Raw genomic sequence first — 67144 nt, forward strand, 5'->3', positions numbered from 1 at the left:
TCTTCAGCTAGTTTTCTACCACTTGAGCCATAATGCCACCTCCAGTTTTCTGGTGGTTAATTGGAGATAAGAGTCTCACAGACTTTGGTGCCCAGACTGGCTTTGAACTGTGATCCTCAGATTCCAGCCTCTTGAGTAGCTAGGATTACAAGCATGAGCCACCGTGCCCAGCTTCAGCTGCATTTATATAGACACCTTTTCTCCTTTTCCTTTTTTATTAGTTTTCTCTCTCTGGCAGTAGTGGGGATTGAACTCAGAGTCTCAAGTTTGCTAGGCAGTACTCTACCACTTATGGTATGCCTCTAGCCTCTCTTAGAAATTGGTTATCTTCATGGTAGGATCTCACTTGAAGCTCTGGCTGGCCTGGGCTATAGTCCTACTTGTGCTCTGTCATACTGCTGGAGCTGACAAGCACATGATTCTACTCCCAGGACAAGCAGGCACTGCCACATCCATCCTTTGGTTAGGATGGAGTCTCATGAACTTTTATGCTCAGGTTGGCCTGGAATTGCAATCCCCTGATCTCTATCTCTCAAATTGGAGCCCCTATCCTAGGCTTTATAATTGAAATATTTGAAGCAGGTTTTCACTTGGTATTCCAGGCTGTCTTGGGATTTGTGATCCTTTTGCCTCAGCTTCCTGAATTCAGGGATTATACACATGTATATGTATTTCCAAGCTTAAGTTGCTAATAAAACAAAAGTTTCATCACTTATCTGTAACTGACTTATTAGTCTAATAGCTTTGATAATCTAAGACATCTTTTTAAAGAAAAATTTTACATGTAATTTCTTTCTACTTGTGTAAACATCCGAATCTCTTTAGGTAATAACTTTGAGAAATGAATGACTTTGAAGTTAATTATATCTGCAGAGGATCCTCTCATTGATCACCGAGTTTTTCTGTAATTAATAATTAAAGCTTTCCAGGCATGATGACACCTACCTGTAATCTTAGCATTTAGAAGATGAAGGCAGAAGGATCCAGAACTGGAAGCCAGCCTAGTGTTTGTAGCATGATCTCTCAAAAAGAAAAAGAAAAGCCAGGTGCTGGGGGCTCATGCCTGTAATCCTAGCTACTCAGGAGGCTGAGATATGAGGATTATGTTCAAAGCCAGGCCACGAAGAAGAGAGCATGAGATCCAAGCCAGCCCAGGTAGGAAAGCCTGTGAAACACTTAATGCACACATCATTGTGAGAATTACTGCATTGAATCAAACTTTCAATTTCCTATTTACTACTAGAGTTTAATGTTGGTGCTTAGTCACTATAAACATGAAGCCATCTGAAAGGGATTTGTTTAACTTCAGTTCAACTTGCAACTTTCTGGTCATCTTGTTCTATATCTGCTTCTCCAGCTGTGCCTGTGTGAAACATAACTCCTCAGACGTTATCGCTAGCCTTAAGTGATTGACAGGCCAATATTATTATTCTAGTTTGGGCAGGCCCGAGACACCTCCTTCCCCACCTATCTAAAATCCTTATCTTCATTCCTAAAACCCTACTTATTCCTAGTTTTTTTTTTGGCTCCTTGATTTCATAACTTGTTAAAGATACCTCTCTTTTCCTTGTGTATCATATGCCTTAAAGTATTTGCTCAAAGGTAGATTTAGTTTGCTCTAAATAGCAGGATACTTAACTGTGGGGATATAGAGGTGCATGTATTTTATATATGCACACAGTTACATGTACTTATGTAAGTGGATGCATGAGAAGCGGATCAGGGACTGGCTTATGCTAAAAAAAAAATGTGAATTAAAGAGAAAAGCTTTCTGTCTAACCTTACCCTTGAGCTGCTGTCAAGGCAACCAGTGGCTTGGCTGGGATGGAGTTCTCATGCAGCACCTGGGATAGTTGCCCTGGGATAAAATCTGGAAGGAATGCCAAGGGATGAATCAGAGGATGACACAGAGATTTACTTCTCTCAGCCACTCCATTTAAGTGGAGTGAAACTTTGATGACATTTCCCAAAGGCATGTGGAACCTCTGGTCACTAGGATATGTGTGGCAGTGAAAAGTGTAGAAGTGGGGATTCTCTCACTGTTCTGGTCTCCATTGAGGGCATTAACCGGAAGTGACTGGACCTCTTCACCTCTTCTTTCCACTCTGCATAGCACTCTATTTTGGAGGGGGAATTCAAAGTTGTACTTTCATGGTGCTATGATTTAGGTAATATAACATGAAGGCCGACATGGTGAACGTATGGTTTCCAATCTGAAGCGCTACCACGGGATGAAAACTTCAGTATAAGAAAGCATATATATATATATATATATACATATATATATATATAAAACTTAGGGACTGTGCACTGTCCTTGGGCTTTCTCAAAGCTAGTGCTCTACCATTTGAGCCACAGCACCACTTCCAGCTTTTTCTACCTATGTGGAACCGAGGAATCTAACCTGGGGCTTTGGGTATGTTAGGCAAGCACTCTACCACTAGGCCACATTCCTGGCCCAAGGAAGATGTTATTGGAATCCTGGCTTCTTCTTCTTTTTCTTTGCTTTTTAGGTGCTATGAAATGAGTGGCTGTCACTTGCATCTACCAAGATGTCTCTCTTGCCATAGGCCCAAAAGCAACATGCACAAAAGCCTTCAAAAATAAACCTTTCTATTTCTATCTGATTATCTCAGAGGTTTTATTATAATAATGGTTAACATTTTATAGTTCAATTAACAAAGATAACAGCAATGTAATATATAGACATTCCTCTTCCCACCAGGAAACGAATAAAGCTATTTGTTCAGGAGTCATCGTGGCCCCGGGGCAGATGCAACATATTTTTACTCTGGTTCAGTTTTATTGGCTTGTAAAATAGTGGAAGTTCTGCTAAATAGAGGAAACCTTAGAAATGAATATTGAAAAGATGGGTGAAGAATGTAGGGTTTTGGGTAGAGTTAGAGTTAAAGATAGGACCTTCAGATAATATTATGGGCTAAGTTGTATTCCATCAAATTCATTGGTTGAAACCCTAACTCCAAGTACCTCAAAATGTGACTGTATTTGGAGACAGAGGCTTCAAAAAGGTGATCAAGCTAAGTTAAAATGATGTAGCTAGATTAAATGAAGCCTTAATTCAACCTATCCTTATAAGAAGGAATTATGATGACACATGGAAAGACAGTCTTTAAAGGACAGTCACCCTCAGGAAAGAGCCTGCTGACACCTTGATCTTGGACTTCCAGTCTCTAGAACCCTAAGAAAGTGATTTTCTGGGCCGGGAGTTTGGCCTAGTGGTTAAAGTGCTTGCCTAGCATGCATGAAGACCCGGGTTCGATTCCTCGGTACCACATACATAGAAAAAAGCCGGAAGTGGTGCTGAGGCTCAAGTGGTAGAGCTCTAGCCTTGAGAAAGTCCAAGGACAGTGTTCAGGCCCTGAGCTTAAGCCCAGGACTGGCAAAAAAAAAAAAAACAAAACAAAGAAAGTGATTTTCTGTGGTTTATGCTACCTAGTCTGTTATGCAGCAAATTAGAGGGCTATTAGAGGGCTTTGTAGACCAAAGTTACAAAGGAAAATCTATCTGAAAAAAAAAAAAAGCTTTTGGACAAACTGTCAAGATCATCAAAAACAAGGAAAGTAGAAACTGTGAGAGCCAAGAAGAGCCTAACTGTAACGTGTCCTGAATGAGATCCTGGGTCCCAAAAAAGACATTAGGTCAGAATAAACAAACAAACAAGAAAAGAAAAACAAAACTAGGTACCTGTCATTCAAGCCTCTATTCCGAGCTAAGAGCTACTCAGGAGGCTGAGCTCTGAGAATTGCTGTTCAAAGCCAGCCTAAGTAGGAAAGCCTTAAGACTCCTATTTCCAATTCACCATCAAAAAGCTGAAAGAGGAGCTGTGGCTTATGTGGTAGAGTGCTGACCTTAAGTACAAAAGCTCAGGGGCAGCCCTAAGTTGAAGCCCCAGGACCAAGACAAATAAACAAAACTCTATAAAAATCCTCCTCCTCCCCCCAAAAGACTAAACTCTCTAAATAAAATACCTATGTTTGTTTAACATTTATTTATACGATCTTATTAATTGTTATAAATGTACCATATTCATGTAAAATATCAGCAAGAAGGGAAACTGGGTATGAGGTATATGCAGGAGTTCTTGATGGTAACCTTAAAGAAAACCAAAGTGGTTTTTCTTACTCATACCTGAGGTTTTTTCCTAACCAGCAATTAAATACTTCCACTTTAGACAGTACCTGGATTTAAAAAAAAATTTCTATTCCAAAATTACTTGAAAGTAATGTACGATCTCATGTGATTTTTCCCCACTTGAAAGGGAAATTGACTAATAGGCTGTCATATGTGTATTGGCTAACCTGCTATATATTTTGGGGTTCCCAGTCACTTCTCTTTGAACTCCATTAATTTGCTAAGACAGCTCACATAACTCAGCAAAACACTTTATTTACTGTTGTTCATTCATTATAAAGCATGTTCCAAAGAGTACAGACAGGTGACCTTAGATAAGGTAAGGTATGCAGGCAGAAGCTCAGAGTTTCCACACTCTTTTCGGGTGTAGTAACATCCAGGAACGTCTGTGTGTTCTTCTCTTGGTAAGCTCTTTGCAAGGTGCTCTCTCTCTCTCTCACTGTCTCTCTCTTTCTTCTGGAAGGCATCAGTATACAGCATTGTACAAGTCTACCTCTGTCTTCTCTTCAGGGAGATTGGGGAATGATGTTGTTGAGAGTCTTAATCCTTCTAATAATAATTTAGTCTTTCTAGGAACCTTTAGTCATCCATCAGCTCATGCGCACACAAAAGACACTTACCTTCTGGAAGTTCCAGGGATTTTAGGAGCCAGCTGTCAATAAACAGAGATAACAACCGAATAGACCCTTTTACAATGTCATAACTAGTTTTTGTAACTTTTTTCTGTAAATCTAAATTTAGAAAGTGGATTTAAAAGTGATAATGGGTAACATTTATACAAAAATACCCTAAGAGAGACCAGGAACATGGCCTGGTGGTAGAGTACTTTCTTAGCATGCACAAAGCCCTGGGTTTGATTCCTTGGTTCTGCATACTAAGAAAAAGCTGGAAGTGATGCTGTGGCTCAGGTGGTAGAATGATAGCCTTGAGAAAGCCCAAAGACAGTGCCCAGGCCCTGTGTTCAAGCCCCAGGACTGGAAAAAAAAAATCATAGGAAATTATACTGACAGAAATCTGACAAATAGTTGACAGGTCTAGGGATATAAGGAGATCTGGTGTGTATCTTGATTGTAGTTGTGGTTGCACACAGTTACCAACATTAACCAAACATTTTGAAATGGGTGCACTTTATGGTGTGTAAGAGCTGGAGATGTACAATCTGCACACAAGAGATAGAGGAGATAATTCTATCCAGAGCTAGGCAGGCACAGTGTGCAGGGCAGTTCACCAGGCTTTTGTCCCAATCCAAACTGCCCCTCCTCTTTGTCAGGGAGTTAGGCTCACAGTCGAAGTACAATTGATTACCAAGATTGAAAAGGGGGCTACTCTTTAATTGCTGCCAAAAGTTTACTTTCTTTTTTTCACTTAGCAATTATAGTTTATTATTTGAACTTCTTCAGTACAAGATTTATCCCTCTAACATGGCCACGTGGTAACAAGCAATACAGATAATAGTTACAATTGAAGTAGATGAAGCAAATGATCCAGTAACTGTCATATACAATACCAAATACTCTTTAGTTTGACAGAAAGAATACATTTTCTCACATAAGTAATAACTTTTCAAAAAGGCAAACGTTAATGGGACTGTTACAAGTCTCTCACAGTGTTGAGTAAATGGTTGTAGAGAAATTATTTCAGCAGCAGTATGGAGAATGATTTGGAGATGACTGAAGTCTAGGCAAGAATAGGCCGAAGTCAGAACAACGAGCTGATGGATTGAAATTAAGACAAATAGCTGGTCTCAAGCTATACTGCAGAAAGGTGATGGCATTTAAAAGAGCTATCACTCAGAGTGTTCACATCCTCTGGCTCATATAACGCTCCTAGAGAAGGAGGAAGCCCTGTAGTATATGGAAAAGTAGAGAAAATTGTCGTAGGGCTGAAGAGGCTAGAGGAACAAAAAAATATGGACGGCTGTCAGGTCTCAGAACTCCTCCTCTCCTTTTTTTTTGGTCAGTCATGGGGCTTGAAGTCTGGGTCTGGGTGCTATCCCTGAACTTCTTTCATTCAAGGCAAATGCTCTACCACTTGAACAGCAGTGCCACTTCCAGTTTTCTGGTGGCTAGTTCAAGAGTCTCATGGACTTTCTTGCCTGGGCTGGCTTTGAACCGTGATCCTCAAATCTTAACCTCCTAGTAGCTAGGGTTATAGGTGTGGGTCACTGGTGCCCGACTCAGGATTCTTCTTTTCCTATTAAAATTCCTCTTATGGATTTCCAAGTCTTAAGAACTTCCTTGATCATAATATTTGCTTATATTGTAATATGTGTTGGCTGCACAAAACATAACTACCATGTCACCTTAATAGTTATAGTCCCTAAATCTCAAAAAATGAATAGCAAATTGTTCATTAGTTTCCAAACCTATACCAAACTTTACATATGCATATTCAGGAAAATAAAAACATGTTCAAGTCAGCATAATAATCAGTTGGTTTTTAAAAATAGCTGACAATTTAAGGTCAAGGACCTCATGCTTCTCTGTATCTCCCAAAGTACCTAGCCCTACTTGTTCCTACTTGAAAGAAGTAGTTCCTGATAGGTTTGACTACAATTTTATTCAATTGTAGGGGTGGGGTGGAATGAAAGTTCTCAAAAGTAATACAATTTTATAAAAGAATTCCACACAATTAAGGGACTACTTCTTAAATGAATATATAATATGTATCCAATTTACTGGATGTTTATTTAGCTATTTGTTTTAAAACTTCTACTACCCACTGAAGGGGAGAGTTTCTATGTTACTTATTATGGTTATTGACATGTTCAGGAGTCAATATACTGCTTTAGATTGACTGCACTTGGTACCATGTACTGAGGCAGGCATTTTTGTATTAACTTACTGACCCTTCCTGAAGGCCTGATAGGTAAGAATCATTCGCATTAGGCAGTTAAACTAGGGAGCTTTAGTGATTTTGCCCAACATTCTTCAGCAAGCAAAACAGGTCTACCAAATGGAAATCTGAAACCAGAGGTCCCTGACTTGGCAGCCTGGGCTCTTTTCCCAGATGAAACAAGAGCCTTCCCAGAAAATGCACTTACCTCTTGCTCTCCTGCCCTTTCCTTCTCACTCTAAACAAGAGGAATTAGAGGACCCACATATAGGCTGGTTTTACCTTGCCACTGGATAAGAATTAGAATTCCCCAGTTAGGTATGATTTGATTCCTGTGTTATAAACCATTGGCCACTTACTCTAAAGCTGGCCTTCCAACATGTTTTGTTTGGCATTATGATTTCTCCTCCTCTTCCTCTTCCTTTTTGGCATTATGATTTCTCCTTTCTCTGCCTCCTCCTCCCTTGTTTCCTTTTAAATATGGTAGAAATAAACTTAGGGCCTTGGGCCGGAAGTTTGGCCTAGAGGGAAAGTGCTTGCCTAGCATGCGCTAAGATCTGGGTTTGATTCCTCGGTACCACACACATAGAAAAAATGCCAGAAGTGGTGCTGTGGCTCACGCGGTAGAGCTGTAGCCTTGAGAAAACCCAAGAACAAAGCTCAGGCCCTGAACCCAAGCCCAGGACTGGCGAAAAAACAAACAAACAAAAAACTCAGGGCCTCAATCACTTAAGCCACATTTCTAATCCTTTTTACTTTTGTTTGTTTTACAGACAGGATCTTATACTTTTGTCCAGGCTGGCCTCACACTGCCATTTTCCTATTTGTACCTCCACTTAGCTGGAATTACAGGCATCTACCACCACATCCAGCTTGACATGACATTTATTTAAAAAACTAAACCAGAGCAGAGAATAGGGCATACTTGTAATCTCAACACAGTGGAAGTTAGAAGTAGAAGGACAATGAATTTAAAGCCACTATAGACTACATATTAGAACTCTGTCTTAACTAAATAAATATATAGAAAGAAAGAATCAACTTTTCCACCCACCCAGCCCTTACTAGACCCTGTGGTCCTGGATCAGGCTGTTTTACTCATTTATGTTCTCCATCCAAGCCCTGCTGGTAGTTGTATAAGAACTAAGTTAAAAATAAATCCCAGGGGGCCATAAGTGTGGCCTAGTGGAAGAGTGCTTACCTAGCGTGCACAGAGCTCTGGTTTCGATTCCTCGGTACCTCATACACAGAAAAAGCCAGAAGTGGTGCTGTGGCTCAAGTGGTTGATTTCCATTATTAAGTGAAGAAAACTTAGGGACATGAGCTCAAGCCCCAGTATCATCACATACACATGCATGAGCCCCTGTGCTAGCCCTTGTCTCTCAGTCCTTTTGTCCCTTCTGTGCTTTCCTTTGTCCTTCTGCCTAACTTTCAGGCACCAAGCCTTAACCAGTGATGTCCAACTACTTAGCATTCATTAGACAATATGGCAGTAATGTTCTGTAATAACCTATAACTCAAGATATATTGGATGTCGGGGCCGGGAGTCTGGCCTAGTGGTTAAAGTGCTTGCCTAGCATGAGCGAAGACCCGGGTTCGATTCCTTGGTACCACATACATATAAAAAAGCTGGAAGTGGTGCTGAGGCTCAAGTGGTAGAGCTCTAGCCTTGAGAAAGTTCAAGGACAGTGCTCAGGCCCTGAGCTCAAGCCCAGGACTGGCAAAAAAAAAAAAAAAAAGATATATTGGATGTCTCTGCCTTGTAAGATTCCACTTCTCTTTATGATGAAATATGAATAGTCTGAATCTTTATTCTATATGACCTGGGGGAAGTCCAGTATCTTTTTATCATCAACAATAATAACTTTTATTGAGTGCTTATGTGCCAGGCACTTTCATCTTAGTTTAAACAAGAGAACACTGAACACAAATGTACATTTGTAAGAGTAATCAAGCACCTTTAAGGACCGAAAATATGAAAAGCATGGTAAAAAGGAAATATTATCATAAGGAAATAATTTTCAAAGACAAGTGTTTGTTTTATTATGCAGAACACTAAAATTCCAATTTTTCTAGATTTGTGTTTTTGTATGTGCTGGTGCTTAGTTTGAACACAGGACCTGAGCTTTGTCCTGAGCTTTTGTACTAAGTCTACACTCTCCTACTTGAGCCACTGATTCACTTCTGACTTTTTTGCTGGTTAATTGGAATTGGGTCTCAAGAGGGAAGTGGAGCTTTGGCACAAAGTGGTAGAGTGCTTGCCTTGAACAAAAGAGCTCAGGGACAGTGCTCAGGCCCTGAGTTCAAGCCCTATCACAAACAATAATAACAACAAAAAACATACCAAAAAAACCCAACCAACAAAAAAGAAGTCTATTTATAGCCAGGCACTGGTGGCTCAGAGCTGTAAAACCTAGCTACTCTGGAGACTGAGATCTGAGGATCTAAGTTCAAAGCCAGCCTGGGCAGGAAAGTTCGTGAGACTCTTATCTCCAATTAACCACTAGAAAACCAGAAGTGCCACTGTAGCTCAAGTGGTAGAATGCTTGTCTTGAACAAAAAGAGCCCAAGGACAGCACCCAAGTCCAGAGTTCAAGCCCAAGACTGGCAAATACAAGAGAGAAAGGGGGAGAGAGAAAGGGAGGAAAGGAGGGAGGCAAAAAGAGACTAGTCTGCTCTCAGAGGTAAATTTCAGCCTCCTGTTCTGGCAACAAAGGAGTATAGTGTCTCAAATTATAAGTTTCCAGATAATCAAGGTAGAAGTCAGACTTAAGAGAGGCGTAGGTTACTCTGCTTCTCATCAGGTATGCTTTCATGGACCTAGTTTTGATCATTTCCTATATTCTTAATAACAGATTAATTTAAATGTAAAAATTCTGTAATATACAATGAAAAATCCAGTGTGATAACAGTGAAAGTATAAACTTACTATGAAATTATAATACTGTTTAAAGAATAGTATTGCAGAAAGGGATATCAATGTGTGAAAAGTAATGCACCTTCTGGGGAATGTAACTGTAACCCCTCTATACATTACAATAAAAAAAAAAGAATAGCATTGTATCTAAGGGAAGAGGTGTTCTGGTATGAGTAATTTAACTGGAAAACCAGAGAGAAGGTAGATGAATGGCTGGCTGGCTGAATTCATGAGGAAGAAAGGAGAGTGAGGGCTGGAAATGTGGCTTAATGGTAGAATACTTGCCTGGCATTCAGAAAGCCCTGGATTCAGATCCTTAGTATCACATAAACAGAAAAATCCAGAAGTGGAGCTGTGGCTCAAGCTGTAGAGTGCTAGCCTTAAGACAAAGAAGCTTAGGGACAGTGCCCAGGCCTTGAGTTTAAGCAGGACTGGCAAAAACAAAACAAAACAAAACAAAAACCCCCAACATATAGTAGACGTACATAGCTGCATCACTTGCATAAGTATTAGAGATGTAACTGTATTACATGTATTATATAGATGATATATAGGTATTATATGATTACATATATTATATGTATTATTTGAGTATGTGAATGTGTATCTGTGTGTGCCTAGAGAACATAGGTAGCTAGATCTTAGGCCCATTTTTCTTAAAGCTCTGAAAAATGGAGACTAAGTTATTTCACAGTGAAATAATGCTTATAAGATTTTTGTAGTTAACATAAGAAGGGGTATCAATGAGAAGTAATGCACCTGCTACTTGACAAATGTAACTGTAACCCCACTATACATTATCCAGACAATAAAAAAAGAGTTTTGTAGACAAAACACACATTGTATTTTGATTCTGATAAGCCATGTGCTTTCTTCAGCATACCAATGATGAAATGAAAGCTCTCCATTTGAATTATGGATATTGTGCTTAGAATTAACATTTTAACTGCTAAATCCATCAAGATGTGTTTTGCTCTTTTGTATCATAAACGTTGGCATTTAAACTTTAGAACTGTAGACTTTATTTTTTCTCCCTGCCTGTCCTGGGGCTTGAACTCAGGACCTGGGCACTGATTCTGAGCCTTTATGCTCAAGTCTAGCACTCTACTACTAGAGCCACAGCCTCACTTCTAGCCTTTTTAGTGCTTAACTGGAGGTAAGAGTCTCATGGACTCTCCTGCCTCAGCTAGCTTTGGCCTGTTATCCTCAGATCTCAGCCCCCTGGGTAGCTAAGATTACCAGCATGAGCTACTGACATTTGGAGTTTATTGTTTTAACTCTGCTAAATTCTAGAAGTCAAAAGGTTAGGCAAGTACCTGTTCTCAGACCTTTAGTTTCTTTCAGGATAAGGCTAAGCAGACATATATATTGCATATATGTTATATATATATAGTACATAGACAACTAATGTGAAAAAAATGTGATTTCCACAATAAAGGATCCCATTTTGTCTTAGATAAATATCACACATATCATGTATCTATATATGCATGTGTATAGTTATCTAGTTTTAGAACTATCAGCTGGAAATGTGCAAATGTGAATTACTCTCAGAAACATCCAACAGCCACATCCATTTTAATGTTGGGAATAAAAAGGCCTGCTGCCGCCTATGTTCAACTAGCAAGCCAGCAAGCTAAGGTAATGTTATTTTACTGCCAACACTATTCATAAATCACCCATAAATGATACAGGAACTTTAAAAAGACCAAGTCCTCTGAAAATGAAGTTTCTGAAGTAAACCCTATAGCCATGTTTTCATTTTCTGCAATTTCAGTTATTCTCAGTCAGCTGCCATCTGAAAATATCAAATGGAAAATTCAAGTAATAAACCATTCGTATGGTTTAAATCACATTCCAAATTAGCATGATGAAATCTCTTACTGTTCCACTCTGACTCTCCCAGAACATGAATCATCCCTTTGTCCAGAGTGTCACAATGTATAAATGTACATGTAGAAACATAAAACATAGTATACATTCCAATCTCCAGTTCCAGGTTCACTAGGGTCTTGGAACATACTCTCCTCAGATAAGGAGAGACTGCTGTGTATCTTTGTCTCAGTAACTTAATGATGAGTGTTTCTACAGCTGAAAGCCAGTTCTTCTGACCAAAGTAGTACACTCCTACAAAAGGCTTAACTAAGATAGACATGTTCCAACGTGACTACGATTAGGAGAAACGTCATCTTCTGGATATAAAGAATCTTCCATTTTGAGCCTATCTATAAATCAGAGGTGTATGATAAAATGTCAGATTATACTCTTCGATTATACTTGGGGGCCTCCAAAATAGAGATTTGAACATTTTTTTTACCAGCTATACTTTTCTTAACTTCGTATTGTTACTAAAAAGGTAATGTGTATAGAGGTGTTATGGTTTTATAAGTCAGGTAAAGAGTACCTTTTGGACAATGTCACCCTTTCCCTTGCTCTCTCCCAGTTTTCCCTCCCCTCTCCCCACCCATAAGTTGTATAGTAGTGTCTAGTGAGTACTAATGCTGCAATTCTTCACCCTTTGTCCCTTCATTTTTGTGCCCTCCTAAAGACAAATGAACAAACAAGCAAAAAGAAAATTAAACAAGAACAGAAATGAAAGAAAAACCTAGAGAGAGAAAAAATTTTATCAATCCTGGGCTTGAACTCACACTGTCCTTGGATACTTTTTGTTCAAGGCTAGTGCTCTACCACTTGAGCCATGGCACCACTTTCAGCTTTTTCTGAGTATGTTGTTCTGAGGAATCGAGCCCAGGGTTTTGTGCATGCTAGGCAAGCACTCTACCACTAGGCCATGCTCCAGGCCCTAGAGAGTAAATTTTTGCTACCCTTCTAAGTCACATCCCCCCCATCCCGCCCCTCAGTTCCTCATCTTGTAGGGTTACCAGAAGGTAGGCAGTGTTGATATGTTAATGTTCAAGGTTCCAAAGGTTCTTTAACATTAAGAAACACACTTAGAAAGTTTACTATTCCTGTCTGTTTGAAAGGCTCAAAAGTACCTGAACTCTAGGAATATGTTCCCTGAAAATGAATTTCAAATTCTTTGCCTTTCCATTAAGCTAGTTAACCAATTGGGTTTGGTTTTGCTTAAGTGTTGATAAAGAAAAAGGCTGGAGATGGGAGAATACAGGCTGGCAGTTTTTACTGTATGAAAAGCAAATCTTTACAAAAAGTAAACACTGTAAACCACACATCTGATTCTCCAGTTAGTGGATGCTGTCACCTGCCCTGGTGGAGGCCACAGCTTCTCTGGGGTTTACCTGTGGGAGAAATAAAGCACTTCAGTGAAAATCATGCCCCTTCATAAAGGCTAGCCCTCATCTGATGCCTGCTTCTTGTCTCAAGTAGAATCCAAGCATCCCTGCTTGAACTTCTCCTTAAAACCAGCAGAGGCTTTCAGGCACATGTGGCTCATGCCTGTAATCCTAACTACTCAGAAGACTGAGATCTGAGATTCTAGGTTCAAAGCCAGCCCAGGTAGGAAAATCCATGAGGCTCTTATCCCCAATTAACCAGCAAAAAAGTTTGAAGTAAAGCTGTGACTCAATGGCTAGAGTGCAAGCCTTGAGCATAGAAGCTCGGGGATAGAACCTAGTCCCTGGGTCGTAGCCCCCAAAGTGGCATATATGCACAGACACAAATCAGCAGAGGCATCCATTCTAGTTATACTATAGTCTAACTATACTCTGCTTATTTCTGCATCCCTAAATACTTTATTGGCAGTGTTAGGTTCCCTCAGTTAACTTTTTATAAGCAAATTTTTACCTCAGAGATAGTTCTCGACCCAATTTAACCTAAAGTATATGGTAAAATTTCCGATAAATTAGAGACAAACTTTTTTTTTTTTTTTGCCAGTCCTGGGGCTTGAACTCAGCTTGAACTGAGCACTGTCCTTGGGCTTTTCCTCAAGGCTAGAGCTCTACCACCTGAGCCACAGCACCACTTCCAGCTTTTTCTATGTATGTGGTACCAAGGAATTGAACCTAGGTCTTCATGCATGCTAGGCAAGCACTCTAACCATTAGGCCAAACTCCTGGCCCCTTAGAAAAACATTTTTATGCCTTTGTCAATGACTGCTTTGTTAATTTGGTTCAAGTAATTGAACTGGTGGTAATAAAATTCTCGTGATTTCCTGTGAATCAGTCTGCTGAATCAGCATGAGGATTTAGCTGTACTGTTAACATATGTTATTGGAAAGCTGAACATAAGATATGTACAAGGCCTGTAAGTCTGATTTCAGAAACAGAATAATAAAGCTTGCTAAAACACAGTAAGTGTGTGAAAAAGTAAGCAAGAAGAGAGCATGACTCAACAGGTCGGGCATATGACTAACAAATAGGAGGCCTTAAGTTCAATTTGACTTCTAATTTTATCAATGCAGAAGATTTATCAGCATTGAAGAATACTGATGTTGAGCTAAGCAAACATCATTATTGGAAATAATGCTTTCAAGGAACTTATAATCTAGAATGATAACTAAAGACCTAAGCATAAATTGTGGCCAATTAAATATTGGTAGGATGAGTAGTCATCTTTATCTTTGATTCTCCTCAGAATCTCATCTAAAATGACAGTAAAGAAATATGCTTTAAATCCACAAGTATAAGGAAACCATCAAAGTAGGCCGTCATCAAACAAGAAGATATCAATAAAATATTAGAAATATTAGAATGCTTAACTAGCCTGGATTATGCCAAGATGTCTGCTGGCAGGGTAGGAAGTTAAGAGATAAATGTATTCTATATATAGAACACCAGAAGATCTCACAAATTATAGATACCAAAAGGAATTATAGATACCAGAAGCTAGGGGTCTAGGCTAGAGGTGAAAATAAGTAAATTTAGTTAAAAGTTTATGTAGGCCTCAGGTAAAATGCAATTCCCCTGAAACAGAATGTCAGAAGATTGCTTCCTCCTCAGGATACAGATGGAAGGAAGTTCACTCTCTGGAAAAGTTGAACCAGACTGTGGTTAAGCTTGGGGACACTAAAGAGGTCATCTGCCTTCTTGAAAATAGACTACAAACTAAATATAGAGACAACCCAATCTCAGTTATTTCAAAGAAAAATGGCAGCCAGACTTATGTTAACATCACAACAAATTTGAGAGTTCCTCTTTGGGGAAAATAGTCACTCCAAAAGAAGGATCATAAAGTCACATTTAGTTCCATTTTACCTAAATCAATCTACAAAGTCAGTGGAATCTTTATCAAAATACCAAATGTTGCTCTTTACAGAAACAGATAAAAACAATTCTAAAAATTTCACAAAATCACAGAAGACTACCAGATAGCAAAAGCAATCATAAGCAAAAAGAGAAAAATTGAAGATACCACTGACTTCAAAATACATTACAAAATGATAGTAACCCAACCTGCATGGTACTGGTATCACAACAGATACACAGATCAATGGAAATAAATCCATGTAAATAAACTAAAAATACTTGCAGAAGGTGGGACTTGAGGATAGATTTGGATAGACAAAAGAAAGAGACATATAAGGTAAGATCAGTAGGTCTTGAAATTAGGAAACAGTAAAGGGGGAGGTGGTGAAAAGGCCAGTTTCTAGATGTTAAGCAAATAGTCCTGGAAATTCCTACTTATCTAAGAGAAAGTCAGGGAACAAAAGGTCTGAGTTCAATCAGAGGAATTTGAATGCACTGCTGGAGGAAAGGGGAGGAAGAAGTTGCTGCAGATTTTTGAACAACGAAAATACTAGGAAAGCAATGCTTTAGGAAAATTAATCTGAAGACTGTAGAGGGAATTGTTTAGTCATTTTCAGCATTGTAGTTCCAGTACTTATCCAATAAAAGGACTCACCCCATACTTACTGAATGATCCAATGGGAAAGAGGCTAAGGCTCTTGTCACAATCTAGGCGTGAAGTACTGAAGCCCTGGTCTCAGAAAGGGAGACAGAAGTGGGAAGGAACAAATGGGTCTTAAACACATGTGAGATTTTGTATAGTGTCCTAATCTATAAAGCTCGTTAAAAAAAAACCCATTTCACAGGAAATAGAAAACAAAGTTTTGTACAACAATCATGTAGTAAGCAGTAGTTATATTAGGCCTCCCAATTGTTTAATTTATAACTACTCTAGAATATAGTCCAATTTAAAAACATTTATTATACATAAGTAACATTTTACAAGCTTGTTCCCAGAAGACAAATTTTCAGTTCCAATTCCTAAGTTTTTTTTTCTGCTTACTGTGCAACAAATTTATTTGAAACTGAGCAACTTGTCACTATAACCATTTTAAATTATATTTCATGATTTTATGGGTCAGGAATTTGGGCAGGCCTCAGCTGGGTGATTCTTTTTAGAGGGTGTAAATTGAGATCTCTGGCTGGTTTTTCACTGGTTGGATATTCTAATGTGAATGCAGAAGGAAGCCATCTTCACTCGAATTCCTGGTTCTTAAGTAGGGATAGCTGGAAGGCTCAGATCAGCTGGAATAATTGCTTGGAGTGTCTCTGATCTTTTTTGTATGGTGCTCTCAGGTTAGTTGGCCTTCTTACAAGGTAGTTAGAGCTCCAGAGAGAATCTCCTAAGAGATCAAGGTAAAAAGTGCAAGGCATTCTCATGCTTAGTTTCAGATAGCATATAATATTACAAGTGAACTAGTTACGTTGAATTCATTACAAATGACACAGGACCAGCCAAGATTCCAGAGAGACTACAGAAAGTTCTAACTCCTGAGAGGTGTGGTTCATTGGATACTCTCATTGAAGACTAACTTCCACAGGAGACATTTAATGTTCTTAACCTATAGAAGTAAAAGAACCGTCCACATTCTCATAAGGGAAAATTATGTTAATAAGTCTCAGGCTATACTCCCAAACCAATTTACAATGAGTGCTGATGATAAATAACAGAAGTCTTTTCTATACTTGAAAGTAAAATTGAGATTACCCAATTCTTTTTTAGTTATTTCCCCATATGTGAAAAATATTTTTAAACCCTTATTGTCTGAAATGATTCTTCACTAGTGTGGCAGAACAGCTTTACAGTTTTGGGGAGGATTGCTGTTTTTCGCATAGGATTTGTCTCCTCTTCAGTTTTATGATGGTCTTGGTCAGGATCTTGGTGCAATTTTGCCCAGTAGTATGTGGTTAGGTCTGAAGGTAAAAAGCGATCATAGGATCCTTCCTTTCCCATCTTTTATTTTCAAGCCTGACTCCCAGAATCTGTTGTGCAGAAGAAAAGAAAAGGCAATGGTTAAAAGGCAACAAAATTCATTGGATAGGGAACGGGGGAAAACAAGATGAGGGGTGGGGGTGGGGGGAGGGAAATGGGGACCAAGACATGTGAAAGGGTATCAATGTATGGGAATTAATGCACCATCTATCTGGCAAATATCATGTAACCCTTCTATTAATTACAATAAAAAATATATGAAAAAAAAGGCAACAGAATCCACTCCATGGAAATTTCCAGAGCTTCACTCTGTGGTTCTTGGTTCTTCATTCACTTTCTTTGCTTCTTCATATCTCTGAAGTCTCCTGAGGCACCCAGGCAGCTGTTTCCATGGTTAGAATTTGGAAATCATTGCTCTTGATTCATCGTTCCTCAGATCTTCTGAGCTGGAGAACAACAAAGAATAGTGAAAAACCCTTTCAGTATAGACAATCATGTTTCTCTTTTGCTTATATCGGAGATAAAGGAAATTGTAGCTATCAGTAGATGGTAACTTTATAGCTGGAAAGTATAGAAAGTGCTGATACTGGCGGGTCATTAAGTAGTGGCAGAGAGTAAAGAATCATTCATTCCATTCATGGAATGCTATATCTGAGGTTAGGGTTAACATCCTTTAAAGGGTGGTTTCTAAAGGTCAAGGTTGTAGACAAGAGATTCTTTGCAACAGTTGAAGTAATGTCAGAGATTATAGAACAGAGGGTTGAGGAGAGAGTCTTGATATCCTGCCACAAAGTAAATACTGGTGTCACACTTGTCATACCCAGCTTAATACGGCATGTTTTACTTAGCTCATCGTTTGAGTTATTGGAAAACAAATTCGTTTTTTAAAATTGAGAGTATAAATGAAATCTCTCCTGGCAAACAGGGAGATATAATGTAGGGCTCACATTCTTTTAAGAAGGCCACTGTAATTTTCAAACAGGACTGACTATGTAGGATAGTTCTGAGACACAGTCCTTTCTAGTTAACTGTGCCCACTTAGTGGTATAAAAAGTAACTTAAGATTCTCTTCTTGATTAAATTCTAGCCAGGTCTCCCTCAGGCCTTTGTCAACACTTCATTATAAGCTTAACACTTTATGATAAGCTTGAACACAAACTAATACAAAGGGCTGGGGGCATGGTACAAATGGTAGAGTGCTTGCCTACCAAGTGTAAGGCCCTGAGTTCAAACTCCAGTACTGCCAATACTAAAATAAAAAATTAACATGGTTTCTAATAGCAGACTGACACATCCTGAGTGTCACTGTAAGGCTTTTTAAAGCACTTCCCTCAGAAAACTCCTGCCAACCCCACTTCTGCTTTTCGTAATCATTTACTTCCTCAAAGACTCATCTCCTTCTTAGTCCCTCATCCTTTCTTAAGCACCCAACTAGCTTTGAAAAAATCAGAGTTCAGTTCACTCTGGACTCTTCTCCCTACTGCAGTAGCATATTGCCATTTAAAATCTGTACTTACCACTTCAGGATCAGGTTTTATTTATCTCTGACAGAAGAATAATAGTCAACAGAAATCGATGAAGGCTTTTGGTTTTATTGTTGATGTTTTAAGACAAGGACTAAGCATATTTGTTTCCTTTTTATTCTTCATGGAAATCTGAAAAAAGGAGAATAATACGATGATGAACAGTGGTAGAATTAAGGTATTGGAGTTAGAAAGAATTCAGTGTATAAATTGAGAAAATTACTTATAGGGAAGAATGCTGTTTCTCTCTGTCATGACAGGATATAAATATGAAGAAATCAAATGAAGAATAATAACACTGAATGGGTGAGAAAGTAAAAATCTACCCTTTACTTAACAGACTGGACTAACAAACAGACAAAGCCAAAAACACAAAACAGAAAAGTGTTTCTCTCAAGGCATGGTTTAGCCATAGTGTCATGATAACTTCCACTTAGCAACTCATTTCTTACTCACACAAAAAAAATCAATGTAAAAAATCACAGATTATCAGAAAACTGTCTACCATTCTTCCTTAAAGTATTTAAGAAACAGAGAAGCAGCCTTGATTCCCAAGCCAGGTGAAGATTTGCAAAAAACGAGTTTGGGAAGAAAACATTTCACATCACTGTGGACTTTATAGTGTTCAATGAATTAGGACCCGTGACCTGCTTCCACTGTAGTCCAGCCTAATGTTGCTAAGTACACCCATAATTCATGCTTGAAGTCTCTTGAAACACTGATTTATTGGAATTTTAACTAAATTCTACTGTTTCCCCAGAGTCTCATGTTCACTCCATCTTTTATTTTTTTAATTATTTTTATTTTTATTTTTTTGCCAGTCCTGGGGCTTGAACTCGGGGCCTGGGCACTGTCCTTGAGCTTTCTCAAGACTAACTCTGTACCCTTGAGCCACAGCACCACTTCTGGCATTTACTGTGTATGCAGTACCGAGGTATCGAACCCAGGACTTCCTGCATGCTAAGCAAGCACTCTACCACTAGGCCAGACTCCTGGCCCCATCATTTATTTATTTATTTACTTACTTATTTATTTGGTAAGATTCTCCATCCAGCTCTTGATATGAACTTTCTTCAATGCTATGAATCAAACAACCTGAGTCCATTCAACTATAGACTATATTTGGAGATATTAGGATAACACCTGAGTGAACACAGAAGTGACTGTAGGTTTCTATAAGCCAAGAATTCACTTAATAGACAAAAACTGGGGACCAGAAGAAAGGTTTTTCATTGTCATTGCCTAGGTTTCTAATAGTCATTGTAGTTTCCCTTTGCAGCATCTCTGATCCATTTAATATAAAGAATCTCTAAAAGTAGAATGTGAACTATACTAAAGAATGGCTTTTATTGTTTTTGCAGTCCTGGGGAGAGATGAATGTCAGGGCGCCCCTCCCCCCCTCCACTCTGTCACTTAGTTACAATCAAGGCTTCTGGATTGGTTTTCTTTTTACTTTTTTGTCAGTCACAGGACTTGAACTCAGAGCCTGGGCAGGGTCCCTGAGTTTTTCGGTACAAACGTAGCACTCTACCTCTTTGAGCCACGGCGAACCTTACGGTTTTCTGGTGGTTAATTGGCAATAAAGAGCCTCAGGTCCTTTAGTGCCTGGGCTGGCTTTGAACCATGATCCTCAGATCTCAGCCTCCTGAGTAGCTAGGATGACAGATGTGAGCCAACCAGGTCTCGCTTGGACTGTTTTTCATAATCCATAAACTTTTCTAGAACTTAAAAAAAAAATTGCCTATGCTGTGGGTCGGTCATTTGGCCGGTATTGCAATTGGTAAATTCTGGAGCTTGTGCAGTGCCAGGCCCTGGATATATGAGGACGACCAGAGTTAGGGTGTGTGTGTGTGTGTGTGTGTGTGTGCACGTGTGCAAAGGCTTCTTCTTCCATCCCACTCTGGTCTTGCACATCTCTTCAGTGATCTTCTCCATTTCTTGGAAATTTCCTTTTCCTCCAACGGGACCCCCCCCTCCCTCTTTTTACTTTCCCCAGGACCAGACCCCAGAGCGGCGACGCCGGCTCTGCCCCACCCCTTCTTCCAAATCTGCCTTTTTTCTGCCAACGGCTCCAAAAGAAAAAAAAAAAAAAAAAAAAAGGTGCCCCGGGAATCAGGCCAAAATGAAAGCGAACACTTCCTTATACGGATCTGCTCTTGTAGTCTGCACAAACGAGGATATTAGGTAAGCTCGCACACAAGGGAAAGAGGGCTGAGTGGGGCTTCCTTAGCTCTAGGGTTTTCCGCAGCTGTGAGCGGCGGCGTCGCCAGACAGCAAAGCAAGAGAACTTGCAGAGGAAAAGTCCAATCTGGGACCCCGGCCCCGAGCGGCGGCTGAGCCCGCGGCGCTGCCCCGAGGCCCGGCGCGGACGCTGATTGGTCACTGGGCCGCCCGGAGCCCGCCCACAACCGCGCGCGCCTGCGCAGTTCCTCACCGCACCGCCCAGCCAGCCGCCCAGTCGCCCGTCTGCGGCCTCCGGAGGTTCCGCGCGTCTGCCGGCCGGAAAGCCGGCGAGCTGAGGCCGACGGGCGCGGCCGGCCTACTCCTCGCTTGAAGAAAAGAGGGGGCCCCAGCTAGGCCTCCGCAGCCTCCTCAGCCCTTGCAGCCTGCCGTGGCCGGGCGGCGGGGGAGCTGAGGGATCCTGACCCTCTCTCGGGTGCCGCCGCCGCCATGGCTGCCATGATGGATCGGAAGTGAGCCTCGGGCGACGGCTGCCGGCGCGGGCGCTTCCAGTCCCCGCTCCCCGGCCGCCCCTGCCGGGGGAAGCGCGGCGCGGCAGGCGGCCGGCTCCTCTCGGCGCTCGCGACCCCCTCCGACCCTCCGCTCCGACTGCTCCGTCCCTCCCTGAGCGGCGGGGAGCGGCTCCGGGCCTCGGGCCCCGGCGGTGAGAAAGATGGCGGACCCGGCCGAGTGCAACATCAAAGTGATGTGTCGCTTCAGACCCCTCAACGAGTCCGAAGTGAACCGCGGCGACAAGTACGTCGCCAAGTTCCAGGGCGAAGACACCGTCGTGATCGCGGTGAGCGCCTCCCCGAGCCGCGTCGGGCGCCCGCGGGCCGCGGTGGGCGGAGGGTTCTCGGACGTGGCGGGCGGGCGCGGGGTCCCCCGGGTCTCCCCGGCCCAGCCCCGTGGGTTCAGGCGACCTGGGGGGCGGAGGAGGCCGGGTAAGCAGTGCACGGGGCCGTTCCGGGGTCGTCCCCGCCCTGGTCCTCGGCCTCGGGAGACGGGAGGCGCCCGGTCTCGGCTTGGGGACACTCCCCCCCCCCCCCTACCCGGGGCGCTGGAGGGACCGGCCCGGCCCCGGAGCAAGTTAGGGATACCTTTGCGGGCATTAAGCGAGTGCACAGTTACTAACGCGATTGATGTTTTTTGCACTGCCCTTAAATTTACCATTCATAAAAATTAAATTAATTTAGAATTCAATTAGAATATAGAGCCCAGCCGGACCGGTTCAAATAATACTTAGTTGTTCGATAGAAAGGACGTTAACTAGGTGTTGAACTCCCTTGAGAAAAGGAAAAACTGAACAAAACTATCCTGTAAGACTCCATTGTTGCCCCACCTGCTCTTGGAGCGGTGAATTAACTTTTCACGTTAACAACAAAACCCCAATTGGCAAGTCGAGGACTGTGAAAAAGAAGTAGTAATTTCGAAATTGGAATAATCAGTTTTGTGTAATCATACACCAAATCAAAGCAAATTGAGGTTGGGTCAAAAAAAAAAGCATTAGATATAGAAGCTTGGTCTTTACTGGGATTTACGTTGTAACTGTTGGAAAAACAGTGCTAACTTGCGTATTAAAGGATAATAGTAATAAAACAAGTTCATGAAATTTTTAATGTTGGACATTATTAGATTTTTATTTTTATAAGTTTGCCTTGAAGAGAATTCATTTTGATAATCCCTGGGATGGTGAGATATTTATTGTTCCTTTGCCTTGTAAAATATAACTAGAGTTGGGAGACCAGAAAGTGAGGTTTGGGGAAGGGTGTAGGGGAGTGGTATCTAAAGTAAAGCTTTCTGAAAATCCGTTCTCAGTTCAAGGACATTAAAAATGAACATTAAAATACTGCATACTGAACTGTGACAAAATTAACCTTTCCTGGTCATGCTGTGTGGTAAGACATTTTCATCATTGTTATCAAGGAACAAAAATTGAATGTTAATTTTGCTTCTGTGGAATTCTGTGTTTAACATAATGTTTGAGCTATTTAATTTGGCATTAGGGTAGAAAGGTCATTAAGAGATGGATGGACCTTTGATGATGGAAATTATTGATGTTGGCGACAGATCTAATGTTCTTCGGAGTCTTAGTGTTAAGGTTGCGAAGATCAGTTCTAGATAATGAATGTGTTAACTTCACATCCTCTTGGTAGCTTTTTGGCAGAAAAAATCATTAGGTCACTAACTGCCAGTTGCTAGTGTGTGAAGACTGTCAGTCTAGTTCTTTGTTAACAAAATCCTTGAGACAAACTCTTGCTATAAATGACATCATACTAAGGTGGAGAAGTTAAGCAGAGATCCTTCTCCTTTAAGAGGTTATGTTGTAGGTGTAATCCATAGAAGCTTGCAACTCAGGATTACTTGCCAAACTTGAGGCTACTAGTTTCTTAAGAGTTTTTGTGATTACTCAGCTTCAGTAATGATTTATACAGCAAAACTGATTATTTTCATTTGTATTATTCAGATTTTTCTGTGTGTTTAAACAAATCTATAAGCATCATTAAGGTTGTATTTGTTGGAATGCTAAAATTTAAGATACACAGCTATACTAAGATTAAGTTAGTTTGTTTCCTTTTGAAAAAAAAAGTTTAACTATCCTCAAAATTTTCTGTTCCAAAATTTCTTCAGTAGTATATATTTTAAGTGATAGCATTAGAAACGGTAGGTGAACAGTTAGTTGACCTTTAGGTAAATTCAAACAATTCAATGTTAAAAAACACAAAACAATTTAGTATTTAAAAGTATAACGTAAAATAAATAATTGGATGACAATCTTTGAAAATGTAAGGGAATGTGTTTAGCTCATTCTTGCAAATAGATAACTGTTGGTGTATATATAATATACATTATATATAATGTATATAATATATATTGAAATACTTTAAAAGGTTGTTTGGGAATCCATAGGGGAGTTTCCAAGTTCATTTTTAATGGTTTGTCCAAAATTTTTCCTGTTACATGTTATTCATGTAAACAATGATTTTAATTTAATATTAACTCCTTTTTTTTTTTTGTCAGTCGTGGGACTTGAACTCTGGGCCTGGGCGTTGTCCCTGAGCTCTTAAGCTCAAGGCTTCTCCTCTAACACTTGAGCCATAGTGCCAGTTCCAGTTTTCTAGTAGTTAATTGGAGATAAGAGTCTCACGGACTTTAGTACCTGGGCTGGCTTTGAACCTGATCCTCAGATCTCAGCCTCCTGAGTAGCAAGGTTTATAGGCAAGAGCCACCGAGCCTGGCTAGAGGAGCACATTTTTTACTTGTGTAAAAATTGGAGTATGACTTACAGCTCAATAATGCTGTTTATTTTTTGTTGTTTATATTTAAATGATTTTATTACATGTTATTTGAAGGGATACTTTTGCCTTCATACTTTTACTTATTTTGGTTGATTAACTTATTTTTGCAAGCAGAATTAGAATTAATTGTTATTTGATTTTAACTTTCCAATAATTCTTACGCTCCTGTATTTAATGTATATTTGGGCTAGTTGCAATCTGTTAACTGCTTCATTGAATGACACCTATCTTCATTTCAACTAATTTAACATTTAATTGATCCATGTACTTACTTCCTAGTATTCAGTAGTGCTACCAGTCTTGTACTTTGTTTAAATGCTAGTCAGTATTAGTTAGGATTTCTAAAATAATTGTAGTACTTACCACACTACCAGCCTCAAAATTACTTGTTTGGTTTGTGGAAAAAATTTTAATATGACTTATCGCTGGGCTGAATGTTGATGTCTTGGTATCATCTTACCAAAGGGATAAATTCATGTATGTCAAGTCTAAAGAATAATCAAACACTGATGCCATTTGAAACTTATGCCAAAATGAGATCATCTTAGAATATATCCATTAGGAATGCTTTTAACTGTAGGAGAAAACAAATAATAATGGCTTAAAAAGTAAGAGGTCATATTTTTTCCATGTAACAAAAGGAATAGAATAGTTCCATACTGCTGTTACTTTTAGGACCCTTTTGTTTTGCTGACTTTTAATGATCACGTTGCTTATGTTTTCAAGAGAGATGACATTCATTCCAGTAAGGAGAATTCGCACTTTCAGCTGGGATGGTCTCTGTATTAGGAAAGTAACATTGTTCGCAGAGACCTGCCAGCAGATTATCACTTCATGTTTTCTGCAACTAGGCATATGACTATTGGCTGTGGAGATTAGGCTAGTGGAAAGTAGCAAGAGAAAGGATAATTGGAAATGGCTTTGGATAGTCCTGTAGAGAATATTTACTTCGTTGTAAACATTCCACACATTGGAAGCTTGTGAGGTGCAAATTTTTTTGCCAATCCCAGGGCTTGAACTCAGGGCCTGAGCACTGTCCTTGGGCTTTCTCAAGGCTAGAGCTCTACCACTTGAGCCACAGCACCATTTCAGGCTTTTTCTGTGTATGTGGAAGCAAGGAGTCAAACCTGGGTCTTTGTGCATGATAGGCAACCACTAAGCCAAACTCCCAGCTCCATCCTTTTTTTTTCTTAGACAATATCAGTGATTTTCCAGGAGTACTTTTTGGAGTCTCAGATGTACTCTCTGGGTGATCCACAAGTTGCAAATTATTTTTCATTGCATTAACATTTTCATTTGATCCGTGCTCCCTGTACTTTAGACTTAATAGCTTCCTTTGGTTTTTTGAATGCTAGGAGCTCCTTTCTGCAAGTTGTGGTGGGGCACTGTCCCTGAGCTCCTTTTGCTCAAGGATAGCACTTTACCATTTGTGCCACAGCACCACTGAGGAATTGAACCCAAGACTTGATGAATGCGGTGCAAGCACAGCACTAAGCCACATTCCCAGCCCTGCCTTAGGCTCTTTAAACATTCAGCGCCTAATGCCAAGACTGCTTTCTCATTCTAACTGTGCCCCCTTAGCACTAAGGAAGGTGAGAGGTGGGGTTCTGTTCACCCTTCAGTTCTTCAGCATCTTTCCAAGAGTGTTTCCTTGACATTCTGATCTCTAAACTCATGTTCTCCTCCATATGTTACTAGGAGCAGTTGCTTGTGTCAGGTGTAGTTACTCAATTATGCTCTTGTCTGTTTCGGTCATTCTAGCATGACATCTTGAATTCCCTAAGTATTTACTAAATGAATAAAAAAAAGGTTGTTAATTTGTCACAGGGCCACGTGTGATGGTTTACACCTGTATCCTTCCGAGTGGGAAGGTGGAGGCGAGAAGGATATTGGTTCTAGGCCAGCCCTGGCAAAGTTAGAAAGGTTTTCTCAATCAGCAGGCTGGTTTGGTGGCATACCCCTGTAATCATAGCTAAACATGAGGCATAGGAAGGAGAATCAATATCAGAAGCCAGCTCTGCACCACAAGCATGACAAGACTATATGAATGGAGGTTTGGCTTAAATGGTAGAACACTTGCCTCACAGATGTGAGGCCCTGAGTTCCATTATTGCTTAAAAAAAAAAAGGTTCTAGTAAACTGAAAAACTAAATGTGAGGTAGTAAATAGAAGCCCATGTTTTATTTTTGTCATTAACAGTTGTCATACCTTTCCAACTTCTAGTTTTCTTGTCTGCAAAATATTACTGTTGAAAATACGGACTCAATATTTCTCAGAAAAGACATTTAAAAATTCACTCGAGCCAGGTGCTGGTGGTTCACATCTGTTACCCTAGCTACTCATGAGGCTGAGATCTGAGGATTGCAGTTCATAGTCAGCCTGAGCAGGAAAGTCCATGAGACTCCTATCTCCAATACACCACCAGAAGTGACTCAAAGTGGTAGAATGCTAGCCTTGAGCAAAAGAGCTCAGGGACTTGAGCCCTGAGTTTAAGCTCCACAACTAAACAGCAACAAAAATTCACTTAGCGGTATTGGAGTGGCTACCACACAGTAGTGGTAATTACAATTACAGTACTAGGCCCTAGGGATATAATAACACTATTTTTTTCTTTTTCTTTTTTCATTGTTGGGATAATGTATAGAGGGGCTACAGTTATATTTGTCAGGTAGTAGGTACATTACTTCGCAAGTTGATATCCCTTCTCATGTTAAAAGAGACATTGTTGTCAGTCATAGATTTGTATGTGATATTGGTTAGTCTTTCATTCAAGGATAAAATAAGATGATGTAAGTATGCTATTTTGAAGGGTAGACATGCTATGATATCTTTAAAGAAGTTTCAAAGTATCCATTCAGCTTTGATTTGTGTAACTGAAATGCTTCTGTTTTTGTTTTTCAGTCCAAGCCTTATGCATTTGATCGAGTGTTCCAGTCAAGCACATCTCAAGAGCAAGTATACAATGACTGTGCAAAAAAGATTGTTAAGGGTAAATATGCTTAGCTTGGTGGAAATCATTAACTTAGTTTACCAGCAATAAGATACAATTGAGTTTGTGATCTTTCCCATTTACCTCCACATTTTCTTTTTAGTATTTTTTCTCTTAATTGCAGAAGAAAGTTCAAATAACAATGTCAGTTATAATTAGTAAACCACTATGATCTAATTATATATAGTACCTAATGAAGAATATTAATAGGAACTACTTTACATGCTCCTCCTGGGACTTTAACTCTGTGCCTAGGCACTGTCTCTGAGCTTCTTGTTTGCTCCAGGCTAGTCTAGTGGTCTACCAGTTGAGCTACAGCTCCACTTCTGTCTTTTGTTGTTGCTGTTAGAGTGGTTTATTTCATGGACTTTGCTACCCTGGTAGCTTTGAACCATGATTCTCCGATCTTAGCTTTCAGAGTAGCTAGGGTTAATATACAGATGTGAGCTACCAGTGCCTGGCTTTCATGCTTGTTCCTGAGAGACACCATCCTCCAGAGAATTTACAAGGTAATAATTACAGAAATGAGACAGTATGAGAAGGATAATAAAATGACTGGACAGTGTCAAAAATAGTAGAAAATATCAATCTGTCATTTGTTCATCTCATTGTTATTTCTTGTAGACAAGCTTAATGAGTAGTTCAATGGGAATTGCCAAAAATTAGAAAGGTTATTAGGATATATTTTTCAGTTTTCTAAAATCAGAACTCTAGGTTGAAAGGAAAGTAGGGGAGTGTCTGGAGTTAATTCCCAATTATTATAAAAATTCCTTCTTATCAGAGGGACTTTGCAGTAAAATAGCTTTTTTAATATGATTTATTCCATTTTTTGACAGTTTTGATTAATAAAAAGTGCTTCTTAAATTGAAGCCAAATTTTGTCTTGTAATATTTATCTGGCTAGAGGGTGTTGAGATTGAGTAGTTTTTAAGTAGGAACACAGTTTATCTTATTGGAAGAGTATGAATAAATACAGATACAATGGAGGAGAAATGTAGATACTTCTTTTCATGTTAACTCCATCTTCCATATTGAAGCAAAGTCAAGTGAGGAACTGGGAGGAGTCTAAGAAAAGGCATGAAATGAATGGACCAGAGCAATGTAGCAGTATTGTCAGGTAGCATTTTTGGCCTGTTAGCTGCCAGGAAGAGTTGGATTTATCCATGTGGAGTTTAGCCAGGCAAGCACAAAACAGGAGAAAGTCAAGAGATTGAGGATATTGTCCAGGAAGTTACCACAACAAAGAGAAAGGAGCAGTTTTTCTATGCTTTGAGTCAATAGTTTTCCGAAATGATATGACTATATTATATGAGTGAGTATATTGTAGTCTTTGTGAGATACATTATTTTGGGGGGAGGAATTGGGGATCAACAAACCTCGCCCACTTTGTTCCTGTTAGCTTGCTAAGCTATCTCTATACTCTAATTGCATTAGCTTTTCTTCCTCCCCCCCCCCCCCCAATCCTGGGGCCTGAACTCAGGGCGTGGGCACTGTCTCTGAGCTTCTTTTACTCAAGGCTAGTGCTCTACCACTTGAACCACTGTGCCACTTCTGGCATTTTCTGTGTATGTGGTACTGAGGAATCAAACCCAGGGCTTCGTTCATGCTAGGCAAGCACTCCACCACTAGGCCACATTCCCAACCCCAGCATTAGCTTTTTTTTTTTTTTGCCAGTCCCAGGGCTTGAACTTAGGGCCTGTGCACTGTCCTTGGGCTTTCTCAAGGCTTAGTGCACTACCACTTGACTCACAGCACAACTTCCGACTTTTTCTATGTATGTAGCACTGAGGAATCGAGCCTGGATCTTCATGCATGCTATAGGCAAGCATTCTTAATCACTAGGCCAAACTCCTGGCCCAGCATTAGCTCTTGTTGTTGGTTGTTTATTTTTATATTGGTCATGGGGCTTGAACTCCTGACCTGGGCACTGTCCCTGAGCTCTTCAAGGCTAGTGTTCTGTCACTTGAGCCAGAGTGCCACTTCTTGTTTTTCTGGTGCTTAATTGGAGATGAGTCTTTTGTGCCTGGCTTTAAACTGCGATTGTCAGATCTCAGCCTCCTGAGTAGCTAGGATTATAGGTTCTTGGCTCAGCATTACCTTTTTAATTAATGAGAAGTGATTGATTCATGAAAGCTATGAGATCATGTTATATTTTCCCCCAAAGTACCAATTGTATAACCCTAGCTCAACAGAAAATAAAGTTAAATTTAACCACATTTTCCTTAGTGCAATTTTAGGATGTATGCCTGTAGTGGCCATAATCACTTCTCCCTTTTCAGAAGTAAATTTGCAGGTTATTTATCTGTTTTCCTTGTTCTTTCTGGCTTTGAAAACATCTTCAGCAGCTGAGAAATGTTATCTGTATGACCCAGTAGCTAGAGATTTGGGTTCGTTTTAAGTGATTTTTCTACTATACTCGTACCCACCATAAAATCTGTTAACAGTGTTTGCTTACATAATGCAGTATAATAACTATGTAACATTTATACTGGATTAAAGTGGGAGAATATTCACAGAATATATATCATTCCATTTTATATGAGACTTCTCTTATTGATAAGGATTGTGTTATTGCAATGATACCTGGCCCCCCCCCTTTTTTTTTCTTGGCCAGTCCTGGGCTTTTAGCCTACTTCTGGCTAATTTTTCTATGTATATGGTACTGAGGAATTGAACCTGGGTCTTCTTGCATACTAGGCAATCACTCTACCACTAGGCCAAACTCCTGGCCCAGCCTGGCCCATTTTTTAAAAATCATCTTATCATTTGGTTTGTCTCTTGCACCCAGGATTGATCATGTATGAGCCATAAATTTTTTAGTGTTGAATATTTCATAATTTCTAAAATCATAAAAAATTAAAGTTTTGAAGTCTCATATTAGTTATATGCATACATTTATTGTTTTAGGTGTACTTATATTCAGCTACATTCACAGTAAATCTAGATGTGTTCACTTATTGTGGGAGTTTTTTCCCTTTCCTTTGTAAAATATTAGAAACAAGAGTTGGACTTATCTTTCATGTTCTAAGCCTTTGATCCTAGTACAACAAAACAAAACAGTAGATAGGTTGGTAAGATTGAATGTATAGTATTTTGTAAGTGGGATAGAAGGAAAGTATGGGTTTGTGGGGTTTAATCACTGTGCAACGATCAGTTAATTAGTTCTACTTCTAAAAACTAATTCATACCTGTATGTAAATTGCATGTTTTTTTCTTTTAGATCACAAGGCTTTGGAATACAAATGTAATGATGTTTGATATGTACTCTGATATAATTAATTATAGGCACTGAAATTCAAAAATGTTTCTTAATTGACCTTGCAAAATAGAGCAGGTCTTAGAAGAAGTAATTGATTAGATTGCTTAGAAGATGGATTCATTAGTAAGAAAATTAAATACATTATTTCTTTTCATGTCTTTTCAAATTCTTTACATACTAACCAGGTGCGATGGCTCATGCCTGTAATCCAGCTACTCAGGAGGCTAAGATCTGAGGATCATGGTTCAGAGCCAGACCGGGCACTAAAAGAAGTCTAGGAGACTCTTATCTCCAATTAATCAGCAGAAAAGTGGAAGTGGCGCTGTGGTAGCCTGGAGCTGAAGAGCTCAGGGACAGCCCCAGACCTGAGTCCCATGACAGACAAAAAAAAAAATTCTTTACTTACTAAACTTTGGTAGACAGTTTTCATGTTAAACAATCTGAATCTTTCTAACCACTTATCCCACAAATATTTTGTTAGGCAGTATTTTTGAGTATGCTTGGGGTAGGAACAGGTGTGCATGTGTTTGTGTTTGATTTCAGAAGTAATTTGCTATGAATTTTGCTTAAGGAAAGAAATCACTGAGGTATAAAACTTCTAATTTTCTTGTAGATGTACTTGAGGGATACAATGGAACAATATTTGCATATGGACAAACGTCCTCTGGGAAGACACACACAATGGAGGTAATATTTTATAATCTGTTCTTGGATATAGTTTCCAGTACAAAGTATTCATCCCTTATTTCTGTACAGTACTTACACATTTTTATTACTTCTCATGCTGGCAGTAAACCAGTAACATTACTTACTGTTGAAATTAGTTCCTGCATTTGAATAGTAGAGGGATTGATTGCATACAGATTTATCTTGTTGGAATTCTCTAATACATGGGAAAATTTGAGGGGTTATATTGATTTTATTAAGAGTTGATTCAGGCTGTGTACTGGTGGCTCACCTCTGTAATCTAGCTACTTAAGAGGGTGAGAGCTGAGGATTATGGTTCAGAGTTGGCCCAGGCAGGAAAGTCTGTGAGACTCATTGCCAATTAACCACCAGAAAATTGGAAGTAGCTGCTCAAAGTGGTACAGTGCTAGTCTTGAGCAAAAAAAGCTCAGGAACAGTAGTTCCCTGGGCCCTGAATTCAAGCCCTGTGAGGACCAAGACCAAAAGAGAGAGGGGCGGGGGGGGGGCGAGGGACAGGGAGGGGAGGCGAGGCGAGCTGAGACCTGGAGGATTGTAGCTTGATGTCAACCAAGGCAGAAAAGTTCTTGAGACACGTGTCCAGTTAAACACCAAAATACCATATTAGAGGCACATTTCAAGTATAGAGTGTCAACTGTGAGCAAGAAAGCCAGGGCCCTGCATTCAAGCTCTGGTACTACTACTATACACACACTTCTGAGTAATTTTTGTCTTCCAAAATATCTGACACACTTCTCTGATAAGGATGTCAGTATTGATGTTAATCTTAAATGTGGCCTATTCTAACTTAGCTTCTAAAAAACATTTTAAAGGAAGTGAAATGGAGATGTGGCTGAAGTGGTAGAGTACCACCCTGGAATGGAAAAAGCTAAGGGAGATCCCTGAGTTCAAGTTCTAGTACCAGCACCAAAATTACCGGCCTATGACCCTCTGTCAGTGCTGTAGAGCATCTGCTTTTATCATTCATCCAAGTGTACTACAATAAATGATAGCTTATTTTGATGTAATTTTCATTGCTTGATTTTATCAAGGAAAACTAACATTCTACCATTCACAGACATTAGATTTCAAATCAAAGGAACAGTACAGATTTATATGGAAAGAAATTGAAACCCTTTCATATTTATTTAAAAGTAATCATTTCAACCTAGTGATTACATAAAGTGTTAAGATCAAACATGTGCTGAGCACCAGTGTCTCACATTTGTAATCCTTAACTGCTCAAGTTGCCAAGATCTTACAATCTGCTTGAGACTCTTATCTCCAGTTAACTAGCAAAATTCGGGAAGTGGAATTGTGGCTTGAGGAGTAGAGTTCTAGCCTCGAGCACAAAATCTTAGCGACAGCCTCCAGGCCAACACACACAAGAAAAGATTAAATGTGTTTGTTGTACAGTTGTGTACAATTCTACACTTAATAGTAAGATGGCTTTTTTTTTCTGCCTGTCCTGGGACTTGAACTCAGGGCCTGAGCACTATCGTTGGGCCTTCTCAAGGCCAGAGCTCTACCACTTGAGTCACAGCACTACTTTCAGCTTTTTCTGTGTATGTGGTACCAAGGAATCGAACCTGGGTCTCTGTGCATGCTAAGCAAACACTAGGCAAAACTCCCTGCCTAAAACGGCTTTTTTGTTTCAAAGGTATTTAGAGAGCCACAAAAATAGCATTTCCTACCTTCTATTAATCTATTAATCTATTAAATTAAATATTTTATCTCTTCTAACTTGTTCAAGAAATCTGGTTTTGTTTTGCATGTAGGGTAAGCTTCATGATCCAGAAGGCATGGGAATTATTCCAAGAATAGTGCAAGATATTTTTAACTATATTTACTCCATGGATGAGAATTTGGAATTTCATATTAAGGTAAAGTACAACTTAACAGACCCAATTAAATAGTTAATAAATGAATAGACTAATTTATAAAATTTCTTAATCCTTTTGTTCTTTAGGTTTCATATTTTGAAATTTATTTGGATAAAATAAGGGACCTATTAGATGGTAAGTTATATTCTTGCTTTTTAATTATGAAAATAGCTCCTGTTACTTCTGTGGTGCAAGTGAGACTTCATTAGAACTTATATTTGAAATTGACTTACTAATATAATACGCATAATTGTGTAATGGACAAATTAAAAAAACTTGAAGTTTTAGTTGCATACCTTTTTATATAGTATAACTAGTTAAGAGCATATACTTACAGGTACTTTTTTGTGTGCTGGTACTAGGACTTGAACAGGGGGCCTTGTGATTTTGCTAAAGGTTAGTGCTCTGCCACTTAGATACTTCTTAAATGATATTTTTGGTTCTACATTTGGAATAAAGAGCATTTGAGGGGCACGGATTTTGGCCTAGTGGTAGAGTGCTTGCCTAGCATGCATGAAGACCTCAGTACCACATATATAGTAAAAGCCAGAAGTGGTGCTGTGGCTCAAGTGGTAGAGTCCTAACCTTGAGGAAAGTCCAAGGACAAGCAAAAAAACAAGAGCATCTAAGTCCTCTTAAATTTTCATATCAAATGTACTAACCTTGAGCTTAAAGTCTACTTAGTAATAATAGACTACAAATGGGAAGTCTCTTAATTTTTCTAGTTATTTCACAACTGGTCTAATATTGCTAATTTTTCTCTTTTCAGTTTCAAAGACCAATCTTTCAGTTCATGAAGACAAAAACCGTGTTCCTTATGTAAAGGTACTTAGAAAATTATGGAAAATAGTTGTTTAGAACATACCCTTGTAATAACATCTTTAAAGGACTTGACAATACTTTAACTTTTTCCAGGGATGCACAGAGCGTTTTGTATGTAGTCCAGATGAAGTTATGGATACCATAGATGAAGGAAAATCCAACAGACATGTAGCAGTTACAAGTAAGTAGAATATTTACTAATGGTAGTTAAGAGTGTAAATCAAGGGCTGGGAGTGTGGCCTAGCATGCACGAAGCCCTGGGTTTGATTCCTCGCCACCACATACATAGAAAAAAGCCAGAAGTGAGGCTCAAGTAGTAGAGCTCTAGCCTTGAGAAAGTCCAAGGACAGTGCTCAGGCCCTGACCTCAAGCCCAGGACTGGCAAAAAAAAAAAAGTCCAAGAACAGTGACCTAGGCTCAGTTCAAGCCCAGGACTGACCTCCCCCCCACACACAAAAAAAGTGTAAATCAAGTATATAAACCAATTTCTGGATAAACTCACCAAGTTGAAAAATGTAAGATTTTTTTTATGTAAAATAATTCTTTAAGGGAAATTATTAATAAGGAACTATGTATATTGTTTATTATTTCATTTCAGATATGAACGAACATAGCTCTAGGAGTCATAGTATATTTCTTATTAATGTAAAACAAGAAAACACACAAACGGAACAAAAACTGAGTGGAAAACTTTATCTGGTTGATTTAGCTGGTAGTGAAAAGGTAAGTTCTTTATATATTCTATGATATATTCAAGCATTTTTGTAAACTTCACCTTGAATTGGGACTTAAACAATGTTCATTGTTACACATGGAAATTTTCAAAATTACTTTGTTTTCTGGTAACTATTGCTTAGTCTTTTCTGGTTTAGTTGTATAGTTGTCCCTTATTCTCAATGGAGAATTGTTTTTAAAGACCTATTCCACCCTCATGCTACCCTGTGGATACCCCAAAACGTAGGTGTTCAAGTCTCTTAAATGCACAGTATTTATATGTAACTTAGGCATATCCTACATACTTTAAATCATCTCTAGATTACTAATACACGCTATAGTGTAAATGCTTTGTAAATAATGGTTGCATTGTTCAAGTGAGTAGTGTAAAATTCTAGGCTACATGCCGGTACCTCATACCTGTAATCTCATCTACATAGGAGGCCACCTCAAGTTAAAAAAAAAAAAAATCATTAGTGGGACCTTTGCAGGCCTGTCATCTCAGTTACATCAGAGGCATAAGAAAGTTCAGTTTCCAGGCCTGCCTACACATAATTAAAGCAAACAGGCTTGGGGTATGGCTCAAGTAGTAAAGTGCAAGGACAAGGCCTTAAGTTCAACCCCTAATACTGCCAGAAATAAAAAACAAAAAGAAAAAAACTTCTGTGTTTAAACATGGGGTTTTTCCTAAATCTTTTCCATGTTTGCGTAACTTTTTTTGTGGTTCATGGGGCTTGAACTCTGGGCCTGGGCGCTGTCCCTGAACTCTTCAGCTCAAGGCTACCATCCTACCCCTGAGCCACAGTCCCACTTCCCATTTTCTAGAGATTAATTGGAGATAAGAGTGTCATGTTCATCAGTTCCTGGGCTGGCTTTGAACCTCCATCCTCAGATCTCACATCCTCATATCTCAGCCTCCTGAGTAGCTAAGATTACAAGCACGAGCCACCGCAACTGGCAGATACAGAACTTTTGATGATACTTTTTTCTTTTGGATCATTACTTCATTTTTACAGTATCATATCAAATTTTAGTTTATATTGATATCAGAATAGGTTTTGATGTTTTTATATTGACCTTTATGGTCAGTATTGCTGTTCTACTAATTTTGTGTATTCTGATTAGATTCAAGTCTTATATATACATCTTATAAAAACTATCTCTAATCTTGGAGTGTGAGGAAATCCCTCCTTCCCTCCCTTCCTTCCTTCCTTGCTTCTTTGTACTTTATTTTGGAGGTATTGTATAGAGGGGTTATAGTTACATTCGTGGGGTAGTGGGTACATTACTTCTCAAACTTTGAAGGGAAGACATCTCTTTAACTGACATTGCTAACATTGTTGAATGTATTTGTAATATAGGTATTTAGACATTTTACAGTTTTAGAGAAGCAGACTTCCATATATATGTTTAAATTTAGTCTATTTTTTTCTGCAGGTTGTAGCCATTACTATTTTAGCAGATTTTAGGTTTGTTTTTTTATTTTTGCCAGTCATGGGACTTGAACTCTGGGCCTGAGCACTGTCCTTGGGCTTTCTCAAGACTAGAGCTCCACTACTTGAGCCATAGCACCACTTCGGGCTTCTTCTTTGTATGATGTAACAAGGAATTGAACCTGGTCTTTGTGCATGTTAGGCAAGTACTCTACCACTAGACCAAACTCCCGACCTTAAGTTTGTCTTTTCTAATATAGAAAAGACTGTCGATGAGAATTGCTACGAAATGGTTATTTGAAGAGCACAAACTCAAAGTAAAATTTGATATATTAACATCATCTATGCATTTAAGTTCTGAGAAGAATGATACTCATATAATAGTAATTAGAATTTTACAATAAATGCTCGGCAAATAATATCATAGAGCTCTTGTTTTGCCTTTGCTGGTTATTGATGACTTCTACTTTCTAAACCAGGAAGCTGAAAGTAAATCATCTTAAATTTGTACTTTTGTTTCTTCATTGTGGAATCTTATAGGTTAGTAAAACTGGTGCTGAAGGTGCTGTGCTGGATGAAGCTAAGAACATCAACAAATCACTTTCTGCTCTTGGAAATGTTATTTCTGCTTTGGCTGAGGGTAGTGTGAGTATACATGCTTCTTTTTGTTGTCCTGCTATTTTGGGGAAGTTTATTTTAATATAGATATGTATAAATATATATACATATATGTTCTTATGTGTATTTATATATACTTAAATATGTGAGAGAAAGGTTTACAGAATCTGTCTTAAGAATTTTAAGTATTAATGTAAACCTTAGTTTCCATTGTGATATTAAGATGTTAAAATAACTAAAATAATTATTTCCAGTAGTTTTTCTAATGAATTTTATATAATCTTTTGTTTTTATATATAGACATATGTTCCATATCGAGATAGTAAAATGACAAGAATTCTTCAAGATTCTTTAGGAGGCAACTGTAGAACCACTATTGTAATTTGCTGCTCTCCATCATCATACAATGAGTCTGAAACAAAATCTACACTCCTCTTTGGTCAAAGGTTGGTTGCTAAGAAATATAAAGCCTGCCAGGAGCCAGTGGCTCATGCCTGTAATCCTAACTACTCAGGAGTCTGAGATCTATGGATGTCCATCAGACGCCAACCCAGGCAGAAAAGTCCCCAAGAGACTTATTTCCAATTAGTCACTCAAAAGACGGAAGTGGTATTGTGGATCTAAGTGGTAGAGTGCTAGCCTTGAGCATACGAGCTCATAAGAAATAAAAGCCTAAAATGTGGCCAGGTGCAATGGCTCATGCCTATAATCCTAGCTACTCTGGGGGGTGAGATCTGAGGATCAAAGTTCCAAGCCAGCCTGGGCACAAAAGGACCTGAGACTTTTATCTCCCATTAACCTCTAGAAAATGAGAAGAGAGGCTTGGCTCAAGGGTAGGGCAGTAGCCTTGAGCTGAAGAGCTCAGGGACAGTGCCAAGGCCAAACTCAAGCCCCATGACCTACCAAAAAAAAAAGCCTAAAATGTAGACAGACTTTGTATACTAAATATATTAATGTCAGATAGCTGTTCAAGTCATGCATATTTTTACTATGCTGGTACTTTCTTAATTGAAAATGAGTAGATCTATAGTTTGTTATGCTTACCTTGTTTTCATATACATTAAAATCAGTTATTTAGTCAGATTTGTATCGGAATTTTCAATTCATCATTAATAAGCATTTGAATTAGATACTATAAAAGCCTTGAAAATACAGCCCATTGTTAAGCCTGTTAACATATTTCACAGGTTCAGAAATCTGTAAGAAATGGTTTGTCTACAAAAGTCAATAGTGCTTACTTTATCTGAGACTTTAAATTATAATTAATTTTTATTCAGCCTTGAAAATTAATTGGGAAAATGAATGCCCTGGGGGTCAGGAGTGTGGCCTGGTAGTAGAGTGCTTGCCTAGCAAGCACGAAGCCCTGGATTCAATTCCTCAGTACCATATTTGCAGAAAAAGCCAGGAGTGTTGCTGTGGCTCAAGTACTAGCCTTGAGAATGCCCGAGAACAGTGCTCAGGCCCTTATTTCAAGCCCTAGGACTGGAAAAAACCCAAAACAATAACCAAAAACAAACGAAGAAAAATAAATGTTTTGGGATTTTTTTTTTTCTATCTTTAGTGAGTTTTGGGGTTTGATACAAACTTAGGTGATTGTAAGCAAGCACTATACATAGTAGCTTTTAGGATTCAGTCTGAGAGATCTGGACAAAAACTTGAAAATTGAGCAATTAACCATATATTATATATTGTATCTGTCAATCAAAAGTAATTCAGTCACATCCATTTTTCCCAATTTCATCTCTTAGGGCCAAAACAATTAAGAATACAGTTTGTGTCAATGTGGAGTTAACTGCAGAACAGTGGAAAAAGAAGTATGAAAAGGAAAAAGAAAAAAATAAGACCCTACGAAATACCATTCAGTGGCTTGAAAATGAACTCAACCGATGGCGTAATGGTAATTACTTAAGAACATCATTTTTTTTTCATGCAATATACATTTAGGGCTTTTTTTTTTTCTTGTATTTTATTGTTGGAGTAACATTTAGAAGGTAACATTCTTCAGAGGGTGAGTACATTACTTATTGAATATTGATATCCCTTCTCATATTTTTCTCCCACTTTCCCTCCAGGGCATTTTATTTTATTGGCATGATATTTTGATATGAATATAGGTGAAAGTAAAGCATATCCATTTTCAGTTTATGTGTTTTCAAAAAAAATCTTTTTCCTGAAATAAAAAGTTTAGAGGTGGGCTGGGAGCATGGCCTAGTGGTAGAGTGTTTGCCCTAGCATGCACAAAGGCTTGAAAATTAATTGGGAAAATGAATGCCAGGAGTGTAGCCTGGTGATAGAGTGCTTGCCTACTATGCACGAAGAGCGGGGTTCGATTCCTTGATACCAAATACATAGAAAAAAAGCTGGGAGTGGTGCTGAGGCTCAAGTGGTAGAGCTCAAGCCCAGGACTGGCAAAAAAAAAAAAAGGAATTAATTCAAATAAAATTGAAGTTAATTTGAGATATGTGGATTTTTACTGACATTTCACTGTTGTCTTTCAGGGGAGACAGTGCCCATTGATGAACAGTTTGACAAAGAGAAAGCCAGCTTAGAAGCTTTTACAATAGATAAAGATATTACTATTACCAATGATAAACCAGCAGCCACAATTGGAGTTACTGGAAGTTTTACTGATGCTGAGAGAAGAAAGTGTGAAGAAGAAATTGCTAAATTGTACAAACAACTTGATGACAAGGTATGAATTCTTTGTTCTAAGCATGTTTTCTTAGGGAATGTTACTGATGAATTTACTGTTGGGACTCTTAATGATCTATATACTACTTCCTTGGGTTTTTGGTATCTTTCTTTTGGAGGTAGGGGACCTTTTGTGCCCAATGCTAATGTTCTACTACTGCTCTGCTACTTGAGGCACAGGTCTCCTTCTGGTCATTTGATGGTTAATTGAAGATAAGAATATCATGGACTTTCCTGCCTGTGTTAAATTTCATTTGATGCTTAGCATCACAGGAAGGGAGAGAGGGAGGGAACGAGGGAAACTTTCTGAGGAAAATGGTGAAATGACATTTGTAATATGGGGTCTGATGATCCTAATAAAAGATAAAAGAACAGAATATATTTCCTAAATCATTACTATCAATTGTATAAAAAGTAACATTTTTAACTTAATAGAAAGGAAGGAAAGGACAAGAATGGGAGAGTCTAGGAGAAAATAATGTTTTATGTATTTTAAGCAGAGATGGCTTATTTGAAATGTTTTGTGTCTTGATTTTCAATAGTAGGTTTGAACTTTTTTTTTTAGCATTTTAAGTATTTAATCAATGGCTTTTAAAATATAAGTCGTTTTTCTTCTTTGCATAAGTGAAATACCATTATTGGTAACTGAGTTTCTTCTGTTTCAGATTTTCTAACTTAAGTTGAATTTGGAGAAATTATTTGAACTATTTGTGGCTTATAGTAATTTTGAATTTGTATGGGAAACAATTACTCTGTTACTTGAATGTGCTTTAAACTTTTTAGGATGAGGAGATTAACCAACAGAGCCAGCTAGTGGAGAAACTGAAGACACAGATGTTGGACCAGGAAGAGGTATGTTTAACCATTCTCCATAATGCATACAAAAAGTTTTATGTATTACTATTATTTGAGGATAAATCTATAGATCCAAGAATTTAAAATTTTATGATTCTGTGCATGCCTTATTATGGCTCTCCTGAGGTAGATAAATCATGAATTAAAGCGTAGATAGCTTCCTCTTAAGATAATCCTTATTTTAATTTTGCTTTGTTTTTAAATTGGAGTTTCTTCTCCTGGAGAGGAAAAGAGAACTTAAGAATTATTTACCAGGCATGATATATACATGTAATCCTATCACTCAGGACACTGGGGCAAGAGAACTAAAAATTCTTATTTTGGTCTGGGGGTAGTAGAAGGGTTTGAACTCAGGGCTCCTGCTCATTCTTAATTTGTTTGTTTGGTTGCTGCTCTACCATTTTAGCCATGCTTCCTGCCTGGCATTTTGCTGGCTATTTTGCTGGCTCCTCAAAAGACTTAGGTGCTCAGGCTGGCTTCAAAATGGTATCCCCTGAATCTCAAGCTCCTGAATAGCTAGGATTTTAGACTTGAGCCACCCAGCCAAAACCATTAGTATCAATCTACTGGACTTTAGCTGTTTTTTTTTGTTTTGTTTTGTTTTATTACTTGTAAGCAAGTAAATTTTGTTTGTATTTTATTCTTATTGATCTGTGATCTGAGTAACCTTAGACTCTTCCCCTCCTCCTAATGAAAAAATAGTCACTCCACTCCATATAACTAGCAGTCGAACCTAGGGTCTTGTGTGTGTAGGCAATGTTCTACCATAAAAACTTTTCAATTAAGGGGCCAGGAGTTTGGCTTAGTGGTTAAAGTGCTTGCCTAGCATGCATGAAGACCTGGGTTCGATTCCTTGGTACCACATACGTAGAAAAAAGCCGGAAGTGTTGCTAAGGCTCAAGTGGTAGAGCTCTAGCCTTGAGAAAGTCCAAGGACAGTGCTCAGGCCCTGAGCTCAAGCCCAGGACTGGCAAAAAAAAAAACAAACAACTTTTCAATTAAGCCAGGTACTGGTAGCTAACACCACTAATTTATAGCTACTCAGGAGGCTGAGATTTGAGTATTGAGGTTCAAAGCCAGCATGGGCAGAAAAGTCTGTGAGACTTTTATCTCCAGTTAATTACCAGGAAACTGGAAGTGGCACTGTGGCTCAAAGTGGTAGAGTGCTAGCCTTAAGCAAACAGTTCAGGAATAGTACCCATGACCAAAAAACAAACAAAAACCCAACTTTTCTATAGTCCCTCAGTTACTCGCAAACAAGATACAAGTCTACAAGAATTAAAGATTTTTTTTAAATTCCCATTAAATTTTAACTGATTGTATTTTTCAATATGACTTTTTATGAGAATGAGAATGTCTCATGAATAAAAAGCACTTTTTAGGGCTGGTCAGGTGGCAGAGACTCTGGATTTGATCCCTAGCAAAAATAAAGAAAAAACTTAACTCCATCATATTTACCCACCTCCATTCTGTTCATTTCTTCAGTCTTTCCTTTCATCTCAGATCTTCCTTACCTTCCTTTTGTCTCTTCAGTTTGGTCCCTCATTTTATCTCACCCTATATGGTAGAGGGATAATAGAAAAAAAAAATACTTCCTATGTAAATTTTTGGGGGGATGGGGATAAAGATCGTATCTCTTTTATAAGGGCTGCCCATCCTCAGTGAAATTAATCCTGGTCATTTCATCTTTATACTTACATAACCAAAAAAACATTTTGGGTTGTGTTTTGTTTTGTTTTTTGTTTGCTTGTTTATTTTTGCTATTTCATCCTGTACATTATAGAATATTTAGCATCCCTAATCCTAAATGCTATTATTACCCATAATGAACATTGCACAGATTTCCAAATAAAGACATTCCTACATATTTCCAAATGTCTCTACTAAAAGCCATTTATATGCCAGTGGCTCACCCCTGTAATCAGTCCTCGCTCCTCAGGATGCTGAGATCTGAGCATGATGGTTTAAAGCCAGACCAGCCAGGAAAATCTGTGAGTCTCTATCTACAGTTAACAACTAAAAAGCTGAAAGTGGCACTGTGGCTCAAATGATAGACCACTAGTCTTGAGCAGAAAATGCTCAGGGATAGTGCCCAGACCCTGCGGTTCAGACCTAGGACTGGCACCCCAAAGAAGTCACAGATTGGTTGATTGTAGTAGCTTCTTGACCAGTCCATTCTGTCCACTTCACATTTTCTGTGCTAAGGCACAGCACAGCTGCCCTTTGTTGCCCAAAGTAAATCTCAATTTGTAATGAACTGTCCTAACATCTAATTTCTTGCTTGTCTGAACACAATTCATAGGTCTATAGAAGCGTCTTAGTAATTTTCACCTGACTAAAATCTACCTTAGTCACCTTTTCTTTAAATAGGCTCCAGAAACACCCTCTTTTCTAAACTACCAAACTCCTATTGGTCTTGTCCTTTATAACATTCTGCCATATATTGGCCTTTGTTAGACTCCTCACAGGCAAAATGTTGGGCTGCTGGGGTCATTTGTGGCAGCTGAGACCACTTCCTTTTCTGATAAATGGCTGTGGTCCGATGCCCACAGTGCTCACTGTGCCTGCTCAGTTGCACTTGCATGATATTGATTGAATCACAGTCCCCACAAGCTGAAAATGTTTTTCTTCCCCTGCCTATAAAAACTACAGCTTGCTTAGGTTCCAGCACAGCCTCTGGTCCCAACAAGGAGGTTTGCCTGGGAGCCTACTCTAATAAACTTTCCTTTGTCTGTACTTACTTTCGTCTCTCCTCTTTCTCAAACCCTTATATCTATATTACATTCTGTCTCTCCCAGTGCCTCTGAGCAATGAGTATTCAGTAAATCTTTTAAAGGCATGTTCAACGTTAGCATCCGCATTTCATTCCTCAGTGCTTAGTAATTGATAAAGCCATTAAATGTGTGGTAAAAATTGTATTTTGTGTGTGTGTGTGTGAAAATACATATTTTACTTTTTCTTTTAGCTTCTGGCATCTACCAGAAGGGATCAAGACAATATGCAAGCTGAGCTGAATCGCCTTCAGGCAGAAAATGATGCCTCTAAAGAAGAAGTAAAAGAAGTTTTACAAGCCTTAGAGGAACTTGCTGTTAATTACGATCAAAAGTCTCAGGAAGTTGAAGACAAAACCAAGGAATATGAATTGCTTAGTGATGAATTGAATCAGAAATCGGTATGATTTATTTTCCTAGTACTTTAGTATAATCAATATTAATTAGAAAATTACTTCTAAATAAACCTAAGATATTGATAGCATTAATTCTTAGGACTTGATTAGCATCCAGACTCAGGCATTAACTTCAATTATCCTTTATTTGAAGCCTTGGAGGTAAAGGAAGAGGGTTGTTTGGTTCCTCAGCATCTATTAATGTGTACATTCAGGACTCATTGAAAAGATTTTGGCTATTAATGGATAAAGGGAAAAAATTAAAAACTAGTTTTTACTGTTAGATGATTATTCAAACCTACAAATCAAGAAATACATAAAAAATAAAGATAATATGGTTTTACTGAATTATTTAGAATAGTTATAAGGACATAGAAGCATGCAGTTTGTTTTCACTAGAATAGTGAATAGTCTACCACCTGGAATGGTGCCTTCCCAGAACAATGTAATGGGATCTTTTTTTTTTTTTTTTGCCAGTCCTGGGCTTGAGCTCAGGGCCTAAGCCCTGTCCTTGGACTTTCTCAAGGCTAGAGCTCTGCCACTTGAGCCTCAGCACCATTTCCAGCTTTTTTCTATGCATGTGGTACCAAGGAATTGAACCCGGGTCTTCGTACATGCTAGGCAAGCACTCTACCACTAGGCCAAACTCCCGGCCCTGTAATGGGATCTTCTATAGTTCTCTAATACGTGGAGATTTTTATTTATCATTTCTTAGGGTAGGGACTACCAACCTCCAGTAATGGCAGAAATATCATTGTTTCAACATCGTTATTTTTAGGTTCTCTTTTAGAAGTCAGCACTTGGAATTGCACTCAGGCTCAGTACCTAAAACCTATTTCCCAGACTGTTTAATTGTCTAAGGGAAAGCAGTCAGCACTGTGAAATAGCACTGTTAAAAGGTTTCCTTCCTCTGATGAGTTAATTTCCCCTTTTTAATCACTAAAGTTACCAGCTTGAAGTCTATTTAATACCATGGAGATTAAAGAAATCATTATAATCTTTCCAAGTTGAATTGTTCTACCTACTAATACAGTGGCAGCATCAGAACACTGCAGAACTGTCCTGTGGTGGACCTAAAATCAGTACTATCACAATTGGTAATAGAAGTTAGAAACTGCTGGCATTTAGTATCTTTTGTGCTTAAACAGTAATATTAGAGAAAATGTTTGGCGGTTTTAACATTTATGGTAGAAGCTTGCAGTATTATGGAATTACAAGGAAGCTTATATCGTATTGTAGATTAAATTTAATGAATATGCTAGCCACTAAATTACTAGCCACCAGAAGAAACAAGTTGAGATGAAACTCACTGTGTTGGTTCACGTGTGTGATCCCAGCTATGTAGGAGATGTAGATAGGAGTATCATTGTTTGAGGCTAAGCTGGGGAAATTGAGGCAACTTACTAGAAAAATAACTAAAAGAGGAAAAAAGGTAAAACTATACCACTAAAAATGAATAACTTGCATGAAGTTGCAACTTAAATAGTTAAAGAAAAATTAGCCAAAGATTGGGTTAGACTTTTGAAAATTGGGTGATTTTTGTAGGTGGTAAGGCAACTTTAACTGTAGACTCATGATAACTGAACTGAGTAATGCTACTTCATCACTAGCTCCTAGATAATTGTTTAAATCATAGGGTCACAAGTAATACTCATTATAAGTGGGTGAATTCTTTTCGGTGAGTATATAGAAAGTAAATGAAAGAGGGCTGGGAGTTTGGCCTAGTGGTAGAGTGCTTGCCTAGCATGCACGGAGACCTCGGTACCACATACATAGAAAAAAGCCGGAAGTGGTATTGAGGCTCAAGTAGTAGAGCTCTAGCCTTGAGAAAGTCCAAGGACAGGGTTCATGCCCTGAGCTCAAGCCTAGGACTGGCCAAAAAAAAAAAAAAAGTAAATGAAAGAAAGCATATTAATCATGTACAAAACAGCTCTATTCTAACATTAGTTTGTTTGGACTTAATTTTCAAAGGTAACCCAATCTAGCAATACATAATATCTAGCTAATTATATCTAATTAATTTTGAAATTCTTAATTGACTACAGTATGGCTATTGTATATCATCTGTGAAATCTAAAGTAGTATTTAAGCTTAAGTTTTGGGAGCTGGCCCAAAATTCAGTAGCTAGATCTCTTGATCTGTGTGGTCCTATAAAGGCTAGGTGAAAAACTTGAGATCTTCATGAGTATTTGAATTGAGTTTCATTTGTTCTTTCCTTTTTTGGTTACCAGGCAACTTTAGCAAGTATAGATGCTGAACTTCAGAAACTGAAGGAAATGACCAGCCACCAGAAAAAACGAGCAGCTGAGATGATGGCATCTTTACTGAAAGACCTTGCAGAGATAGGAATCGCTGTGGGAAATAATGATGTGAAGGTAAACAGAGCTAAATATTAAATGTATATTAAATTCGTAAGTTTGATTACTAATTTTCATAAGGTTCAAAGGTTATGCATTGATAAATTATCTTAATAATGTTATGTAAGTGTTTGTAATATTGTTAAAGAAACTAACGGAGGAAAGTCATAAATTGTCCCATGCTTGAGTGGTTTTTTTAAAAAAGATATTAGGGCTGAAAGTTTGGCCTAGTGGTAGAGTGCTTGCCTAGCATGCACGAAGACCCGGGTTCAATTCCTCAGTACCACATACATAGAAAAAAGCCAGAAGTGGTGCTGAGGCTCAAGTGGTAGAGCTCTAGCCTTGAGAAAGTCCAAGGACAGTGCTTAGGCCTTGAGCTCAAGCCCAGGACTGGCAATAAATAAGTAAAAATAAATAAAAAGATAATGAACACTGAATAATTCTTTAAAGTTTTTAATAGGCCTTCTTTTGTTTGTTTGTTTTATTATGGCTTTTATGTTGCCCAGGCTGGCCTCATAATGGGCTCATATGATCAATGTGCTTCTGTCTCTGAAGTAGCTACGGACTGCATTCATATACCACTGTGCCCAACTATGTACCTCTTATTTTTCCCTGTATCTTGTAATGGATGTGAATACTGGTTATGTCAGCATTACATATGTTACATAAGATTCTTGTGAAGAATCTTAATTGCAGAAGCATGTACACACTTTGTTGTTAGAAGCCAAAATTCCTATAATCCTGTATTTACATTGACTCACCTTTGAAACAAAGGAGTTAAATGCTGGTGATCTAACTTGCTTTCTTCACCATCAGTCTGAATATCCTGCTCTACCTATTTTTATGGTTATGTGGAATACAAAGATGAATGGTAATTGTTCTTTGAATGGAAAAGTCAATTTACTTAACATCACTGAACTCTAGAAAGGCAATGTTCAGTGTCTTTCTTGATGTTCATATCAGGGAAAGTAAACACAGTATTTTTACCTTCCTAAACTCCATTTTCATTGATTTTTTTTTTCTTGGGGGGTGGGGTAGTTATTGAGATGGGGCCTCATTGGGTAGCTGAGAATGGCTTCAAATTTCCTGTCCTCGGTTTTGCCATCACAGAATTCCCCAGTGTTAGCTAAGATTATAGATGTATGCCAAATGCCTGGCTGACATTGAATGTTGTAGAAATTCATAGTGAAACTTATAAAAGGTAAGGAATATGTAATTCTTCCTTGTTGACCTTTAAAGTCATCCTGTCTCTTTCACCCAAACACCTCATCTTGTTCAGTTTTATCTGAACTTTGTTAACAAAGATTTTACAGAAGAGTTCTTGTAAAGAGGAAATGCAGTCAATGGAAAGAGTACAAATCCATTAGTTTAAGTTGTAAAGTAGGAAAGGCAGGCTATGACTAATGGCGCACATCCAGTACTCAGGAGGCTGAGGCAGGACAGTTTTGAGTTCAGGGGTAGCCTGGGCTGCCTGGGAAAGACCTGTTTCAAAACACAAGAGAAAAAAGTAAACTCTATACTTTACTAATATAACAATAGAAGGTAAATTGCAGACTTCATATGCCTTAGGAATATATAAAAATCTGTTTGTTAAAACATTTTCTAGTCTTAACTGGGAAAAAAACACACTGAACATCTTTTGAGTTTCAGTTTTGACTTTGTTTCTCACAGCAACCTGAGGGAACTGGCATGATAGATGAAGAGTTCACTGTTGCAAGGCTCTATATCAGCAAGATGAAGTCAGAAGTAAAGACAATGGTGAAACGCTGCAAGCAGTTGGAAAGCACACAAACAGAGAGCAACAAGAAAATGGAGGAAAATGAAAAGGAGTTAGCAGCATGTCAGCTTCGCATCTCTCAAGTGGGTGTTCTAGCACATTTCTTCATTCTTGAAGTCCACAAATAAAGTTATTATAAACATTTGTAGAAAAGTAAGCTTATCAGTTATGTTCAGCAAAGAAATGAAAATCTTTAGGTAAGTTGTCTCACTGGAGCAGGTACAGTATAACAGATCAAGTGATTTTAACTTGGTTATGTTTGCTAGTGCAGATGTACAGTATAGAAATTTGCTAAAAAGATGTGACTTGCGTGACTATGGAAGACTCTTGAAAAGTGCCATAGTGGGGAATGTTTTCTAACTGGTGAAGGAGTAAAGGAAATATAAAATAGAGAATATCATCTAATACCAAAAGCCTTATTGCTTTCAATAAGTTCATTGCATGAACAATAAATATATTCATTTTACTGAATTAATTTTTTAAGATTTTAAGTCTGGCCCCTGAACACTTGAGGGTAAAGTGCCTTCATACTTTCTGTGTAAATGCATACTATGTAAGCAATAAAATTTACTTACTTTCAAATATTCTTACCAAAATGTATTTGTGAGATACATTTTCCACCTCATGTCAGTATGTTTTTTCCAAAAGCATGAAGCAAAAATCAAATCATTGACTGAATACCTTCAAAATGTGGAGCAAAAGAAAAGACAGCTGGAAGAATCTGTGGATTCCCTTGGTGAAGAACTAGTTCAGCTTCGAGCCCAAGGTATTGGCTTCTAATTGTTTATGATTTTCATTCATTCTTTCTTTCCTTAGTATAGTTGTACTCCTGCACTCATGATAGACATTATATGTCAGTGTGGCTTTGTGGTCTTTTTTTTCCTTTTCTGTGCCATCTGTGCTGGGCTTGAACTCTAGGATTTGAGACTGAAGAGTAATCTGTCACTTGAGCCCATTTATACTCCAGCTTTTTGCTGGTTAATTGGAGATTAGAACTTCAGGTTTGTCTGCCCAGGCTGGCTTTGAACTTCTATTCTCAGCTTCTTGATTACCTATGACTGTAGATACAACTGAACCACCAATGCTTGGCTTGAACTCCTTTGAATGTGTGTATACATGTGCCAGTCCTGGGGCTTGAACTCAGGGCCTGGGCACTGTCCCTAAATTCTTTTGCTCAAGGTTAGTGCTCTACCACTTGACACAGCTCCACTTCTGACCTTTTGTTGGTTAATGGATGATAAGAGATTCAGGGACTTTTTCTGCCCAGGCTGACTTCAAACAGTGGTCTTCAGACCTCAGCCTTCTTGAGTGGCTAGGATTGCAGGCATGAGCCATTGGTACCTGACTCTGAAGTTCCTTTATGCTTGAATATATAAATAGTGAAGCTAGGAAGTTCCCACAAAATTATGGTGTGTGTGTGTCTGCGTACTCACTTCCATGTATATATGTGTACACGGAAATCTTAACATACAGGGTTTTTTCATTTGTTTTTTCTAGTCCCAGGGCTTGAACTCAGGGCCTGAGGACTGCCCTTGGGCTTTTTTTTTTTTTTTTTTTGCCAGTTGTGTGGAGCTTGAACTCAGGGCCTAAGGATTGTCCTTGGACTTTTCTCAAGGCTAGAGCTCTACCGCTTGAGCCGTAGCACCACTTGCAGCTTTTTTCTATGTATGTGGTACCAAGGAATTGAACCCGGGTCTTCATGCATGCTAGGCAAGTACTCTACTACTAGGCCAAACTCTTGACCATCCTTGGGTTTAAGGCTAGAGCTCTACCACTTGAGCCACAGCACCACTTCGTTTTTTTTCTATGGATGTGGCACCAAGGAATAAAACCGAGGTCTTTGTGCATGCTAGGTATGCACTTTTAACCACTTGGGGAAACTTCCAGCCTCCCATATAGTGTTTTGTTTTTTTTTTATTAAAGAATTTATTAACATTGATTTTTACATCATATTTCAAATGACGTGTTTAACAAACAAGTATTCAAGAATGGAATCGCTATATACAGTCTTAGGCTCTTAATTTTTAGAACATAATCAAAATTAGGCTAAGGGTTTATATATCATAGATATGTATTGATCAATGTAATAAAACATTATGTCTATAGAGTCATAAGTTTTTATGACTATGTAGTTGTGTTTATATTTCCCATACCATGTCCGTATCATTGGGTATGCAAATATTGAGTCCTCACTCTTGCACTGTTTGGATCTAATAGCCACATATTAAGGATACCATGCGCCTTTTGTTCCTTTGGTCTTGACTTTTCTCACTCAACATGATTCGCTCTAGATTCATCCACTTCCCTGCAAATGCCATTAGTTTATCATGTCTGTTGGCTAAGTAGAAGTCCATTGTATATATACACCACATCTTCTGTATCATTCATCTGCAGTATGGCATCTGGATTGTTTCCATCGCCTGGCTATGGTGAATAGTGCAGAGATAAACGTAGCTGAGCAGGTGTCCTTATCGTATTTTGGGTTATGATATTCAGGATAGATGCCCAGAAGTGGTATGGCGGGATCTTAGGGAAGGTCAATTTTCAATTCTTTAAGAAACCTCCACACTGCTTTCCAGAGTGGCTGAACTAGTTTACAATCTCACCACCCATATATGGTTTTTATAAACATTTGTCTTATGTAACTAAATGATGCTAGTCAACACAGTCATCAAACCTGGACATACTGCTAAGTAACTTACTTTGTAAAATTCATTTGCTTTTTTGGTTTATGTAAAGAATAAGGCTTATTTTGTTCTGCATTTGTCTTTTCTTAGAGAAAGTCCATGAAATGGAAAAAGAGCACTTAAATAAAGTTCAGACTGCAAATGAAGTTAAGGTAATTGGTTGCTGTATGGTATTCTAAATGACTTTCATCTGTTCTTACTAATTTTTGTTAATCTGACTTTAAAATCTCCTTTTTTTTCCCACCCAAATTTTAGCAAGCTGTTGAACAGCAGATCCAAAGTCACAGAGAAACTCACCAAAAACAAATCAGTAGCTTGAGAGATGAAGTTGAGGCAAAGGAAAAACTTATAACTGATCTTCAAGAGTAAGTATTTCACTTTTATATATTGAAATTAATTTAAATGGATTATTTGGGTAGGAAGAGAAATATTAGGTTATTAGTGGATAATATTGTCTATTTGAAATGAAATTATATTTTTTACCTTGGAGAATTAAGTATTTTAACATTGATAAATAGAACTTCTAAGTTGCACGTCAGATGTTTGAAAAATGCTTTTAGGCCTTTTAGTTTAAATAATTAATAAAGAGAAAAACTCCAGCTTAAACTCCTTCTTACAAATAGTTATCAGAGTTTTAAAAATCATTTTGAGAGGGCCAGGAGTTGGCCTAGTGGTAGAGTGCTTGCCTAGCATGCTCGAAGACCCAGATTTGATTCCTCGGTACCACATATGTAGAAAAAAGCCGGAAGTGGTGCAGAGGCTCAAGTGGTAGAGCTCTAGCCTTGAGAAAGTCCAAGGACAGTGCTCAGGCCCTGAGCTCAAGCCCAGGACTGGCAAAAAAAAGAAAAAGAAAAAAGAAATCATTTTGAGAAAAGATTAGTTGGAAATTGTTAATTGTATGGGTTTTTTTGTTTGTTTGTTTTGTTTCTTGCCAGTCCTGGGCTTGAGCTCAGGGCCTGAGCACTGTCCTTAGACTTTCTCAAGGCTAGTCTTCTACCACTTGAGCCTCAGCACCCTTCCACCTTTTTTTCTATGTATATAGTACTGAGGAATCGAACCTTCGTGCATGCTAGGCAAGTACTCTACCACTAGGCCAAACTCCTGGCCGTTAATTTTATGTTTTAATAGAAGTCTTCTTAATTTATATACAAGCCATTTATTTTACAAAATTATAGAGGTCTGTAATGATTTGAGTTAGAACCAGAAGAGATTCAAGAAGTCAAAATAGGGTGAGGAGTTTGGCCTAGTGGTAGAGTGCTTGCCTAGCATGCATGAAGACCCAGGTTCAATTCCTTAGTGCCACATACATAGAAAAATGCTGGAAGTGGTGCTGTGGTTCAAGTGGTTAGAGCTCTAGCCTTGAGAAAAGTCCAACACAACTGGCAAAAAAAAAAAAGTCAAAAAAATGATGGTAAAATTTGGGATATTTGTTAATACCTAATAGGAAGTAAGGATAAGGATTCTAGGAGCAGAATAAAATGATTTCAAGTCAAAACATCAGAAATACTGTCCCTTTCTTCCTCCCATGGGGATGACAAAGGAGGCCTTCCTTGGTTGTTTAGAAGATGAGCTTAAGGGTTTGAATTTTTTTGCTGGGGCATTCAGAAAACTGAAGTTGAACTTGCTTCTCTCCCCTCCCACCCTCCAGCCAAAACCAGAAAATGGTGTTAGAGCAGGAACGCCTGAGAGTAGAACATGAGAAGTTGAAAGCTACAGATCAGGAAAAGAGCAGAAAACTACATGAACTTACGTGAGTAATACTGTAAACATAAAAATTAAAAAATGCATGGGGACCAAGACATGAGAAAAGGGTATGAATGTTTGTGAAGTAATGCACCTTCTATCTGGTGAATGTAACCCTTCTGTTAATTACAATAAAAGTCTATGGAAAAAAGAAAAAAAAATACAGGCATTTCCCTCAGGTATATATCTACTGAGTTGATCTGATTTATATCTAAAAATTGAGGTATATATACTTATCTTTCAGCAGTGGACAAGGTTTAGATGACTGCTGTTTTGTGTCGCATTATTTCAGCAGCCATTGTGAAAATGAACCTAATATATGACACTAAGTAATATAGGGTATTTTAAGATGTATTGTATAAAATGAATTTTGTAAATTTGATTTTGCTTAAAAGATTATTTTAGCTTTATCTTTGAACAAAGGGTTTTGTTGTATACTTTTATTCATTTATTCAGTTTAGAACTCAGTTTTCCAGAATCTTGAATGTAGAGGAAAACTTGTAATAATAACAGACAATATGTAAGTCAACTTGTGGAATGATTGCACCATTAGGGCTAGTTGATTTCATAAAGCTACTTCTGAGTCAGTGAGGCTATAGCTCAGCATAGCAGAACACTGACACAGTGTACTGTAGGCCCTGCACTCAGTCCTCAGAACTGGAAAAAATAATCTACTGAGTCTACTGTAGTTTTGTTTAGTGTAAGTCTAATGGAAAATGTTGTATGTCAAATGATAACATCTGAAATTCCTAGTTAATCAACATTTATATTTAATGCCCACTGTTTGAAGTATATGATATGGCAGTTCATGATTTTTTTTTAGGATAAAAATGAAAATTTAAATCACTCCTTATTCCATAAATTTTGCTATATTCAGAAAACTCTATCAGATAGGATGGGCTCATCTACTAAATTATATTTGCAAGGAGACAATAAGGCATAAAAATTACTAGAGGGGGGGCCGGGAGTTTGGCCTAGTGGTAGTGTGCTTGCCTAGCATGCATGAAGACCCGGGTTCAATTCCTCAGTACCACATACACAGAAAAAAGCCAGAAATGGTGCTGAGGCTCAAGTGGTAGAGCTCTAGCCTTGAGAAAGTCCAAGGACAGTGCTCAAACCCTGAGCTCAAGCCCAGGACTGGCAAAAAATAAAAATAAAAAATTACTAGAGGAAGCTACTGATTGATAGGAATCTTTTATTTATTTAGGTTTAATTATAATTATTAAATTCCTTATAGAAACAAAATAAGAATATTTATGTGTATTCTTCCACTATTAGGGTTATGCAAGATAGACGAGAACAGGCAAGACAAGATTTGAAGGGTTTGGAAGAGACCGTGGTAAGACAATTGTGAAAATAAGTAGTATTGGAAGTGTTTTATGGGGTTTTCCCACTTGGATCATTTTGAAATTCTAAGTTACAAAACCCTCTGTTCTTAATTCAAGGCAAAAGAACTTCAGACTTTACACAACCTACGTAAACTCTTTGTGCAGGACCTGGCAACCAGAGTTAAAAAGGTAATACAAGATACTGATGTGGATATTTGTAAAAGGTACTGCTTACTTTTGTGTAATTCTTTGTACTTGCAAATGAAATGATTATGTGACGTTATTGTTTATGTAGTTGAGCTTGGGCTTTTTGTGTTTTAAATTTTTTTTTTTCATAGTATCATTACTGTTTTTTCCAGAGTGCTGAAATTGATTCTGATGACACTGGAGGCAGTGCTGCACAAAAGCAAAAAATTTCTTTCCTTGAAAATAATCTTGAGCAACTCACAAAAGTGCACAAGCAGGTAAGGAGAATGTTTTGTGTTGTCTATAACATTGTAAAAGTCACAAATTTAGGGATGAAAAGTATTTTAGTCCTTGAGAGTCCTAAGAAATTTTTATAGCCTGAGCCATTTTGTTATTTTATTAAGCAGTTAGGTAAAGAAAGCTACTAGTGGGCACTCATGGCTCACATCTATAATCCTAGCTCCACAGGATGCTGAAATTTGGATTTCAAAGCCATGTACTAAAGTCCAGGAGAATCCATCTTCATTTAAGCAGCAAGATGGACTGTAGCGGTATAAATGAAGTGGTAGAGAGGGTTGAGCAAGCCAGCTGGCCAGGATGAGGCCTTACATTTAAACGCGTGTACTGTTTGTGTCTGGGCAAACAACATGGCAAAGAAAACCTCAAAAGTAGCAACTTATATTTTTATCTTTGTGTTGTTTTGAGACAGTTCTTGGTATGTAGATGAGGCTAGCCTCAAACTTCCAATTCCCTTGCCTCTCAGGGTGGGGTGTTCGCTGCTATGCACAGCTGGGAAGTTAATATTTTTAGAAATCCTATTATCATAAAAGAGCACTGAAAACATACAGTGTTACTTCCTCTGTAGGCTTTCCGATCATTTTTCTTAATTTGTTAATAAGGTATTGTACGCAAAATAGAATTTTTCTCTTTCTTCCTTAGTCTTTTTTACATTTGATGCCCACTGTTTGAAGTATATGATATGGCAGTTTCAATTTTTTAGGATGATACTTACGAATTATTTTGCTTATTGTAAAAATTAAACTTAGGCACTGTAAATCTTATATTTACACTAGAATTAGGTTAAATCATTTTTGTTTTTCTTTCTTGCCTTCAGCACTTAATACGAGTTTGTTGTATTTACTTGTGTGCTTTTTGTATATCTAAAAGTATTTTCATTTTCCTCAGAATAGTTGTAGTAAGGATAATCCTGTGCTTACTGGGTTCTGGTTGTCTTTGCCTAACAGAGGAAAATAATCTACTCTGTAAAAATGTAAACACTTGGGACTGGGAGTTTGGCCTGGTGATAAAGTGCTTGCCTAGCATGCACGAAGACCTGGGTTCAATTCCTCAGTACCACATATGTAGAAAAAAGCCAGAAGTGATGCTGAGGCTCAAGTGGTAGAGTTCTAGCCTTGAGAAAGTCCAAGGACAGTGCTCAGTTCCTGAGCTCAAGCCCAGAACTGGCAAAAAAAAAAAAAAAAATGTAAATACTTACCTTGGTGTGCATCTGCATGATGCCTATGAGTATATGTTTTTGCATGTTGCACCCTAAGTTGACAAACGTCAATAGACAAGGTTTTACTTCTTTGCTTTTTTTATTAAAAAATTTATTAATTGATTTTACATCATATTTCAAATGACGTGTTTAACAAACAAGTATTCAAGAAGGGAATCTATATATAATCACTGGCACTTAGATTTTAGAACATAATTAAAATTAGGCTAAGGGTTTACATGTCATAGAGACATATTAATCTATGTAATAAGACATTATGTCTATAGAATCATAAATTTTTATGTCTGTGTAGTTGTGTTTATATTTCCAATACCATGTCCATAGCATTGGGTATGCAAAAAAGAGAGTCCTCGCTCTTGTACTGTTTGGATCTAATAGCCACATATTAAGGGTACTATGTGCCTTTTGTTCTTTTGGTCTTGACTTGTCTCATTCAACATGATTCACTCTAGATTCATCCACTTCCCTGCGAATGCCATCATTTTTTCTTGTCTGTTGGCTATCTAGAAGTCCTATATATAGACACACACACACACACACACATACACATACATTATTTATATATATATATATATACATACACATACCACATTTTCTGTATCCATTCATCTGCAGCAGGGCATCTGTTGAAAAACATCTATAGACAAAGGTTTTGCTTTTTACTTCTTTGCTTTACTTCTTTATGAATTGCTTATCCTCACATATTGTTAAAGCTAGAATCCTTGTTTTCTTTGTACATCTTTAGTTGGTACGTGATAATGCAGATCTTCGCTGTGAACTTCCTAAGTTAGAGAAGCGACTTAGAGCTACAGCTGAGAGAGTGAAAGCTTTGGAGTCAGCGCTGAAAGAAGCCAAAGAAAATGCATCTCGAGATCGCAAACGTTATCAGCAAGAAGTAGATCGTATAAAGGAAGCAGTCAGGTCAAAGAATATGGCCAGAAGAGGGCATTCTGCACAGATTGGTTAGTAAAGCATGCCAAAACCTTCAAACCATACTTAGCTTGAATGCTTTCATTTAGTTGAATATTATTTTAATTTTACAACTCATTGCTATGGTGGTGTGTCTCTTTACTTTCAATATTAGCAAAGAATGACTGTTAGCAGGAGAGAAATTGAATGATAGCCTCATTAACAGAACAGGTCGGTATGCAAGTAGGAATGTGAGGTTAAGAGAAATTATATAGAGCAGCAGTTGTAAAGAAAAAAGTGAATTTCATGAAAACCACTTTGAGTCAGTCTTTGTTTTCCTTTTAGCTAAACCCATTCGTCCTGGACAACACCCAGCAGCATCTCCAACTCATCCAAGTGCAATTCGTGGAGGAGGTGCATTTGTTCAGAATAACAACCAGCCTGTAGCATTGCGGGGTGGAGGAGGCAAGCAAGTATAAACACACATACTCACAGGTTTGTACTTTATAGCTGGCTTTTAAATTATGGTTGTATGTTGAAATACTGAGCCATTGGTTGGTAGTAGGTTTTAGATTTTTTTAGTTGTTGCTTTAGTGATGTATTTGTTATTATAGTCATTATTTTTGGTGGTACTATACTGTGGCTCCAACTCTGGGCCAGGTAACTCCTAGACAGGTACTCTACCACATCAGCCATGCCCCAGCCCTGGTTTTTTGGTTTTGTTTTGTTATTGTTGGGATAATATATAAAGGGATTACACTTACATTCATCAGGTGCATTATTTCTTGTACATTGATACCCCTTCTCATGTTTTTATACCTATTTCCTCCCCCCACTCCCTCTTCAATTATCTTGTTTCCCCCTTCTCTTCCCTATTTCAAATAAACAAATAAACATATATACAATATACCAGGTAACAAAGTCAGATACAGTAGCAACATGAAAATAACCATAAGGTCAAAAAAAGATAAGAGAAATAACATAGTACATTAAGAACAACATAATTTTATAAAAGTGACTTACTATGATTTCTTAAGTCTTTTTTCATGGTTTGGGTATTGCTGTGTATTCAAATTTGTGTTCTAATTTTCTACATCTGAAATTTCTTGTTTTTGTTTTTTGCCTGTCCTGGGCTTGAGCTCAGGGCCTGAGCACTGTCCTTGGACTTTCTCAAGGCTAGAGCTCCACCACTTGAGCCTCAGCACCACTTCCGGCTTTTTTCTATGTATGTGGTACCAAGGAATCGAACCTGGGTATTCATGCATGCTAGGCAAGCACTTTAACCACTAGGCCAAACTCCTGGCCCATACATCTGAAATTTCTGTATCTGAAACTTTTTAGATGATTTGCAGAAGATTCCCAGAAGTGGAATGACAAGGTTGGAACACTTTAAGGCTCTTAAGATTTATTAACCCGTTACTTTCTAGAAAGATTGTACAATATTGCATATTAGTGAGAAATATAATGTCACTTGGTTGCTTCCTTGCCATCATTGAGTATCCATAAGGTGTTTTTTTGTTGTTGTTGTTTCATTTTGTTTTGGGTGTCAGTCCACTGGCTTGAACTCAGGGCCTGGTTGCTGTCCCTGCGCTTTTGTGCTTAAGACTAGCACTCTATTACATGAGCCACAGCTCCGTTTCCACCTTTTTTTTTTTTTATTAAGGGAGGGAGGAAATTTTCAGAACATAGAAAGTTTTCAATTTTTCATGTTACTATCCATATGCAACTTTGAAGTCAGACCTCATTCATAGAGAAATTAGATGATGACCTTAGTTAAATACAGGTAATCCCAGTGTTCTGAGGGCAGTCTGGGAAATAGTTATGTGTGATGCTTAGGAGGGCAGGTAACTTGGCTATGCTGACTGGGTTTACAAGGTTTGAAAATTATTATGTAGAGATATAACTGCAAACTCTTAAGTGTGGCATAACTGGAAGAGCACCAGCCAAGTGAGAAAGCCAGGCAGGTGTAAGGCCTTACATTCGAGCCAGCCCTCATAGTTCCCCAAAACCATGTATAGTGGATACAGATTTTAAATACAAAATCATAATAATACACAAATGTGTACACACACACGCGCGCGCGCACACACACACACACACACAGCTTTTGGTTTGGTTTCTTTGCTGATCCAAGCTATAGTAGTTCTTATTTTCTAAAAAAAAGTTTTTACCAGTTTATCTAAAAACATGATTGACAACAGAGTGTTAATTTGGAAAGCTTAAATACTCTTTAGAGAACTTAAATTTCTAAGGATTAAAAAACACATTTCAAATCACTGAATTTTGTTTTGGGGAAGGTGACCATTAATAATACTTTCATATAACTTCACTTTCTCATTTTATGGGGTAAATCTTTTGTCTTACATGATATTGTGAGTAGATTGAGTTTTGCTGAATGCAAGAATAAACTAGCACTTTTTCATTTTTTCTGATGAATTGTAAAATTGAAAACAATTTGTCTATGCTTTCTATTTTCAGATGTTGAAAAGTAACTGAAGTATGAAAAGAACATTGTATCAAACAGCCAGTCAGTGACTATAGCCTCTGCCCCTCTGGGATTGTAGAATTGCAACTTTTTTAAAAAATGTATAAATTATCCTGGCCTGTACAGCTGTTTCCTACCCACTCTTCCTGTAGACTCTGCTGCTTCCCAACACAACTAGAGTGCAATTTTGGCATCTTAGGAGGGGAAAAAAAATGACAGTTTACAACTGTGGTCCTATTTATTACACAGTTTGTCTTTTGTGTCTTAAATTTAGTCTTCACTGTGCCAAGCTAACTTTACCTTATAGGGCTTTGCTTTTTGTATTTGCTTTTGTGTGTTTATTTTTAATCTCAGTTTAAATTAGCTGCTATTGCTTCTTGTTTTTTCTTTTCCTATTAAAATGTCTTCCTTTTCTTTTTTTTTTTTTTTTAGGGAAAGATTTTAGATAAATGTCTTAAATTTTACCACTTGTAACACTACATGCCCACAAAATATATCAAGTCAGTACTGTATTTTAAAACCCCTTTGAATGAAATCAGGGCTGAAATTCCTTGTATTGTCTCTGAAATTTGCTTCTGAAAACTGCTGTTTGAGCACTGAAACCTTACCATTGCCTTAACTAGGCATTTTGACTGAGCACAGCAACTCCATTGTCACCTCAGGAGATGCCTGTTGCTGAGTTACTTGGAATGGAATATTTTACATATCAAAAGCAAATCTCAGTTTAAGAGAGTCTGGAAAAGGAATTGTATCTCTTCCTAATTCTGTACTTAACCTAGCTTGGTGGAATGAAATACCCTGCTTCATTCTGGTGAGCCTGCTAGCTACTGTAAGACTGGGACAAATAATAATTTGTCATCTTTAATATAGTATATTAAGATATTATAGAATTAAACATAATTTTATATTATTAGGTAACTATCGGTTGATCTAAAATTTTTTGGCCTATGAAAATTGAGGAAAAATGTGAAGAAGCTGGTCAGACATACCATAGAGTTTAAAATACACAGGTAATTTTGATCTGAAATCTCTGAGGTGTTTTTAGCCTGCTACACAAGTCATACACTATATAATGTATTCCTTGTTTAGTCTAGAAATAGTGAGTTGTTTGCAAGTCACTAATAATCCTCAAATAAACTCTGTTGCTGGCCATAGTGTATAATTTTGTAATCAGTACAAAATGTATACCAGTTTTTGCCACTTTGCTTTCAGATGTTTAATCTAAGTCAACCATTTGTTTAAGGGAACTATAAAAGTAAGAAAGAGATTTTAATAATTGCTTTTATCAGTACCGGGGTAATTGCAACCATGTTAGCAGGAATTCACAGAAAATGGGTATTTATGATTATTCAGTCAGTAGAAAAACTTGGAAAGTTCTGTGTTAGGAGCTGGCTGGCAGAATTAACTTTTTGAAAAAGTTTTATACACAGATATTTGTATTACTAAATTTGGAGCCATAGTCAGAAGACTCAGATCATAATTGGCATATTTTTCTATTTCCTTAACTGTAATTTCCACTTTTATAATAATTTTGATTTGAAAGATAAATTTATTTATTTTTTTAACAGTGAAAGTTACTTGCTGTTGTCGTCTGCAGCCTCCCAAATGATTATGTTGCTCTTACGATTGATCAAAATAAACACTCCAAAAATTAAGGTGAAGCTAGATGCAGCAAGATGTAGGTTATACTGTTTAACAGAAAGTGCTACAGCCTCATTATGACAATATTCATAAAGGAAATAGGTTTTTGGGGTTTTTTTTTTCTGTCTGAATATGGTAGTTTCGTTCTTTTCAGATGTATCATGGGTATTGGTGCTGTGTTACAGACAATGAATTGTAACTAGCATGTGGTTCAGAATACACAACGTTTGTTTTTTTAAAATATGTTAATGGTTCTTTTCTATTTATAATTTCAAACTTTCATGAAGTATACCAAGAATTTCATAAATCTGTTTCAGTGGGTTTTCTTTGCTTTGGTAGTTCATTAAACATTTAGTCTTATGAATAGAAATTTGTGGTCATCTAGAATATTGACACTTTCAATTTGCAATGTCTTTTATTTTTAATTTTTAAATTTTGGACTGGATATATTAACAATCCTCTGAATGGTATTGGTAAATGGCTCAGAAGAGAAACTCGGTGAAATAAAAGTAGTATTTATTCATGATGATCCATTAAATTATTTACTTAACTTAAGGAAACTACTGTGCATAACGCGATTTGTGTATAACTCAGTCTGACATGAGGTGAAAGGAAAGAGTCTACCTGTGGAATATGTTGGGTTTAGTTTCAGTGCTTGAAGATACATTTAAAGGTATTGGTTTGGGAAGACGCCATAATTTTAAGTTAACCTGCATGCTGTAAATGTGTTTTGTGTTTAAATAAAGAGAAAAAAATTTTTTGAAATGTAATTACTTTCTTGAAACTTACTTTTGAAGTATTAGATTGAGCTGAATGGCCTGACCTCACCCAATAAACAACAAAAGTCCAATATTAGTCAGATGCAACAGTTACCAACTTTTGTAGCTCATCTTTTTCATGCATAACCCCAACCCCTTCTCCATCTATTCTAGTTTAAAGCAATCTAGACATGCTTTTTTTTTTTTGCTGATCAATCGTGGGGCTTGAACTCAGTGCACTGGCCTTGAGCTGAAGAGCTCAAGGCTAGTGTTCTGCCACTTTGAGCCACAGCACCACCTCTGGTTTTCTGGTGGTTAATTGGAGATAAGAGTCGCATGGACTTTTATGCCCTGGACTGGCTTTGAACTGCAATCCTCAGATTTCAGCCTCCTGAGTATCTAGGATTACAGTTGTGAGCCATTGGTGCCTGTCTTAGACATGCATTTTTCACAAGTATTTCATATATGTTTCTGAAAGATAAGACTCCTTACTTAAAACAACAAATGTTGGGCATGGTGGTTCACTAATGTGATTCCAAAAATTGAGGCTGAAACAGGATGACCAGGAATTTTAAGACCAGCCAGGGCTACACAGAAAGACCCTGTCTCAAAGATTAGACAGCAACACAACAAAACCTTAACAAATGTTAAGAACTACTGTTCTTGGTAGTAATTTACATCATGGTCCAGTTAAACTATACCATCTCACATTCTCAATGCCATTTTGATTTGTACTTCCTCGATGGCTAAGGATATTGAGTTATTAGCCATTTGTAATACTTATTTTGAAAACAATTCTGTTTGTTTTCCTGTTTATTGATGTTTTGTCTGGTGTTGAATTCTTAGAGCTCTTTATATGTTCTGGATATTCATTCTTTATCCATTGAATCTTTGGCAAGGATTTTCTCTCATTCTGTAGATTATCTCTTGTCTGGTCATAGTTTCCTTTGCTGAAACCCCATTTTTGCTCTACCACCTGAGCCAAAGCACCACTTCTGGCTTTTCCTGAGTTGAATGGAAATAACTCTGACTTTCCTGCCAAGCTGACTTTGAATGACAGTTCTCAGATCTCAACCTCCTGAGTAGTGAGGATTACAGCATGAACCACCAGTGCCTGGCTTACACTACCTTTTGTCATTTAAAGCGAGTCTTAACTAAGCCAGTGAAACAATAAATTTCCTAAATATCATTTATTTTGTCAGTATTGAGGCTTGAATTCAGGGTCTGGGTACTGTCCCTTAGCTTGGTCACAAAAGGCTCAAGGACAGTGCCCAGGCCCAGAGTTCAAGCCCCAGGACCAGCAAAAAGAAAAAAGGTAGTATAACAAAATCTAAGCCCTCCCCAAAATGCCCATTGTTTCTTCAGAAAGATAAGATACCAACCAGTATGAGAGACAGAAAAACACCCACACTAACATCTTGGCTATATTATTTTCTCAGAATTAAAAGGCACATAGTTTTTCTATACAATAGGTGCAATTGTGCACAGGCCTCTTGCACTCAGTTCTGAAAATTAACTTTTGTTTAATGCAGATGTAGGCGAATTAAAGTGAACGAAGGCCCACATTTTCAGCCTGAGAAGATTCAACTGAAAATGACAGAACTTTTCTTCTGTCACACAGGAAACATGCAAACGTTTTTGTGGCCATAGGTTACAGCAGACCTGAAATCTGTTGTCCCTCATCTTGAAAGTGCTTAATGCAGGTAGATGATCCTGACGGTCCTGTCCAACGACAAACAGGAGGAAATTAAAAAACTTTTTGATCTCATGCCACTCAGTATCTGTGAAAGCACCAGTTTCTTTCCACACTGTAGTGGCTCAGCTCATTTCCAGTTTGTGACCACTGTGTAGCCTCAGACTCTTCAACAAAGCCCCTACAGAAGAGGAGGCCTTTCAGGAGTGCTGCTGACAAGCAAGGTGAATGGTTATGAAGAAATGTTGGTGTATAGATCCCTGCGCGCAGATTCAGACATCGCCCAGCCGCTTCTCAGCCTGCCTCCAGCACATCTGCTTCCTAAGGTTGAATTCACTGAAGCTTGACAGAAGCTCCACACAGCACTTCACGGCCAGAAAAGCTTCCTTGTGTCCTTCACTGCTAGGGTCAGAGCTCAGTACAATCACCCCTCACTCCTTGGCTCGCTGTGGTACTGGTACTGTGAGTATTTTGTATTTTTGAGATGGGGTCTTGCAGTGTGGCCCGGTCTGGCCTCGAACTGTCTCAGCTTGCCAAGTAGTGTGCATGTAGCTATACCAGGCTTCAAACACCATCTCCCTGCCCTTCTGGAAGCACATGCTTTCTCACGTAATACATATATGCTTTAATTTCATGGTTTTAATTCTCGATAAAATATGATTCTCCTTCACAGATCTCACCCATCTACTTTTAATTCATACATTCAACTACACATAGGGCATGTACAGTTGGGAGACCCTGTACAGGCTTCTACATCTCAACATTCCCAAAATTAAACTAAAAATAAAAGCTATGTATAACAAATCTGCAGTCCTTTATCCAGAGCCTTTGGTAAAAATATTTTACAGATTATGAATATTAATGAATTTTGAATTTTTCATACTTTAGAAGAAGCAAAAGGTAAGTGGCACATACCTGTAATCTCCAGCACTTGGGAAATTGAAGCCAAGGCATTGTAAACTCCAGGCTCACCTGCTAGGGCTACATGAGAGTCTGGACACAGTTGCTCATCCATGTAATCCTAACTAGGAAGCAGATTGGGGGATGGTAATTCGAAGCTACCCTGGGGTAAAACATTTTCGCAAGATTCCTATTTCAACCAGTCAAATCTGCATCGAGGTGTACACCTGCCATCCCAGTGATGTGGGGAGTGGAAGGAGGATCACGGTACAGGCTGAATTGGTTACAGATGTCAGACTCTACCTAAAAAATAATTGGGAGCATGCAACAAGTGGTAGAGTGCCTGATGAGCAAGTGCAAGGCTGAGTTCAAACCTGAAAGGAAAAGGGAGAGATGGAGAGAGGAAGGAAGGCAAGATCCAGCAAGTGTAAAATGAGGGCTAGATTCATATTTTGTAAGCAAATGCTTTTCCCCCACATTAAGTGGAATATAAACATGTTCGGGGCAGGGAGTTTGGCCTAGTGGTTAAAGTGCTTGCCTAGCATGCATGAAGACCCGGGTTCTATTCCTTGGTACCACATACATAGAAAAAAGCCGGAAGTGGTGCTGAGGCTCAAGTGGTAGAGCTCTAGCCTTGAGAAACTCCAAGGACAGTGCTCAGGCCCTGAGCTCAAGCCCAGGACTGGCAAAAAAAAAAGTTCAGAATACCTGGGTTCAGTGGTGCATGTCTGAATTTTCAGTACTAGGGAATCTAAGGCAGAAAGATCTCTTGATCTTAGGAGTTTAAGATCAGATGCCTAGGGCCGGGAGTTTGGCCTAGTGGTTAAAGTGCTTGCCTAGCATGCATGAAGACCCGGGTTCGATTCCTCGGTACCACATATATAGAAAAAAGCCGGAAGTGGTGCTGAGGCTCAAGTGGTAGAGCTCTAGCCTTGAGAAAGTCCAAGGACAGTGCTCAGGCCCTGAGCTCAAGCCCAGGACTGGCAAAAAAAAAAAAAAAAAAAGATCAGATGCCTAGCAAGATTGTGCAAAAAGTCAATAAATACATAGAAGTAAGTACAAAGAACAAGACTTAAAATAGCTTCATGAGTCCGTGAGATCTTGTTTCTTTATTAGTAGGTTTGTATCAAATTATAAAATCAAAGTGAGATTTTTAAGTATTGAAAATATGGATAAGTGAATAGTGTGTCACATGCATGGCATTAAATCAATAACAGCACTAATGCACATGGAGTTCTTAGAAATTATTATTTTTGGTTGGTTATGGGGCTTGGACTCTGGGCCTGGGCATGCCCCTGCACTCTTCAGCTCAAGGCTAATGCTCTACCATGTTGAGCCACATGAGTCAACGTTGATCTTTCATGCCCGGGCTGGCTTTGAACCATAGTCCTCAGATATTAGCCTGCTGGTTGCTAAGATTACAGGCATGAGCCCAGCAAAATTAATTTTTAAAAGATAAAACTGGATGCTGGTGATTGATGCCCATAATCCTAGCTACTCAAGTGAGGATTTGAAGAATGGTGGTTCAAGGCCATTCTAAACAGAAAAATCCAATTAACCAGAAAATAACCAGGCTGAAGTTGTGGCTCAGATGGTAGAGTGCCAGTGGTGAGGTAGAAAAATGAGGCCCTGAATTTAAAACCTGAGTGAAAGAAAAAGAAGTAACAAACCAGGAAGGAAATGAATCAAGGCCATAAATCATTTAAGGTAAACTTTTTTTTTTTGCCACTCCTGGGCTTGAGCTCAGGGCCTGAGCACTGTCCTTGGACTTTCTCAAGGCTAGCACTCTACCACTTGAGCCTCAGCACCACTTCCGGCTTTTTTCTATGTATGTGGTACCAAGGAATCGAACCCGGGTGTTCATGCATGCTAAGCAAGCACTTTAACCACTAGGCCAAACTCCCGGCCGGTAAATGTTTTTTAAGTGTTTAACATCACTAATTTCCAAAGACTTGGAATAAAATATTTTCTAGTTAGATAGGAAAAGAAGTCAGCCATGATACAGAGAAATAGGCACTTACACTATGTGTGAGATGTGTTTAAAAAGTTTTGAACAGGGCCGGGAGTTTGACCTAGTGGTTAAAGTGCTTGCCTAGCATGCATGCAGACCCGGGTTCAATTCCTCGGTACCACATGCATAGAAAAAAAGCTGGAAGTGGTGCTGAGACTCAAGTGGTAGAGCTCTAGCCTTCAGAAACTCCAAGGATAGGGCTCAGGCCCTGAGCTCAAGCCCCGGACCGGCCAAAAAAAAATATTTTTTTTTGATGACAAATGAAGATATTTAAGATTTTAAAAGTCAATCATGTCATCTATCGGTACCAGTTCTAGAATTTCATTGAAAAGTGGTCTCCAACCTTCCCTGCCTCAAGCAGCAGGGGCCTCCTCCACAAAGCACAGGGAGAAAAAGGAATCCACCAAATTAGGTGACTTCTGTTAGGATCTAGTTTCCAGTAATAAACCTCTTCCAGGAAGCAGCTTTCACCCATGCAGATCAACATGGCCTGTGCTTCCAACTTCTGAACCACCAGTCAACCATCTACCTGCTCACCCTACCTCTCCTCTCTGCACAGAGGTCCATCCAGATCTGAAGTTCCCCCCTCTGTCATGTCATAGGCAGCAGATACGTCTATATGCCTAGGGAGGGGGGGAGACATAAGTGTGTGGGTCCCTGGATACAGCATCTCAATCATTTAGCCCCCCATTTCCTTGTTTCTTCTTTTTTTTATATTATCTATAAGTAGTTGTACAAAGGGGTCATTTCCTTGTTTCTTTTCCCCTCTCCTCCAGCTAGCTAATCATTCAAGGTTCTAGAGGGAACTCGGCCACACAGGCCTCTGCCTGCTTGCAGACCCTTAGCTTCTCTCTATAACAGCAGCTCCAGAATTTCCTGCAGGAAGGCTTGGACATTTATGTCATCTCACGCAGGCTGTCCAGCTGGGATGGTGACATGGCCACTCCCTGATCCCCGCCCAGTTCTTGTCGAGGGACATCTCAGCTCAGGAAGTGTTTACCATCACATCAAAGTGTTCTTCCTCCAGGTTACAGGATGTAATCTCCACAGCCTTCTCACTGGGAAGTATGGATACTTCTTGACCTACATATTCTGAGGCTGGGTATCCTATTGGTTGGATCCCTCCCCTTCCTTTTCCTCCTCCTCTTCCTCATTGTTGCCTTAAGTGGCTCCTCCCAGAACCCTTTGCTGCAGCCAGTGTCTACCAGCTGCTTCTTTTTTTTTTTTTTTTTTTTTTTTTTTTTGTAGGTTTCGGGGCTTGAACTTGGCCTGGGCACTGTTCCTGAGCTCTTCAGCTCAAGGCTACCACCCTACCCTTGAGCCAAGCTCCACTTTCTTTTCCACAGATTAACTGGAGATAAGAGTCTCAGGTCCTTTTGTGCCTTGGCTGGCTTTGAACCTTGATCCTCAGATCTCAGTCTCCTGAGTATGATTACAGGTATGAGCCACCTCGCCCAGCAAATCCTGGAATTTTCTATGTATGTAACTGAGGATTGATTAATAAAAAGACTGTGAGACATGCAAATGAGTTAACTGCTAATGAATAATGAATTCTAAGTATTTACTACCGTACAATGGACTAAAAGTCATTCTATAAGTCATTTCTAGCCACCTGCAAGAAAACCTGGAGCCTACAAAAAGAAGCGAATTTACAGGCCTTTGTTTTGGTTCTACACTGAGCCTGATCATTGTCTGGACACAGTTATATCTTACAGAAACAGCAGTACACATGTGCTGGATAATTCCCTTGTGCACTCCAGCGCTACCTCCATGTTCTTGGAAGACACAAAGCCACAGCAGTGGTGTGAGAGTCATGTAATGACTGAGTGGAATGGTGATTCGTTTCTAAGTACATGTTCTAAAATACGAGACAATCATTACAGAAGTCCACTGCATCTTACAGGTAAGTTAAAAACATGCCAGGGTATCTATTAACTTCTAAAAATAGCAAGGTATGAGTA

The 67144-nt window shown here is 38.5% G+C and overlaps 1 protein-coding gene across 1 annotated transcript; it reads left to right on the top strand.

The window, feature by feature from the left end:
• Positions 1 to 21028: 21028 nt before the first annotated feature.
• Positions 21029 to 60347, top strand: Kif5b (kinesin family member 5B). Its single transcript, XM_090319067.1, has 26 exons — positions 21029 to 21580; positions 26982 to 27069; positions 30941 to 31014; positions 32790 to 32894; positions 32981 to 33029; positions 33664 to 33719; positions 33810 to 33897; positions 34315 to 34439; positions 36404 to 36508; positions 36782 to 36927; positions 38230 to 38378; positions 38980 to 39173; positions 39956 to 40024; positions 42992 to 43198; positions 45424 to 45567; positions 47221 to 47409; positions 47975 to 48092; positions 50104 to 50165; positions 50269 to 50378; positions 51662 to 51763; positions 53035 to 53095; positions 53202 to 53273; positions 53444 to 53548; positions 55532 to 55748; positions 56041 to 56190; positions 58174 to 60347. The coding sequence occupies exons 1-25, from the start codon at positions 21455 to 21457 to the stop codon at positions 56172 to 56174; spliced, it is 2895 nt and encodes a 964-aa protein (XP_090175193.1). The 5' UTR covers positions 21029 to 21454; the 3' UTR covers positions 56175 to 56190; positions 58174 to 60347.
• Positions 60348 to 67144: the final 6797 nt, after the last annotated feature.

This window comes from Megascapheus bottae, chromosome 26 (assembly GCF_031878675.1).
Source record: "Megascapheus bottae isolate mThoBot1 chromosome 26, mThoBot2.hap1, whole genome shotgun sequence".
Taxonomy (NCBI): Eukaryota; Metazoa; Chordata; class Mammalia; order Rodentia; family Geomyidae; genus Megascapheus; species Megascapheus bottae.

What these genes read in the sequence shown, in the direction of transcription:
- Kif5b (XM_090319067.1), top strand. Translation starts at nt 21,455, where the DNA reads ATGGCGGACCCGGCCGAGTGCAACATCAAAGTGATGTGTCGCTTCAGA. An exon ending in ACCGTGTTCCTTATGTAAAG is followed by an intron (nt 33,720 to 33,809) that starts GTACTTAGAAAA and finishes AACTTTTTCCAG; the next exon opens with GGATGCACAGAGCGTTTTGT. An exon ending in CAGACATGTAGCAGTTACAA is followed by an intron (nt 33,898 to 34,314) that starts GTAAGTAGAATA and finishes ATTTCATTTCAG; the next exon opens with ATATGAACGAACATAGCTCT.